We start from the raw sequence: 52,244 nt of genomic DNA, 5'->3' as shown, positions 1-52,244 counted from the left end.
ACAACTAAACGCCGTCTAAATCTGGTGTGTTCCATCAGCCAGGTCAGAAATACCTATATATCATCGCTGTTCCATGCTTTTCTAGAGAGGCTGTAGAAACTGCATTTACAGCAAGGGGAAATGAATGCAGCAAGACTCTTGCTATTGATCTGTTAAGTCAAATCAGCTGTGCCCAGTATATTGCATGGTGTTCTTCTGCTTAACCCACTGATAAGACGTCAGTTTGTTGTGCTCTTGATCACGCCTAACAGCTCTTGAGTGGTAACCATGTAAAAAGTAGTTGCTCAGGCAGCTGTCAGCATCGGTAGCTGTAGTAACCTTATACTTTACAAACAGTGCTGCCGTCTTGCTCAGGAGTCCTGCAGCTGCTCTGACTGACGGCCAGTGAAAACACATGCTCCTGAAGATTGGCTCAAGAAAAAGCCCAGGACTGAAGACACCACAACCATCAGGCGCCTCTTTGTCTTCAAGCTGACGATGCCAAACTGGCTCTAACTGATACCAAATTCATGCATCTTTATTGGTACCTCTGTTTTTAACACGTGCCGGCCGTCTAATGACTGTTCCCAGAGGCCACAACCTATTTGTCTTCATGTTGAAGGTCCTTCAGAGATGCCAAGACCCCTCCAAATCCGTGAGTCTGCATCAGTGCCTCCAGGAGTACATGACCTTAAATGGTTCTTATTCTTAAAGGCAACAACCTGTTGGTGTTTCAAAGCTGGAGGTGCTGGTATAGAAGGCAAGTTTGAAGTAACTCTAAATAATTACCTCTATTTTCAATTTAAGTCAAATTCTGCTAATGGTTCTAATGCTCTGAGGCCCACTCTTGGGTTTCAAAGAAGGATCGAGTTCCTGGCGTCAGCTCAGGAAGACAGAAGTCAGTAAAAATGGATGAGGATATGAGGGAGGTGCAGTGGCAAGAACTGCCAGAAGTTGTTTAAAAGTGAAAGGTTTGCGCCAGCCGGGAAGGAAGGTTTTCCTCCCTCCTTTCAAAACTCGGAGCTTCGTCGCACCCGAGTGGGAAGTGTTTGTGTTGGCAGAGGCCCTCCGACGGTAGCCTTGCGGTTGACTGCCGACGGGGCGCATACGAAGAGTTTGGAGGCAAATGGGAATTGTGAGCAGGGAGTGGGAAAGCTGGGGAGTTTTTTAAGTGGAAAAACAGGCAGTGAATTCCTTCTCTTCCCACCTTTTTGTCAGAACAAGGCTTTAGTGTTCTCTGCTTGTCTGAAGTCCTGTTGAGTCCTACAAATGCAGACGTTTTTTGATAGTTCATCTCTCATTGCCCATCCTAACTGATAATTCCACAAGGCTTTTATAGGATGAGTCTGACCAGCTTGGACTATTCAGTTGATTCCCAGATTGGAATGGAAGCATCATAAAGTGGGTTGTAATATATGAGTCTGGGTCGAATAAAGAGAAATCTGGATCTGATGGAAAGATTGGCTCAGATGTTCCAGATGACCCCTGTAACTGTCTGTCCTGCCAGTCCTGCCGGTGCATCCAGGCCCAAATCAAAAGCAGATTTTAATCCTCCTGTCCCATACGAAACAAGATGAAGGTGATGAGTTGTGGAATGAGATGTGGATGTTAAACGGATACGGATGTTGAAACTGGACCCGACTCAAGAACAGCAGCATGTGATACACACTGTGAGATTTTATTCACGTTGCTTCTTTCAGTCAGAGATTCAAAGGCACTGCAGAGTCTGCAAAAAATGTAAAAATAAATTTGATTAACTAAGGTCTTCATTTGTTTTGAGGGGACTCAGAATGCAAAAATGACATTCAAATGACTCATGCTCAAAAATCAATGGTATTTTAGCATTGAAACACGATGCAAATCAAAATAAGCACTAGATTACACAATAATGATGAGCATTGGGTTATGAAATGGTGGAAATGTGTTTCTTTGTTGTCCAGTGCCTTTGGCATGAGCTGGAGCCAGAATTGCATCAATACCTGACCTCAGTTACCTTATAAAAATGAAATTGCATCCTCACAACAATGTTCCAACTTTCCAAAGGAGGATAAAGTATAAGCGCAGCAAGGGGAACAAACTGTCCAATAAAATTCTTGAGAAACATTGGATAAACAAATGTCCAGAAACGTTTGGCCATATAGATTTAACCCTGTAGCTGTTTGAAAACCAACCTCAGGCAATGAGCAGTGTGTGTTTTTAGCCACATGCTGTAACTACTGAATGTGAGGTTATTTTTCCAGGGTCTGACTTAATATATTGAGGGGAAAAAACACACACACCTCGGTCTGATCCACCTGAATCGAGAGAAAACTACCTCTGCCAACTCAAATTACAACATAATGACCGTAAACTGCTCTGTTTATTGTGGTTTGATTTTATCAAACTGGGTTCAGAAATGTTTACATTCCATGTGTGAACTGTTTGAGTGCAAATGAAAAAACCGTGGAGTTAAGACAAGTCCAAATAAAAGTATGCCTTCTTCCTGAACCTTAATAAGTGCCTGGTGGATAATGAAGATGGACATTTCAGTCACATTTTATATTTGGATTTGCAATACATCAATAAAACTATTTCCACCTGCATTAAATAATTCACATTACCCATAAGACTACAGGCTTAAACATGAAAACAATAAGCCAGTCTAAAGTAGGCTATAAGGTTAACAGACAAGGGTGACGCAGCAGGTAGTGTCGCAGTCACACAGCTCCAGGGGATTCCCACTCCGGGTGACTGTCTGTGAGGAGTGTGGTGTGTTCTCCCCGTGTCTGCGTGGGGTTTCCTCCGGGTGACTGTCTGTGAGGAGTGTGGTGTGTTCTCCCCGTGTCTGTGTGGGTTTCCTCCGGGTGACTGTCTGTGAGGAGTGTGGTGTGTTCTCCCTGTGTCTGCATGGGTTTCCTCCGGGTGACTGTCTGTGAGGAGTGTGGTGTGTTCTCCCTGTGTCTGTGTGGGTTTCCTCCGGGTGACTGTCTGTGAGGAGTGTGGTGTGTTCTCCCTGTGTCTGCATGGGTTTCCTCCGGGTGACTGTCTGTGAGGAGTGTGGTGTGTTCTCCCTGTGTCTGGGTGGGTTTCCTCGGATTGGTGACTCAAAAGTGTCCGTAGCTGTGAATGTGTGTGTGTCTGTGTTGCCCTGTGAAGGACTGGCGCCCCCTCCAGGGTGTATTCCCACCTTGCGCCTAATGATTCCAGGGAGGCTCTGGACCCACCGTGACCCTGAACTGGATAAGGGTTACAGATAATGGATGGATGGATGGTTAACAGACAAGTGCTAAACTTCAGTACCTCAGTTAGCATTGCAAGTCTAATCACATCATAATTAACTTTACTTCATAACTTTTAATGCACAGAGAGGTTGTTTGGTTGTTGCTCTATAAACGTAGCGTGTAAAGTGAATTTAAGGTGGAGTGTTACCTACGTTTTCCTGTGATGCCTCTTGTTCTTTGCGTGCAGTACAGGTACATTATTGTAACTTAAGGTACAAACAGTGTAAATGCACATTTAAAGATACTCTTCTCCAGAAGGAGAGATGAATATTTGTACAATTTCATTATTGTACTATGCAAAATAAAACAACCAAATATAAGTCCTAGTTATGAAATGAGACATCAGAATTAATATAGAATATGGTACAATTATGTTCCCTAACTAAAGGTACTGAATATGTACAATTTAAGGTACCACCTCAGTGACAGTGATAGAGTTTTCTAAAATATGCACAAAGATAAAAGGAAATGTAATGTCAAAGAAGCTAATTTACTTATTGTTATTGTCCACTTAAAAACATGTATCTCCATTTTTTGTGTATATTTGCTTTACTACAACATTTGAACAGTTATTCAGATTATGTGAAAATGTCATGATGAATGGACCAATAGAAATGCTCCAAATTACTTTGAATAGAATTCGTTTCATTGACTGCCAGTGTAAGTTAAAAAGGTTTTTATTTCTCCTGTAAAAATACTATTTTTGTAGATGCATGTTTTTAATTGGACAGCAACTATATAAACATTTCCTACTTACTATTAAATTAAGTATATTTTTATGCCTGTGAATGCAGCTATTCATAAGGACCTCTTCACTTTTTATTCAGTACCCATGAAAGTCAATATTATACATATGCATAAAATTGTAGCTTGTGTTTCTTAGAAAAGCTAAAATAGAAGTGAGGTATCTACTGATTCTGCATTACTGTCAGGGAGTTTGCAAAAATCGTCTGCAGCCAAGTGTTAGCAAAGTGGCTAACAATTTTGATACTCTTTGATAGTTGGTAGGTTTAAGGTTCTATAGAGCAATTTACACTATTTTAATGGCGTACATATTTGAGAAATGTATTGTATCGTTACTCTAAATAAATCTACACTGTGTCATAAACTGTGTAGACATAGAGTGACTCCCAAAATAACGAGATGATCTGGATTAGCATTAGAGGTGCAGTGTCACCATCCCCAATACCAAATATTGACTAGGGTGGTATAAAACTTTGCAGCTTTGGGGATGGACTTTTGTGATCTCAAAGCAAACATCCAAACTCAGTACCTGATCTTATTAAAGCTCTTGCAGCAGAATGCCAACAAATCCTGACAGAAATATTCCAATATCTAGTCTAAAGCCTTCTGAACAATAGCAGATGTCATCACACCAAAGTAGTGGAGCTACAGCTCAAAGCTCATGGCTCTGTGTTTGCCGATTACATCATTGTTGTAAGTAAAAAAACAAACAAAAAAAAATATGCCGTGGTCTTCAGTAATATAGTGTATAAAGCCATTACCAATTAGAGTTTCACAACCACTTCAACCAACATACGCCCTTCACATCCTCCCACACACACACTCACTCGCAATATTCACACATACACACTGAAAATTGCCCTTCAGCATTTAGCACTTGTAAAAAGGTGGCTGCTATTGCCTGAACTGAAACCCTGTAGCTCTGATCAGTTCCGTTTTTCTTATTAGATTCTGTGATTCTATTGAGGCAGAAAGAAACCCGATATTAAACACATGAGTGTGTGCAAAAGTAAAATTTATGAGTAATTTATGAAGATTTTTTCATTTCATTGTAGCAACTTGTCTACCAATGTGCAGAATTGGGTGTTATGAATAAATAAATAAATCAATCAATAAATAAAACAGGACAACCCACACTAACACACCAGAGTTTGGTTTTCCACAATGGTCAGAGGGGTAGTCTTTTTTTGCTATTTCATATCCTGTTGTCTGTTAACAGTGTGAGGTCTGTGTTGCATTAAGCTTTTATGGTGTCAGGTTCTATATCACAGATACCAGTCAAACACATCCCAGTGAAATGAAATGGGTCTCCATCACTCCACTGAATGTAGTTCCAAATGAGCATAGTCATCATAAGACGATGTATTGATCAATGCTTTTCTAGGAAATGAACCCTTCTGTGTGGAGCATATCAACTATGCTGTTGGTTTTGAATAATAATAATAATTGTAATACGTGAAGCCCAATAATAGTAATTGGTTCCAAACATAAAGTTTGAAGGTTCGATCTCTGAGATCCTAATTGCTGTTGACGTCGTAAGGAAAAGTGGCTTCTGCTAATGGGGTGACACATTGGGCAAAGGGTCAGGGAGACATCTTTCAAAAAGAGAAGTGGAAACAGAGGCTGCTTCAATGGAAAATAATTTCCATGTGCAACCCCTGCCATCTGTCTTTCTCTGACCTGGGGTTATCTTTCCAACACACCTTATAAAATAGGGATCTTGGAAAAGAGAATGTAAACCAAGGGAACTACATTCTGTTACAATTTAATGTTTGAATTAGACCTGTTCAGCAACATTCAAAAAGCACATTGAAAAAGCGTTAATTTTTTGAAGGAAGATTTCATATCAATCCAAATTTAAACCCCCACAGATTACCAGAGGGGCTGATAGCGTCTGGGTTGAGTAATGTGAGACACGAAAATGCGTAGCAGCAATATACTTTGGTCTATCTTTAGAGGTCCAGACTGCTGTGCAGTTCAAGTAAAAACAACCAAAAAAAAAAAAAAAACAGAAGAGGAAGAGAAAGTTTTCTTTAATTCCACTTCCATGGTGACTGTCCAGTGTTCGTTCTTGACCACAACCTACAATCAGCTCCATTTCGTATAAATCAGCTCATCAAGTTAGGCTGAACATTTTTCAGAACAAACCTTTGCATGCTTTAATACACTGGACAAATCCTGAGACATCGATTCACTTCCTCCTCTAAGGTATTGCAAGTAAGTTCCTGTATGTTGTTATTTAGACCATGTTTTTTCTTTAGTGAGTAGCGAGTGGAAAACAAAATTACATTGTGATCTGCTTTTTTACCTGGATAGCTGAGGCTAAATAAGCACATTTACACAAATCCTGAGTCTGTTTATAGGCGGATGCAAAAAACACATGCAAATGGAAGGGCAAATCCAGCTGGAATGTAATTCTGGTGTATCCAAGTGCTGATCTGATAAGGTTTAGTGGAATATGGAGCTTATTGTTCCCGCATTGTTGCTCAGATACACATCACACTTCAAAGCAAGGGCTATAGTAAACATAAAGGTTCTATTTTTCCATCTAATTACTTTAGACTGGCTTTTCATTGTCGTGACACATCCCAGCTGTTGTTTGCAATGTAAAACAATGTTTTTGTTGCCAATTTATATGGAATTTACGACATTATGGAATTACAAAAAATAATAATAATAAATATGCGAATAAACATATTATTCTCAAGGCACTGAAAACATGAACAAGAAGAGTTACTTGATTCTCTGCATTTAACCCGTCTATGGCAGTGAACACATTAGTGAGCAATCCTTTTAGCCACACGTTGGGTGGTGCTTTCTTCACAGTCCCTTAAGTTCAGAGTGAACTCAAGCAAGTACGAGGAGGATGCCGTCACTAACACTATGGCAGTTGTCATGAAGGGTGCGCTTAGGTGTCATTTGCGGTCTGAGGTTCAGCAGTTAAATAAACCTCAGACAAAGCATGTGCAAATGTCGCCATGCACTGTAAATAGTGAACGCTACACTGTGGCCATATGCAAAAAAAGATCTCAGATAAATGTATTGGTCTACTTCAAAATGTGAAAAAAGATAAATAATAAACATATCATTAGGTGTATAACTGAATACTGACCAGCTGGAACAGACACTGGGACTAAGTCTCTGCCACTGAGGTCCATACCTCGGGTGACTGTCTGTGAGGAGCGTGGTGTGTTCTCCCTGTGTCTGTGTGGGTTTCCTCTGCATGGTGGTAAGTCAAATGGTGACAATTTCCATGAGCATGAGTGACTGGGTGAATGTGTGTGAGTGTGTGCTCAAGTTCAAGGCAACATTCATTCATCTATCCATCAAACAATTCAATAATTAATGCATGGATTGATGAATCAATTAATGCTTCCTTGAACTCCATACTTTTCCCCATCCTTTCTTGTGGGTTAATATTATTATCTTCCTATTTGTAGACTATGCTAATATTTTCCACATGTTAAGTTCATTTTTTGCTTTTTCTTGAAGGTAAACTTGAACTTAAGTTGAATTTTATGTTAATTCATTTCCTTTTATTAACAGAAACCCACCAAGTCATGGAGCGGTCATTGATCCCTGTCCCCTTCTATAACCAGACCAATGGGAATGTCTCGTGTTCCCGTGACAACATCATGAAAACCATTATCTTCCCTATCCTCTACTCCCTCCTCTTCCTGCTGGGATTATCCCTCAACGGCCTGGCAGCGTGGGTGTTCTTCAGCATCCCCAGCCGCTCCCACTTCATCATCTACCTGAAGAACATCGTGGTGGCCGACATCCTCATGACCTTCACCTTCCCCTTCAAGATCTTGTCCGATTCCAACGTGGCCTCACTGAGTGTTCGCATCTTCGTATGCCGGGTGTCTTCCGTACTTTTTTACCTCACCATGTACATCAGCATCATCTTCTTTGGACTGATCAGTATTGACCGCTGCAGGAAGACCCTCTGGCCCTTTGTGGGAACCAGCCCCAGAAGGCTGACCTACAGGAAAGTCTTGTCAGGGGCCATTTGGGCAACTTTGTTGGCACTTTCCTTTCCCAATATGATCCTGACCAGCAAAGCACCAGCTTCAAACTATGTCAAATGCAGTGACTTGAAAACCCCATTTGGCCTGAAGTGGCACGAAGTGGTCAACTACATCTGCCAAGTCATCTTCTGGGGTAACCTGGTAGTTGTCATAGTCTGCTACAGTCTGATAACCAAAGAACTTTACAAGTCCTTCAAGAGATCGCGAGGAAGTGATCAAGGCTACACTGCTGGAACTAGTGCCTCCCAGAGGAAGAAGAAGGTACGGGTTAATGTGTTCCTTGTTCTTGCCGTCTTTTTCATATGCTTTGTGCCCTTCCACTTCACCCGAGTGCCCTACACCATGACCCAGACCAAAGGGTACATGTTCGACTGCCGGCAGAAGCTGATCTTCTTCCAGGTGAAAGAGAGCACCCTGTGGCTGTGCTCCCTCAACTCACTGCTGGACCCACTCATCTACTTCTTTCTCTGCAAGTCCTTTAGGGACTCCTTATTCAACATCCTGCAGCTGTCACCAGGGAGATGCAGGGCCCTTCAGGACAGTTCAGACACTACTGCAGGGAACAACCCTGTTGAAAGCCACATGTAAATGTAGAACAGTATAGAATTGAAAAATAGATTATGATTGTTCTAAATAAACAAATTTTGTATTGTGTTTGTAACCTGATCAACACATGGACCCTTCTCTAGTTTAAGGTGTAGCCATTCCTGACAGAGACATTCGCTAACACAGCTTGGAAGTATGATGAAATACTCTGGAGCTGCTTGCAATGCCAAGTGTTGGCTAGAGAGGTATAAATCCCCCGGTATTATCCTGTGAAGCTGTGGCTCTCTGGAGTGATGGAGCTCCAGCAAACACCTTTGTCATGAACTATTGAGTCCATTCCTGTTTTGGATGGGCAATGTCCACAAACTTAGTCCTTTAACAAAAATATTCATATGCAAATTTCATTGTGTTAACAAAATGTCAGCCTTGTCTGTTCTAAATAAAAAGCACATAAGAACCTTTCATCATGTACCCTGTTTTCATGATGTACATATGCTTTATTACAGCATATGTAAATCACTGTTTTACATGTTTCCTAAGCACAGAGCTGCCCAAATTTTATGCAATGGCCATGAGACTCATGCAATGAGCTCTAATCTCACTCCTCAACCTCAAGCCACACTTTCAATTTCACATTTTAAATTACCCTTTGTCTGTGGCATCAGATCATTTACAAAAATCGCATGCGCATTTTGGAAAACATGGCTTACTATCCTCATGGTTATCAATGTCTTTACATGGGTCGGTCTATTGTTATACTCAGACTTCAACACATTATTTATTCATTCATTCATTCATTATCTGTAACCCTTATCCAGTTCAGGGTCGCGGTGGGTCCAGAGCCTACCTGGAATCATTGGGCGCAAGGCGGGAATATACCCTGGAGGGGGCGCCAGTCCTTCACAGGGCAACACACACACACACACATTCACTCACACACACCTACGGACACTTTTGAGTCACCAATCCACCTACCAACGTGTGTTTTTGGACTGTGGGAGGAAACTGAAGCACCCGGAAGAAACCCACACGGACAAAGGGAGAACACACCACACTCCTCACAGACAGTCACCTGGAGGAAACCCACGCAGACACAGGGAGAACACACCACACTCCTCACAGACAGTCACCCGGAGGAAACCCACGCAGACACAGGGAGAACACACCACACTCCTCAGAGACAGTCACCCGGAGGAAGCCCACACAGACACAGGGAGAACACACCACACTCCTCACAGACAGTCACCCGGAGGAAGCCCACACAGACACAGAGAGAACACACCACACTCCTCACAGACAGTCACCTGGAACAGGAATCGAACCCACAACCTCCAGGTCCCTGGAGCTGTGTGACTGCGACACTACCTGCTGCGCCATAAAAACATATATTTTTTTTAACAGTTTGCCCATAAATATTAATGGGTTTAGATCGGAATGTATTAACCAAATATCTGTTTCTCTCAGTATAAACTGTTCAAGAACAATAAACCTTAAAATATCTAATACCTATATTACTAATATTAACTGTTCATCCAGTACAACACAAAAATATCACTCTCAATTACAAAATATCAAAATGATCTGCCAGTGTTGCAGCATTGAATGATACTAATAGCTAATCAGACAGAAAAAAAAACATGAAGTCTCCTGCAGTCATTTCACAGGGAGCATGAAATCCCCCTCCAGGGTGTGTTCTTGCCTTGAATGAATGAAATTACATCACAGTCCAGCTCTGCTCAGTCTTTCTAGAAATACTTTATAAGCTGATTTGAATAAAAGTTTCCGCTAAATGCCATAAATGGCAGTTATGTGTAATGAAGAAAGCAAAGCAAGAACGATTTCTATTTTTGTGCCTATGTGTGACCAGACAATATATTTTATCATTTTAGAACAAATGATTCATTGGAAATCAAAGCAACAAGACTGACAAAATATTTAAATTTCCTGAACATTTAAGGCTCTGTTAACACAAGTAAATGTTATTATAAGGTTATTTGTAAATTCATTTTTATTATTATCATTATTTTATGCAACAGTTGCTCTTTTTGAAAGTTTGTGAATGTTCCAGAAAGACTCAGTGACTGAGGGGAAAAACCTGTTCTCTGTTCAACGACTGCAGGGTTCTTCTAATCAAATCATGTTAATTTGCCACCCACATACTAGGGAAGTGTGCTTTATTACATCATGTAAAGTATATAATTTTAATTAGCATGAAATGCCTGGGGCGGCACGGTGGCGCAGCAGGTAGTGTCACAGTCACACATCTCCAGAGACCTGGAGGTTGTGGGTATGAGTTTCGTTCCAGGTGACTGTCTGTGAGGAGTGTGGTGTGTTCTCCCTGTGTCTGTGTGGGTTTCCTCCGGGTGACTGTCTGTGAGGAGTGTGGTGTGTTCTCCCTGTGTCTGTGTGGGTTTCCTCCAGGTGACTGTCTGTGAGGAGTGTGCTGTGTTCTCCCTGTGTCTGTGTGGGTTTCCTCCAGGAGACTGTCTGTGAGGAGTGTGGTGTGTTCTCCCTGTGTTTGTTTGGGTTTCCTCCGGGTGACTGTGAGGAGTGTGGTGTGTTCTCTCTGTGTCTGCGTGGGTTTCCTCCGGGTGACTGTCTGTGAGGAGTGTGGTGTGTTCTCCCTGTGTCTGCGCGGGTTTCCTCCGGGAGACTGTCTGTGAGGAGTGTGGTGTGTTCTCCCTGTGTCTGTGTGGGTTTCCTCCGGGTGACTGTCTGTGAGGAGTGTGGTGTGTTCTCCCTGTGTCTGTGTGGGTTTCCTCCGGGAGACTGTCTCTGAGGAGTGTGGTGTGTTCTCCCTGTGTCTGTTTGGGTTTCCTCCGGGTGACTGTCTGTGAGGAGTTTGGTGTGTTCTCTCTGTGTCTGCGTGGGTTTCCTCCGGGTGACTGTCTGTGAGGAGTGTGGTGTGTTCTCCCTGTGTCTGCGTGGGTTTCCTCCGGGAGACTGTCTGTGAGGAGTGTGCTGTGTTCTCCCTGTGTCTGTGTGGGTTTCCTCCGGGTGATTGTCTGTGAGGAGTGTGGTGTGTTCTCCCTGTGTCTGCGTGGGTTTCCTCCGGGTTCTCCGGTTTCCTCCCACGGTCCAAAAACATATATTTGTAGGTGGATTGGCAACTCAAAAGTGTCTGTAGGTGTGAGTGTGTGAGTGAATGTGTGAGTGTGTGTCACCCTGTGAAGGACTGACGCTCCCTCCAGGGTGTGTTCCCACCTTGAGCCCAATGATTCCAGGTAGACTCCGGGCCCACCACGACCCTGAATTGGATATGCGGTTTCAGACAATGAATGAATGAATGAATGAAATGCCTTTGGAAAATTTCTAATACTGTGCATAAATCTGAGATCACACTTCCATTTATGTAACTTCCCGTAGCCTGTATTATTCCTCTGTTGGGCAAACAAACAGTTTCAGCCAAATAATTTGTTTCTACACTCACTGTCATTTACTTACTCCACTCACTTTACAGGTGCACATTGTCAGACTGTTAGGACTATGTAGGACTACTCTCTGCCCAGCAGTGACACTGAGGGGTTTCAAAACTCCAGCAGGACTGCTGTGTCTGATCCACTTGTACAGGCACTGCACCCACTAACACACTACCACCACGCCAATGCTGAGAATGATCCACCACTAAATCATACAATCAATTTTGGTTCTCATGCTCCAAATCATTTCTGAATCAAATGCACTGCATTGTGTCCTAGTGGATACTTGCAGAAACCCTAACATCATTTTCCACTTTTGTTGTTATGAGGTCGTTTGTACTCATACACCCCTGTACTAGTGCAGATGTTCGCTCACACTTCTACAGAAACTGCCACCATTTTCTGTTTAACACATGAGCAGCAGGCTGGTGGTTAGTGCAAGGAAATGGGTAAAACAACCAACCTCTGTGCCGCAGTCTACAGTTTTATAGCTCACGTGTTAACACGCCATGCAACAGTAGCAAGAGTCCTTCAACAAGATTCTTCACTCAGTTGTCTCAGTTGTTTTTGAAGTTACTGTAAATAACATAGCGTTTGTAGACATCCTCCAGAAGTTTCGTTGAGCATGTCTACATCAGTGATCATGAGGCAAGAACAGAGGTAAAGAGCTTTTTGCCCTACATTCCTTTTGCGCAAGGGGCATCTGTTGAGCATGCAGAAGGAACTCTTCATTTTTAAGGAAGTGTACCACCCATTGTTCCAGCTCTGAATTTAACAAGGCCTTCTGCTTTGACGTGACAAAAACCAAAGGGGCAACAGGCAAAGGAAATAACTGTAGGCTGGCGAAAGAAGCAGATGATGCGTAAGCACATTTTTACTGCCATAGGACTTTAGTTAAGAGCTTCCCTTCGAAACTTTTACAACTTCAGTAAGAGTTCTGGTATCACTTCTTAGAAACCTGTGATCATATGATTACATCTTATGGAAGGCTCATTTCTCAACACACATCACAAACAAAAGTGTATCGTTGTTATAAAGTCAGCTTCTGTGGTGGGAGCATGTAGACCAGGAATATGTGTGTCTTGTAAAGTTTGCAGTGTTTTTTAGTGCACGGATGATATAATAGGTTATGAAACTTGACTTTACGGAGTTTATAAAGGCTTCAGTAACACACAAACACAAACACTGTGTTTATACATATCTCAGTTAGCAGAGGAAAGAGGGAATGAGAAACACAGCTAGATGCAGATTTTGTTATTAGATATTACTTTGCTAAGAAACTGTAAAAAATGTTTATCTGATTGACCTTCCTAAGACGTCTCATTTCGCTCATTCAGTCAACTGCTATCAGTAGAGAAATATGAACAGCTCTGGTATCTTCTGTGCGGAGGTGAGACAGAGAAAGCGAGAGCAAGAGACATAGACAGAGTGTGAGAAAGACAGAGAGATAGAGAGGTCAAAGAAAGGAACACAACATTCCTCACTGCTAAATAGGAGGCTACTTGAAACCAGAGCAGCAGCAGCGAGAGGGAGAGGTGTCACAGTCAAAGAGTTATTATCAAGGAGTACATTAACTGTCCAGACACAGCTCTTTTAATGAGGAGGGATTTGTGATGTCATAAATGGATGGGGCACATGCTCAGTGCCAAGTGGCTAGAAGGGTTTAAAGCCCCCAGAGCTGACACGTGCAGCAGTGGACTTGTGTTTTTGCGAAAATCACCCAGTACCTTCGGGGCGAGTCTGATGGGAGTGGCATCTGTTATCAAGAACTAATTGTCCGAGCTCAGCGCATGTCCTCACTAATGGTTGTGTGGCTAAATGGTCTGAAGTATTTCCCAGAAGAGTTGAGACACTTGCTACAGAAAAGGGGACCATTTAACAACTCATTCATACAATTAATCTGGATGTGTCCAGAAACCTTTAAAACCTTAAAGTTTCTTTTAAATTGGAAAGTTTTAACAAGTAGTTTGTCTCAAATTTATATTTATTTTGATCTTGTGGTAGTGATGTAAAAGTCAGGACAAATACAAATACAACTCTAACTCTTCCAAAGGCCACTGAAAGCCACTCCATAAACCAATGCTGTACGGATTTATAACCGTCTGGTCGACACTTGGCACTGGGCATGGTGACTTGGGCACTTCAGTGGCTGCGACACAGCAGCAGATTTTGGTTCATGATTATCTACTGATGTTATACAAGCTGTGTGTGAAAAGGTTCGAGGGCATAACTGTTACGCTTTCTATTTATGCTGTCGTTCTAGTCTTAAGTGTCTCATACGTTTTTTTCCTGATAGAGCAGTGTAAGCAATATCATCATTATACATCAGCCACAGTGGTTCCTGTTTTGCTCATGGTCACTGTTAACTTTCTGTACTTTACAGGAAGTGAGGTTAGATGGCTGATAAGGCGCAGCAGCACTCAGATCTGCCAGACTGAAGCTCGGGACGCTCGCATTCTCAGAGGTATTTCAAATAAAGTCTTTTTATTGCATCTATTTGGTCAAATTGAATTGAGATTTTAAGCTGTTTTGAAGATTACCACTGAAGTGAGCTGAGGCTATGTTGAATATGTTAATGTTAAACATATTTATTTAATAACAGTGTGATATTTGATTTGCTGAGGCTTTGAATTTATCATAATGTATTGTGCGCAATATTTTAATAATGTAACACAATGTATTGTAAGAATTAAAATTAAAATTTTATGCAATTTTGGAGCATTCTGATTGGTCCATTCTTGGTCAACACATAATAACCAGCAGCATATATTTATTCATTTTAATGCTTTGCTTAATGGTTTTAATTCATATGTTTGCTTTTTCTTTTACAAAAATAATTGTTGCCCATAGTTGTTCATGCATATATATATATATTTGGTCATTTCTTGTTATGAATAATTCAAAGGAAGCAAGGACTGTAAATAGCTGAACCACATTTTTTATATGTCATTGAAACATTGTGTCAGGGGTGTTACACCTGAAACAGATAAACTATATTGAAATACGTATGCATAAATAAATTGGCCACATACATAGCACCCATAGCATATTTATGTTTTTTTAATTAAAATAGCAAAAGGTTTCTTTTGGAAAAGTTAAGATATTTGATATTTCTTCTGTGGTTTTCTTTTAAAATAAGGAAGTATTACAACCCCATTTCCAGAAGAGTTGTGCACAATGTAAATAAAACACAATGTACAAAATACAATGACCAGCAAACCATTAAAATCTTATGTTTAATTATGTCTTACTGGAATTCTGTGAAGCTGCTTTGTGACAACATCAGTTGTGAAAAGCGCTATATAAATAAATTTGAATTTGAATTTATAAATAAATAAATTTGAATTAAATATTGTACAATTACAGTATTTTAAATGTTGAAACTTACGCCAGCAAGATGTTGTTAAAACGTTGGGACTGGGACAACACAAGATTGTTAAAGTTGCTCCATGAAAACTGAATAACCACATTTTTTTAAAAAAATTCAAGAATAATGTTTCTCAACTTAAAATACTTAACTGTTAAAAAAAAAAAAAGGAACATCCTTATCTCGGTTCATGCTTTTCAAGGTTTGCAGCTCTTCAGTGTCTAAAACCCTCATCAGCAGCAAAGGGTGAGGAAAGTGTTATTTGATTAAAGGTCACTTTTAAGGGACAAGCTCCACAGGTGGCTTTGAATAAAATAATAATAAATACATTTCTGTTGTGGAAATCAGTGCATGGGCTCAGAAACATTAATTTAAAGGCAATGAGAAACAGAAAGGCATTCTGGGCCAGAGCTAATTTAAGACGAACTGAGGCTGAGTTGAAAAGTGTCCAGTGGTCACGCTATGTATGCTACAACCTCAGGGCTAAAGAGGAGAGGAACCATCTGTGAAGGTATGGGGGTGCCTTAGTGCAAATGGCATGGGTGACATCTGTGAAGGCACCAATAGAATTGGTCTCTTCAGAGTGTTGCTGGCATGAATATAAAAAGGGTTGAACAATTTGTAGAAATCTATGATGTTTCCCAGTTTCAACATTTTAAAATGTTGTCTTTGTATTATATTCAGTTAAATATTACATATTTCATATATCGTTAATGGAATGTACTTGTACTCTATGTTAGAATTACTGAGAGTGGCCCTATATGCCATTTTAGATGGTGCTTTTCATCTTTAAAAAACTACAAAAGCTACAAACACACAACCATCACCCATTTGAAAGGGTGTGGTAATTTAGCCGCAGCACCTTAGTGCTTAGTGCTACACCTTAGTGTAGTTGTTTTTTCATAAGGCAGTAGTTTTGAGCCTTGTACTGATTCAGTTTTAACATTTCTTTTCCTAAAAAAGGGGATATGAGACCTGAAAAATGAGAAGTAAGGTACACCAGAAGGAGACACATGTCTTTGGGTGTCCTCAGCTCAATGTCAATTTCTTGCTACATCTGTACTACACGAGTTTACTCTCTGCGCATTCATTGCAGGCTCCATGGAGACGCAAAATGCAACAAATCCTGTCTGCGAGATCGACAACGATGCGAGGGGCACAGCGGTGTCCACTCTCTATTTCCTGCTCTTTGTGCCTGCCCTTCTGCTCAACCTTATTGTGGCTTGGATCTCCACTCACTTGAAGTCCAAGTCCACCTTCATGGTGTACCTGAAACACCTGGTGGCGGCCGACCTCCTGATGACCCTTACCTTCCCACTGAGGGCTGCAAGCGAAATGCCAAATGTTTCGGAAGCACTGCTGGCCTTTGCCTGCCGCTATTCGTCTGTCATCTTCTACCTGGCCATGAACGTGAGCATCGTTCTGATGGGTCTCATCAGCCTGGATCGCTTTTTCAAGATTGTACGACCCGGTGGGAGACTCTTATGCCAGAACCTGCTTTTCAGCAAGATCCTCTCAGTCATTGTCTGGGTGTTGATAATCTCATCGAATACCATACCGGTGATTGTCACAACAGACCAAGACCCTACAAACAAGACTGATAGCGAGTTCTGCATGCGCATGAAAAGCGATACTGGAAAATCCTGGCACAAAGGGGTCGTCCTGTTCGCCATTTTCAATTTCTGGATAATGTGTGGTCTGATCATGTTCAGCTACACATGCATCACCAAGAAAATCGTGGAGTCCTACCGGAGATCTAACAGCCACAACAATAAGGGGAAGCGCAAAGCCAAGGTTCGGGTTTTCCTGATTCTGGCGGTTTTCCTGATCTGCTATGCACCTTACTACATCATACGCACACCCTACACCAACCTTCAGATCAGCACCAAAGACAACACCAAGGCTGAAACCAAAAGCATGGTCTCTTGCACCCAGCCTATGAAAGTCATCAAGGACCTGACCTTGTGGCTCTCAGCATTGAATGTATGCATGGACCCTTTGATCTATTTCTTCCTGTGCAATGCCTTCAGGAGAAAGTTTATGGAGTTGTTTTCACTCAACAGGTTTTTTCCATTCCTTGCAAAAAGTACAGAACCGTCTCAATCTTCAGACACATCGATGTAATCCCTAGGTAGAAATGAGTGGATCTCTCTTTTCTTTTTTTTTTTGCTATTTTGTTTTCTTTCTTGCGCATGCACCGCTTACACAAGGCTTGGGTTGCTACAAAATCACACAACAAACCTTTGGTAAATAACTACTATGGACATGCAATCGCTGCGAATAAAACATTGCAAAAGAATGATGAGATCTGCGAGTGGAAGCAACATCACAAAGCCAAGGTTGAAGTTTGTGAAACATCTGTTCAGTTTGTGCATTGCTCCCACAGTATTGCATCACAAAATAAAACAAAAGCAGCCATGTCCGATGGCCCAAATTTCCAGTTCTACAGGAGAATCTCCATAATGTGTGGGATGGAAAAGTCCAAGTGTGGCATACACGTAGGGCAGCATGGGGGGGCATGAGGGAGTGTCGCTGTCAAGCAGCTCCAGGGTCCCCATTTTAGCCTGGAGTTTTGTGAGTTCTTCCTGTGTCTGCATGGGTTTCCTCCCAAAAACATTGGATATTCCAAATTGTTCATATGTGTGAGTGAATGGGTGAGTGTATGTGTCATGCCCTGAGGTGGACTCGTGCCCCACGCAGGGTATATTCCTCTATTGTCCACAATGATTCGAGTTGGGCTCCACTGACAATGAATGAATCAAAGTATACAGTACTGTGCAATACCTAATGGTTTCTAAGACCATTTTTTTCATTTGTTTAATTCCCAGTCAATACAGATATTGAGTATTAGTTTATCTCAGTGTATACATCATATGTCTACACACTGGCTACATTACAGCCTCCATTATTCTCAGGAGATTTGCTTTCAGAGCAGGTTGCAGTTTCTGTTTCTCAGGGACCCAATAACCCTCAGCATGTGCAGTAAAGTTGAGGTCTGGGCTCCGCGGTGCCCAGCCCATTGCTCTTATAAAACCACTAAACTATTCGTTTGCTTCCCTCTTCTCTATTGGCCCTTTTACACAATCCCACATTCTCTTTGATTCAGCTCTGTGGGAAGAGGTGGGTTCATTCTGTCTCACACAAATCAAAACTTTATTACTCATTATTAAATGGTCAGTTCAATTAGTGGAGGGTGGCCTCTGGATTGCTGGATTGGCTATGCAAATTTGTGTGTGTGAGTGACAGGGTGAGTGTGTGAAAGTGTCCACAGGTGTGTGTGTGTGTGTGTGTGTGTGTGTGTGTGTGTGTGTGTGTGTGTGAAGTGGTGAGTATATGTTGCCCTGTAATGGACTGTCTCTCTGTCTCTCAGTGTGTTTCTGCCTTGCACCCATTGATTTCTCTTGGGCTCCGACCCAATTACCAAGAACCAAATTACAGCAGGTGAATGAATTAGGGTGGTCTCTAATAATTGCACAGTACTGTACAGTATCCTGAGCTCCAGTGTGTAGTGAAACATATTCCTCTAGTTGTTCTTTACACGTACATTTTTCTTATTATTAATAAAACTGTTCCTGTCATTTGTATTAACATCTGTATATGCTCTTGGATATGCACAAGTGCACTTTATATAGTGTTGTGTAGTGATGTGTGGTGTTGTATTGCTTTGCATCATGGTCCTGGACTAACAATGCCTCGCAATTTTTGTGTACTTGTATGTGGTTGAAAGACCAATAAAGCGTCTTTACATGACTTGACCACATGGAGGCGAGCGTGGAACAGTTGAATTATGGGTCTCTATGGGTCACTGACGCCCTCTGGAGGACATAAAGTAGAAATGCATGCTCACAACTTCATTGTAAACAATGTAACCAACCGTCAACGATATCCACCAAACATAAACATGGCCAATTACATGTTCATCCGTGCGTAGAGGAGAGAGAAGAAGAGAGTGATGGGAGAGAATGAGAGAGAATCAGGTCATTGGCTTCACACGGATGGAATATTTGGCACCATTCCTTCTCGTGAATGGCCTTGTGGAGTTTTGTTGCAGTTTGAATGTGCACGTCTTGGCCTGGCTCCCCCCAGTCACAGAAAGACAGAGGGCTACTGTAGAGTGAAGTAAATCTAAGCCTGAATCTCCATTGGCTCCTGCTCCCTACGTAGGGCACTACATTTCAATAGTCAATGGACGTCCAAATCCATCTTAATAAGTTAGAAAAGTGGTGACCAATGGATAACGTCAGTGGACGTCCAAAATGCGTTTTATACAAGTCATTTATTTCGGGACCAATTAATAACGTCAATGGACGTCCAAAATACGTCTAACAGTCGTCTTTTCAATGTCTGTGTTTGGACGTCTTTTCAACTTTCATTTTCAACCTTAAGAGAACGTTGATTAGACGGCAGTCATTACGTTGTTTCAACGTTGAATCAACGGCTAAATGTTTACTGGGTTAGGACACTGGGCCTGTACAAAGGGATTAGACCTGGAATTGTTTTCAATTGAGAATATCCAATCAAAATTATGTACAGATCAGGACTAGGCTTTGTTTAAATCTCAAAACTGAGCAAGTACCTTAGTCCTCTTCATTATACATCTTCATTACGACTGCATGGTGTTTTACTTGTAAAAGTCTAGCATTTACCTTCCTATTATATAATCTCAGATAGTTACATGTATTTTTTTTAATGACATGAAATTTATTGCTTAATTTAAGAGTGTATGATATGTATAAATAATTAAAACATTAATATTTAAAACGATTGGTGGTTTGTGGTTTCTATTTCCGAGAAAAGGTCCACAGCGGTGGTGATAGGAACCAGACGCCAGAAGATTTTGAGATGTTGTAATGGCTGTTGGTTCCAGTTGTTGTTCCCAAATTAAATGCTGTTTACCGTAAACTGGTGTCCAGCCCTGGTCAGATGTTATTAGAGGATGTAACAAAAACCCAGTTGTTCACCACTTCACTACAGCAACCTGCTGATATGAATAATAATAACGCTGATATTTCAAGTTGGGTTCTTCATGATGCGCACTGCAAAAAATAACATTTTCACATGAAAACTTCCTCATTGGTGGCGCAGCAGGTAGGTGTCGTAGTCACACAGCTCCAGGGACCTGGAGGTTGTGGGTTCGATTCTCGCTCCAGGTGACTGTCTGTGAGGAGTGTGGTGTCTTCTCCCTGTGTCTGTGTGGGTTTCCTCCGGGTGACTGTCTGTGAGGAGTGTGGTGTGTTCTCCCCGTGTCTGTGTGGGTTTCCTCCGGGTGCTCCAGTTTCCTCCCACAGTCCAAAAACACACACTGGTAGGTGGATTGGCGACTCAAAAGTGTTCGTAGGTGTGAGTGAATGTGTGTGTTGCCCTGTGAAGGACTGGCGTCTCCTCCAGGGTGTGTTCCCGCCTTGCGCCAAATGATTCCAGGTAGGCTCTGGACCCACCGAGACCCTGAACTGGATAAGGGTTACAGATAATGAATGAACTTCCTCATGGCTCTTTAATATCTCGCTAAACTCATCTAAAATATAATATTATGATGTTAGTGTGAAACTTTTATTACATTCTTTAGCCTATTTTCAGATATTGCTGTTACACATAATAAAAAAAAAAATACGGACCGTCTATCGGCCATTTTGTAGTGACCTGGGTGCATCAGGGATTCTGTACTAAACCTTTTTAAACATGGGGGAAATGTTCCATGGAGAATAATTTTAATTCATCTTCTCATCTGTGTTAAACTGCAATAGAGGCTGAGATCAAAGGTACTGAGAAAGAGCACAACTCACCGTGCACTCCTACATTATCTAATCTTTAATTTAGCATAGCCGAATTAGCTATGTTAAACACACACAAACAAACAAAGCACATAGACCCACAGAAAGAGAATAAGCTGTCTGTGAACACTCTGCAATGACCACAAGCAGACTCTCAGCATGCTCACTGACATGCAAACACCCACCACAAAACTCCTCCTCTATCTCTCTATCTCTCTCACTCACCATAAGTCTCTTCCCTTTTAATTCTGCCTGTTTTTTCTCAGTGTGTCTGTCCATATCTCTCTCTATTTGCCTGCAGAGAACTGTACTTATTATGCATCCTTAGCTCATAACAATATGCCCAGGGTGTTTCCTAGTTAACACAACCAGCTTTACGTGTGGTGTAAAGGCAGTCTCATTATTACACAATGATTCTCCCTGTGCTGCCTGCAGTTCCACGTTTCCTCTACAGGGGTCTCTAAACCCCCACATCACACAGCTCATTTTGTTGCAGAAAAAGCTGCTTAAAACAACCGTGAGGGGTTCACACTTCAAATATCTCCACACCTTTTGCACAATACCCCCTCACTGCATTATTGTAGCCATGTGCATGGGTAGAAAAATAGATTGAACCATAGCAGCATATTATAATTTAAAAAATGACAAAAATGATATAAAGTTACGTCCTGCTTCCCTTGTGTTTGCTACCAGTCAGAAAGGCCCGTGTGTATCCGACTGGCCATGTTGTTTTCAGGAGATAAAGGGACTGTTCCTGAAGAGCACAGCATCACTTAACGCTCCATTGAGACAGATGCAAATGAGCAAATGAAGTTTGGCACAAGGCAGAACGGACTCTCGCCCAAAACAAAGTCCAGGAAGCCGAACAGGACGGGAATATTCAGCCCACACTGGCACTGCAGACTTATTGTGACAGGAGAGGAAGTCTTTGAGAGGCCAGCAGTAGTGAAAACAAGTGTGTGCTGTGTTGTGCGTGCATGTGTGTGTGTGTGTATGTGTGTTGTGGGGGGGGGGGGAATACATGTGTCAGGATAGATAGATAGACAGACAGACAGACATAGATAGATAGATAGAAAGAATAGTACAGACATTTTATGATATATAATGCATATGCAGATTACCTCACATCCTGACATTGTATAAAAGTGTGTGTGTGTGTGTGTGTGTGTGTGTGTGTGCACGCACTGAGCACTTAGCTCTTAGGGGTGTTGGGAATTCACTGGTCCTCGTGGCCAGAAGCAGCTTGAGCTGAGCTCAAGTGAAAGTAGAGTTTTCACTTCTTCAATCAGCAGCTGGTGAGTCTCTGGCCGCACGCACAGCAGAAATTTGCTTATTCATTTTTTTAAAGCTTTATTAATTTATTATTATTATTATTATTATTTGTAGGAGCTTCTAATACTCACTTATTATTAATTTGACTTTATTTATTATTATTATTATTATATTTATTTAAATATGTTTACTATTTCATATAACATACTACCTTTATATATTATCATGTATAGGAATGCAATTAAAAACGATGTTATATTTAATGTTTCATATTCTAATAACAATAACACTGCTTAGAGTGTGCCTTTATTCCTGATTTAAAAAGAAAGGTACTGACTCTTTTCTGTTATCAATTATTAGAATACATCAATAAATAGGAGAGTATTCAGTGGTCATTTACTAGATTCACAGTAGCCTCTAAATGTCATTATATGCCTCTGTAGAGATTGCAGTTCGTGTCTTGAATCTCACACCTGTGTTTTCAACGTTAAAATACCATCGATGTGCTTTTGAAATAAATAGTATAAATATTCTAAATCATTTGGATACTTTCTGTCCAACATTTCTTCTGAAGTTAATGTTATTATTAGGGAGTTTATACCCTCTTCACTTTAAAAACTACTTCTATACTTCTGCAAAGTCTTTAGATTCAATTTTGGCACATTTCTGTAAAATCTGATAGCATTCAGCCACTGGAGCATGTATGAGGTCAGCTACTGAAGGTGGAGGATTGGTTGTGGATCACAAGCACCCTTCCAGTTCATCTCAGAGGAGTTGGAAAGAGCTCCATCACTCAACAGCACAATACTGGGGGGCTTTATTCCCCTCCACGGCACACTCTTGGCACTGAGCATGTTGCTGGTCTGTGCAGCTGCACCAGACAATTTTATTTCACGCTTCTCTGAGGAGATTACACGTTGGAATGTGTATAGATTAACCTTATATTCTCTATGGGCAAAGGTTTTTTGACACCCATTCGTCCAGCATTTCTTCTGAACTTCCCACTGTTCCCACTGTTGGGGAGGCTTTACGCTACATGCTGGAATATTGCTGTGAGTATTGGTTGCATACAGTTACAGTAATGTCATTTTTATCTACTGTTATTGTGTGGCTATCAGATCTCTAGCTGCACCTCCAGTATGGTTTTCTAGAGCTACTTGCATTTTCTATGAAACCACAGAAAGTGCTTAAGGGAGATTTGAATGCACTGCAAACAGCAGTTAGCATCTGCACTGTGTCAGCCCTGTAACTGGAATTCTAACCCAGAGCTGGACTTTTATCTTAACGGGCCAGGAAACATTGTACAATTTATCAGTGCCTCACATTAATGTCCTCAGAGCCTGAGGAAGCAGCTGAGGATATTAGAAACACTGCACTCTGAGGTAATGCCCAGGGAAATGTGTCTTTACTCTATTTTAGGAGAATGTGTTTTACTGAGTGTCTGAGTGTGAAAACTGTGGAGTGACTTTGATGGAGTACGATGTAATGTTTACTTTGTTACTGTATATAACTGTGGAGTGATTGTGATCTAGTATGAATCTGCAGCGTGTGTATTGCACCCATTCTGACAATAATAACTGCAGCATATTAATCCAGTGTGAAACTGCATTATGCCATTGGTTAATAATTACAGCAGAGTGCTGCAAATGAAATCATGCATTTTCTGCATTTATATGGAGCTAGGCTCCATTTAAATAATTAATATAATATTGTAACAAACTCCAAAGTATTTATAAATTCCATATCGTATTCATATAAATTCATATCGCCCACTCACTTTAAATGTTGGTGAATTTTCATGTTAACATGAACACATGTCTGACACCTTTAACCACATAGTCTCACACAAAGTGCGATCACCAAAAGTGGGTCTTGCTTTTGGAGCGTTGAGACCCCAGGTGGCAAAAGTGTAATGCCCCCGTGTGAAACACTCATTTGTTTGATGAGGTTTTGACTTGGGAACCCAGGTGATGACCTATTTAGGTGATATTCTAAAGCTGTCCCTTTTGAGTATGTGTGTGTGTGTGAGAGAGTGTGTGAGTGTGTGTGTGTGTGTGTGTGTGTGTGTGTGTGTGTGTGAGAGAGAGAGAGTGTGTGAGAGAGAGAGTGTGTGAGTGTGTGTTTGTGTGTGAGAGAGTGTGAGTGTGTGTGCATAAGTGCATTCAGAAAGGGATTTACATGTAAATCCCCCAGGAGTGCACCCAGGTAAAAGTTTTATTGCTCAAATTATTGCTCAAATGTTTCTCTTTAATGTCTCTAGAGATTTAATGTCTTTTTATTTATATTTGTTACCAAGAAATAGCATTAGATAAAAAGGAGATGTGAGACACAGGAGACACAAAGGTGCAAAGAATGTTTACACGTTTTCAGTGTGAGGTTTTACTGGGAACTCTACTTAAACATCCGATCTCATAGTTCATTCATTCATTCTTTATCTGTAACCCTTATCCAGTTCAGGGTCGCGGTGGGTTCAGAGCCTACCTGGAATCATTGGGCGCAAGGCAGGAATACACCCTGGAGGGGGCGCCAGTCCTTCACAGGGCAACACACACTCACACATTCACTCACACACTCACACCTACGGACACTTTGAGTCACCAATCCAGCTACCAACGTGTGTTTTTGGACCGTGGGAGGAAACCGGAGCACACGGAGGAAACCCATGCAGACACAGGGAGAACACACAACACTCCTCACAGACAGTCACCTGGAGGAAACCCACGCAGACACAGGGAGAACACACCACACTCCTCAAAGACAGTCACCCGGAGGAAACCCACGTAGACACAGGGAGAACACACCACACTCCTCACAGACAGTCACCCGGAGGAAACCCACTCAGACACAGGGAGAACACACCACACTCCTCACAGACAGTCACCCAGAGGAAACCCACGCAAACACAGGGAGAACACACCACACTCCTCACAGACAGTCACCCGGAGGAAACCCACGCAGACACAGGGAGAACACACAACACTCTTCACAGACAGTCACCCGGAGGAAACCCACGCAGACACAGGGAGAACACACCACACTCCTCACAGACAGTCACCCGGAGGAAACCCACGCAGACACAGGGTGAACACACCACACTCCTCACAGACAGTCACCCGGAGGAAACCCACGCAGACACAGGGAGAACACACCACACTCCTCACAGACAGTCACCCGGAGGAAACCCACGCAGACACAGGGAGAACACACCACACTCCTCACAGACAGTCACCCGGAGGAAACCCACGCAGACACAGGGTGAACACACCACACTCCTCACAGACAGTTTCCGGTTTCCTCCCACAGTCCAAAAATCACACGTTGGTAGGTGGATTGGCGACTCAAAAGTGTCCATAGATGTGAGTGAATGTGTGAGTGTGTGTGTGGCCCTGTGAAGTACTGGCGCCCCCTCCAGGGTGTATTCCCGCCTTGTGCCCAATGATTCCAGGTAGGCTCTGGACCCACCGTGACCCTGAACTGGATAAGGGTTACAGATAATGAATGAATGAATGAATTTTCACCTCAGAGTGTGTGACCACTGATGCTTGCTGAATACATTTTTGCAGATGGTAATTCAGGCTTATATCAATAGTCATAAAGGGCTTCTGTAGTCAAACACAGTAACGCCTACAGTAAACTGTGACCCAGCCACATAAATAGATAAATGAGGATGTTTCACAGCTGTTTTTTATGTTCCTCAGCTGAACCCAGCATCGAGAATGAATGCGAGTGAGCAGAACTCCTCTTCTTATTGTGAGTTAGACATCAGGGTTACATCTGTTCTCTTCCCTTGCCTCTACACTGCCCTCTTTCTGATCGCCATCGTGCTCAACTGCCTGGCCGCATGGATCTTCTTCCAGATCCGCAGCAGTTCCACCTTCGTGGTGTACCTGAAGAATGTGGTGGTGGCTGACCTACTGATGACCATAACTCTGCCAGTGAAGGTGCTGGAAGTTAAGAAACAGTCATGTTTTGATGAATTAATTCAGGGGTGGGCTTAATTATATAGGGATTTGCTGATTGGTTCCACAATTAAGACACTCCAACAACATAACAGTGGTTTTCTAAGGCGCCGGTGGACAGCCATTTTGCTGATTATGTCAGTATTGTACAGTATTGTGTAGTAAATATAGACCCCAGTTGAGTCCATCGGGGAAGGGCACAGTGAAGATAAGGTTCCCCAGTCAAGATCTTCTGAAGGTTCTCAATACATCCCTGACTACTGTGAATATGCCATAGTTTGACAAACCCCATTTATACTGATTCAATATTAAATTGAACACAGCTCCAACAAGGAACACATTTTCAAGCACATTTTCCAAATGTGTGGCCTGTTGTAGTGAAGGAGGCATATGCAGTCATCTGGGACTTGCAATCACTCATTGTGAAAATGGGAAGCAGGTCAAGACACAAGCAGGCAGGTACACCTAAGTCTAAAAAGAACCAAGGGTCCTCAACAAGGAGACAGTGAGATGAATAAGTGCACAGACTTCCTCAATTTACAAAAACGTGGGTCCATACCTATTGGCCATTTTTCACTGCATGGTACCTACTTGACTCTTGACTCTGCAGTGCTCACATTTTGGTCCCCAATGCCTGGTTGTTTCTCAACTATAACAGTTCCCCCATTAAATGTAGATAGTGAAGTTGCAAAACACCATCTCTACCAGGTCCAGGGCTTCAGAAACCACCACACTGGCAGTAACATTCAACGCTGTTTACCCATCGTGTATTTGCATGTTGTTCTTGTTGTTTAAGACTGAACACAGCTCCGTCATCAGTTCAAACAGATCAGTAGAGTTTTTTGATGCAGCGTCCAGCTCTCACTAGAATCCAAGGAATCTTTGAAGCTCTTCAAAAGGCCATGGTGTAATTTACAAGTTGGCATCACAAATGTGATCTCTGCTGTAGCTTTGTCATGGAGTCTCTCTGGCTAATCAGTGCTCTGAAATATTTACGCGAAACCAGGCTTGTTTGGAACCAGGAGAGAGCAGGAACTAAAAAAGAACCTGGTTCCAGGTACCAAAACCAAATTTGCCTAAAGGAAAAGTAAAAATTTGAGCAGAGTTTAGTAGAAGAGAGTAGGTTCCATGCGGTTGAAAATCCCCATGAGTGAGTAACTGTAGGTAAGTGAGTTTAAGAGTGGGTGGAGCAAGGGAGCCAGGGAGGAGCCAGAACAGGGATAGACTATCCCCAGGTGGAAGAGTCCAAGTCCAGGCTCTTCAGAGAGGAGCCTCTGTAAGAACAGTGCTAAAGTAAAGGCACATATTATTTATTAAGTGCTGCTTCTAAGAAAACTGAGCTCCTCCTTATTGGCACCAAATCAACTCACAATAAAAGTCCCCCCCTCTTACTCTCGACATTGATGATGTAGATATCTCTTTGACCTTTCTTGTTCGTAATCTGGGTGAAATCCTCAACTCCACTCTTTCATTCAGCGTCCTCACCAAAACATCATTCTTCTACTTGCGTAACAATTGCCAAAATCAGATCATCCCTCTCTCAATCTGCAGCCGAAACTGTTATCCATGCTTTCATTTCCAATCGTCTGGATTACTGTAACGCTCTCCTTGCTGGCATCTTCTCCTCCTCCATTCACAAACTCCAGCTGGTCCAGAATCCTGCTGCACGTCTCCTCACCCACACTCGCATGCATCACCATATTACACCTGTTCTCCAACATCTCCACTGGCCTCCGCTCAAATATCGTATTCAATTCAAAATTCTTCTACTGCCCTACAAAGCTCTTAACAATCTCACTCCTTCATATCCGTCTGATCTTCTTCTTCCCTGTAAACCTTCACTGATGGGTTCCTCCATTCAACCTGCAAGGCTTTGGTGTCCAAGCTTTTTCTAGATTTGCACCTAGACTCTGGAATTCTCTTCTTCCTTTGGTTAAACAATTTAATTCTCTCTCCACATTCAAATCTAATCTTAAATGATATCATTTCACACTTGAATATAATCTGCCTCAAGCCTGATCTGTACAGTATCTAGTTCTGTCTACGTGTATGTATCATGGTGTTCTTGTTATCTGTCTTCCTATTGTGTATTACAAATTGTAAGCATTCTTGGGTTCCTGAAAAGTGATATATGAATACAAATTATTATTATTATTATTATTATTATTATTATTATTATAATAAGAAGAAGAATTATTATTAAGGTTTAATGGACCATTCTGATGATCAGTTATTGTTATATCTCCTGCTCCACTTGTGATTTAATCTCAATCAGGCTACATTTGTTTCTCCGTGAAGGTTCTGTCTGATGCTGGTGTGGGTTCGATTCCTGTCCGTGCTTTCTACTGCCGCTACTCTGGCGTCCTCTTCTACACCACAATGTACATCAGCATCTTGCTGCTGGGCCTAATCAGCCTGGACCGCTACCTGAAGATCGTGCGGCCATTCTCCAAGTGCTTCCTGCAGCGTGTGAGGGTGGGTCAAGCGGTGAGCATCGTCCTTTGGGTCGTCATGCTGTCCCTGGCCCTGCCCAACGTGATCCTGACCGACCAGCCGCCCAAGGCTTCCAGCAACGGGTGGCTGAAGTGCAAAAGCATGAAGAGCGTCTTAGGCCTGGGCTGGCACGAGGGTTTTAACTACCTATGTCAGGTGGTGTTCTGGGGCACGTTGGGTCTCATGGCCATCTGCTACACATTCATAAGCCGAAAGGTGTACGAGTCGTACCGAGCCTCCAAGGCCAGCAGTGGCACCGCCAGCAAACGCACCAAGGCCAAGGTACAATCTTATCACTTGGATATACAGTACTGTGCAGCTAAGATTATTATTATTATTATTATTGGCGCCGTCCGTGTGGGTTTCCTCTGGGTGACTGTCTGTGAGGAGTGTGGTGTGTTCTCTCTGTGTCTGCGTGGGTTTCCTCCGGGTGAATGTTTGTGAGGAGTGTGGTGTGTTCTCTCTCTGTCTGTGTGGGTTTCCTCCGGGTGACTGTTTGTGAGGAGTATGGTGTGTTCTCCCTGTGTCTGCGTGGGTTTCCTCCGGGTGACTGTTTGTGAGGAGTGTGGTGTGTTCTCTCTGTGTCTGTGTGGGTTTCCTCCGGGTGACTGTCTGTGAGGAGTGTGGTGTGTTCTCCCTGTGTCTTCGTGGGTTTCCTCCGGGTGACTGTGTGTGAGGAGTGTGGTGTGTTCTCCCTGTGTCTGCGTGGGTTTCCTCCGGGTGACTGTCTGTGAGGAGTGTGGTGTGTTCTCCCTGTGTCTGCGTGGGTTTCCTCCGGGTGACTGTCTGTGAGGAGTGTGGTGTGTTCTCCCTGTGTCTGCGTGGGTTTCCTCCGGGTGACTGTCTGTGAGGAGTGTGGTGTGTTCTCCCTGTGTCTTCGTGGGTTTCCTCCGGGTGACTGTCTGTGAGGAGTGTGGTGTGATCTCCGTGTCTTCGTGAATTTCCTCCGGGTGACTGTCTGTGAGGAGTGTGGTGTGTTCTCCCTGTGTCTGCGTGGGTTTCCTCCTGGTGCTCCGGTTTCCTCTCACAGTCCAAAAATCACACATTGGTAGGTCGATTAGCGACTCAAAAGTGTACATAGGTATGAGTGAGTGAGTGAGTGAGTGTGTGTGTGTGTGTGTGTGTATGTTTGTGTGTGTGTGGCCCTGTGAAGGACTGGCGACTCCTCCAGGGTGCATTCCCGCTTTGTGCCCAATGATTCCAGGTAGGCTCTGGACCCACTGGGACCCTGAACTGGATAAGCGCTTACAGATGAATGAATGAATTCATTCATTAATGTTCTTCTTCTTATTATTATTATTATATAAATAATCTTCTGAATAAGCATGGTGCTTGTATAACATTATATGGAATTACATATATAGCATAAAACATGAAAGAAATAATAGTTGTGTTGTGAGCGAGTGTGAAGAACAAAGTTTGTTTCCAGATGTTCTCCTTGATCGTATGGATTCATTAAATCAACAGACACACTTGATTTAATTTAATTATGTTTTTTTAAACACTGAAGCTAGGCATCGGATGACAACCCCAAATAACACTGGACTGTCACGAGGAGAGATGTGGAAAGGGTTAAACCAACACATTAACACTGAAAACATTACACTTACATGAATAATGGGATTATATAATAAAGGGTTGGGGGTTGTTTGTTTGTTTTTAAACAAATAAACTGTTACTGCTCAGATAAACAGTTTTTTAAATGTCATTTAACTTTTACATAATACTGTCCCTGAACTGACCTGCCCTCACAAACAAGAAGGTTACGCAATGTGTTATTGCTCTGTCAACTTCAGATTTTATCTCAGCTCTTCTTTCCTTCTCAGGTCTTTGTGGTGGTGGGAGTCTTTTTCATTTGCTTTGCACCCTTCCATTTGGCCCGAGTGCCCTACACCCTCACTCAGACGCGGAACATGTCTGTGTGCTGGGCAAAGAACCAGCTCTACTACGCCAAGGAGAGTACGCTCTGGCTGTCGGCCACCAACATTTGTCTGGACCCCCTCATTTACATCTTCTTGTGCCGTGTCTTCCGCAGGAAGCTGACAGCTGCCCTGTGCCGCAGGCCCATGGCTAATGTAGGGCTGGAGTCACCCACAGAGACCTCCACCAAGCAGGAGATGTCTCACATGGGCAATTTCAAAAAATCACATGAACTTAACACACATTAGCATTACTTTTAACTTTAATGATGAGGATGCATTAGACTAATTGCCTGGTTTCAGTTACGAATTGTGTGGGCACTGACAACTTTCACTGGAATATATAAAGCAGAAGTGTTCCACTGCCTGAACTTAGCGCAGTAAAGAGTGTTTTATAATGTTGCATATACTGTATATAATTAAGTTTGAAGTTGCCCTGAAGCCTCTGAAATACTACTTAAAGCTAAACTGGTAAATGCTGTAAGTTTTATAATGCAGTCATTATAATACACGAATATTTAAGAGGCCCTAAGATTGAGTCTTGAGGAACACCAAATGTGTTAAGTGCCAAGGAATTATAAAAAAATGTGTATTTGTACTTTTAAAAGGCTGGACTCTTTACTGTAAAAAGTTTGTAAAATTATTGTACTGTTGTAAAAAATACTTTCAAATGCTCTGTAGTTAATTAATTTAGACTAAACTAGTAAAAGTGTATAAAATAATCTATAATTGCAGAATAGATGGCACGTGTAGTTCATATTGTTTTTTAAAGAGTCATCAGTCTGACTCTTTAAGTCTTTGAGTTCTTGCAAAGCGCTATATAAATGTATTATTATTATTATTATTATTAGTCTGTGTAATATTTCACACAGGAACTAATTAACTAGAAAATTCTAATATATTTTTGCTTATATATATATGTATATATATTATATCAGATTTCAGATTGTGTGTGAATAAGGGGAACGTATGCAAATCATCTTTAATTTTTTTAATTTACACAAATACAATTTTGATAGTCAAATTATTTATCAGTTATTAAAAAGAATAAAAGACTATTTTGATTATAACTCACACAGTTATTCACTGGCCATTTCAGTGATTAGCTTTTAAATGTAAATTGAGCCATATGCTAACAATTAAGACAATAAAAATTAATACTTCATTCAAAACTGTCGTTTAATGTAAATTTCTACTGATATAAAAAATGAAATAAAAATCCAATATTCATTCTTTCTGCAAATTAAATATAAATAAATAAATATTTAGAATAATAACAGCAACAAAATAGAATTGCAGCAGATTTCAGACCAGAAGCTAAGGCCCTGTCAGCACGGATCCGTTATTATTTAAAAACTGATATATTTTCCTCTCGATTTTGAAAATAACACCGTCAGAATGAATACGAATACAGCTGCGTTATCATGCCAGTCCAGTAAGTGGCCATAGTCCCTCTTAAAGAGAGACCTCAAAACACCACCAGGCATGAGAAAAGCACAGTGGTTTAATCTCAAAACCACTACATACTTCCTATATAGTGTACTATGCAAGTCATGAAATTACTGAATTTAGATTTTAATAGTGCATTATATTTTTTTAATACAGAAGTATACTTAGTCATATGTGGGAATATGAAATCTAGTTCTAGCTGCAGTTCTATATTGTGGTTTAATGACTTATGTACTTCACTATATTGAGAGTGAGGAGGTCTTTGTGTTTCAGCACATTGTGAGACAGGCACGCTTCCGAAAATATCCGTTTACCTTTGTCCATGTGAGAACGGTGACTGAAAACGTTGACTTTCTGTCACCTAAAACGCTGCTTTCGGGGAGACCAAAAACGTAGACGAAACCTCTGTTTTAAAAATAAACGGATCCCTGTGGACAGGGCCTAAGAATGCTTTGGATTTGACTGTGGGCTTTAAACATTTTTATTACAGTTCCCATATGAATACTGTGTAATAAGTGTATAACCAGTCCTTGGTCATTGTATTCAACATTAATATTAGCCATTCATTATTATCTTATCAACACAAACCTCATCATCAGTTTTAAGCAGCTCCAACCTCACTGATGTTCCCACGTCAGACAAAGTCAGTTTTGTAAATGTTGCAAATCACAGCCTTTTGTATCTCACCACTTTTTTTTTTCAATCCATTCTCTCAGCTCCACAACCATACAGATGCACTTTGTAATTTTACATTTACAATCACAATCTGCAAAATATTTGACCTTTCATTGTTATTTTATTTTTTACGTTTATTATAGTTTTTATTTATTTAGAAATTTTTTTTTACATTTTTGTAACAGGGGCGGCACGGTGGTGCAGCAGTTTAGTGTCGCAGTCACACAGCTCCAGGGGCTGTGAGGAGTGTGGTGTGTTCTCCCTGTGTCTGCGTGGGTTTCCTCTGGGTGACTGTCTGTGAGGAGTGTGGTGTGTTCTCCCTGTGTCTGCGTGGGTTTCCTCTGGGTGACTGTCTGTGAGGAGTGTGGTGTGTTCTCCCTGTGTCTGCGTGGGTTTCCTCTGGGTGACTGTCTGTGAGGAGTGTGGTGTGTTCTCTCTGTGTCTGCGTGGGTTTCCTCCGGGTGACTGTCTGTGAGGAGTGTGGTGTGTTCTCCCTGTGTCTGCGTGGGTTTCCTCCGGATGACTGTCTGTGAGGAGTGTGGTGTGTTCTCCCTGTGTCTGCGTGGGTTTCCTACGGGTGACTGTCTGTGAGGAGTGTGGTGTGTTCTCCCTGTGTCCGCGTGGGTTTCCTCCGTGTGCTCCGGTTTTCTCTCACAGTCCAAAAACACACATTGGTAGGTGGATTGTTGACTCAAACGTGTCCGTAGGTGTGAGTGTGTGAGTGAATGTGTGTGTGTGTTTGTGTGTGTCTGTGTTGCCCTGTGAAGGACTGGCGCCCCCTCCAGGGTGTATTCCTGCCTTGCGCCCAATGATTCCAGGTAGGCTCTGGACACACCGCAATCCTGAATTGGATAAGCGCTTACAGAAAATGAATTAATTAAAATGATTTTTGTAACATAAAAGATTACTCATACTGATGAACAAATGACACGCTCCGGCTGCCTTTACTTGTTTGAAATCCATGCCTGAGGATTGTGCAAATCAGATTTCCATCATGAATATCATTGCAAAATACCACAGAGTGGGCGAATTCAGACATGGCACCAGCGCACGTAAGCATCTAAAGTTTCCATTCAAATGTGATGAGGGTCATGTGGTTTCTGTGCAATGATTCCTGACCTCTTTTAAAGATGCCACTTTTTCACCACTGCATGGGAGGGGGACAATAATGACTGTGGTTGACTTGTCTTGCTGGTAGTGTTCTAAACAACAATTCAGAAATACAATCAGGTGTTGTGATAAAATAGATTTAACACTCATGTATTACCAGTGATAGGTACATTCCCTCAGTCTAGGTTTCCTTTTACTCTTGAACTTGCCTCTTGGGTCATCTGTGTCAGTGCATGTCCACATTAGTCAGAGTTAAATCATCAGCATCTGGAACTAGAGCTTCCTTTCTCTTTGTGCCATTTATCACTGTATAAAAGTAGCTCTGGGCTACCTTTGTTGTTGGATGCACTGTCAAAGTTTGCACACACATTCACGTAGTTTTTTACACTTAAATCCTAAATATTGATATTAGACTAATACAGTTCTCCTTGGAATATCATTTACCTGTGATTACTGATTCTCATTAATGCTAATACATAATGATGCTAATCTTACTAAGCTTTGTTAGATTATGATCTTAACATACTTTACAAATGTTATGTAGCATTGGAGAAATCTTGATTTAAAAGCAATTGCTGCTTAAAATAATACATACACGGTCAGAAAAATGTGTCACTGTGGTGGTACATTCTGCTGTCTTTGTGGTGGTGCCCTCAATGGTACATGTTCTGTACCTTTAATTAGAGAACCTTATTGTAGCTTATTGTATAACATTTGTAGATTTTAATATGATGCCCTATTTCATCTCTAGGACTTATATTATATTATTTTATTTTACACAGTTCTATAGGTAGATTTACACTGTTTGTACCTATAGTGAACAATAATATACCTCTACCTTACTTTTTTCTGAGAGTGTATGTCTGGTCTTTATTTATTTACTTACATTCATTTTAAAAATTGTGTTTATGCAGTTCAAAGTTTTAATGTATGTATATTTGCAATCTAATATATTCCAAACTCTCTTTACCCCTAATTATGCCCTGTGTCTTTAAAACTGATATATGTAAATGAGTTCTGTTCTAATTGGGTGTCGTCATTCAAAAAGCCACCCAGTCTGAGACATTCTTAATACTTATAGGATACCCCCCCCCCCAAAGGTAAAAATACAATTTAAAGGAATATTCCTATATTTACAAAAAAAACTGGGGCGTTTAAACATGAAAGCAATGTTGGAATATAAACGTGACTTCACTCTTTACAATTAACAAGCGATGCTTCATGTCTCCCAGTATCTCACACCCAAAATGTGACGCCTGTAGGAACTTAAATCCTCATGTTTGCCAAGTCATGCTATTTTAGTTTCCCTTCCCCTTATCTCGCCCCTGCTGTGTCTCTTCCGCTGGCCTCATCTTATGCCTGAGTCAAGTATTTTTTTTCTTTTTTTTCTTTTGTATTTAGTAACTTTGGTTAGCCTATGTCAGGGGTCGGCAACCCGCGGATCTTTGATCCCTCTGATGCGGCTCAGCTTTTGTAAATAATTAATGAGTATTTAATTAAAATGTATTTTATTTTGCTTCGTTCATTTTCAAAATGTAATTCTATGAAGATTATGGCGATTTTGTAACATCTACAATATATAATTATATATATATAATTTAATATTTAATATTTAAAATATTTTGTCGCTCATAAAACACGTCACAACTATCAATGTGCGACACCCGCCAGTGTACGGTTTCTTTAAACTTTTTGACCGTTTACGGCACGGCGCCAGTAAAATAATGACGGCACGCAAAGAGAGGACAGCATTTTTGTTTACTGTCAGTCGATAAGTTCTGCGTTTTTTTACCCATTACTACAAGGACTCAAATAGACATTGAGTATTTTACTGAACCGTCAACACAACGTCTTTTTTCGAAGTTAAAAGTGTTTTGTTGAATGCAGAAATGTTATTTCATTTTCTCTGCAGTCATTCATTAATTTCATAAATGTAACACAGTGTAGTTTGTTTATACAGAGCACAAAGGCAAAAAACCCTGTTATTTCAATGTTATTTCATTTAGAATTTCAAAAGGGTTTTGTGGCTCCCAGTGTTTTCTTTACTGTGTGAAACGGGTCCAAACGGCTCTTTGAGTGGTAAAGGTTGCCGACCCCTGGTCTATGGTAATAAATGCTCAGAACTGCTTAAAGGAACACTGTGTAAGGTTTGAGTTTACACTTCCCCTAGTGTAATTAAAATGTACTGAAGTTAATGGGGAAGGAGGGGATAGTTACAGAGTACACTTTCTGCAGTGCTGAGCCAGGAGTAGGAATGACAGAGACCCTCTGGTGAAGGGGGTGGTGATGGTGAAGCTTTGACTTTAAGGTAAAAATATTACATAGTGTTTCTTTAAGTGGTAAATAATTGTTGTACCCTCATGCAGAATTACACAATATTTATAAAACATGGTCTATAATTATTAAACATATGTACATGTTCTGAACAGATGAACCCCCCACAAGAGATCTTTAAATAGATCAGCCACAACATTATAACCTCATTGTTTCTACTCTCATTGTCCATTTTATCAGTTTCGCTGGTCACATCTAAGCACTTTGGAATTCAATAATTACATTCTGTAGCCTGTATGCAATATACATTGCCTGTGCCCTTTCACCCTTATGTACCCTTATCATACCAGCATAGCACACACTTAACACACCACCACATCTGTGTGATTGCAGCACTGAGACTGATCCACCCAAATCATATCTGCTCTGTGGGCTGAAAATATATAAAGAAAAAAACGTTAGTGTAAAGGTAGCTGCTTGCGTGTGCAGTTTCGTCAATCGCTCCTGCCCACAGTGATATCAGAGGTGCTTTCCATGGAAACGTCATTTACCTTCATTTAATCCCCATTGCTTCAAACACAAGTTCCACCCCCGCACTGCATCTAACAATAAAGATGTGTGACTCACTTAGGATCTGAGTTTTAACTTTAAAAATCTACAGTACTCTGTAAAAAAGTCTTAACATAATGAAATATTAAAGTTAAGTAAAGGTGCCTAAAACATTTTGCACAGTTCAGTATTATTTGAGGTTACCATAGTGTGCTCTTGATTGAACAAATCCATGCGTTCAAAGGAAATCATCTGGAAACAAACTTTGTTCTCTGCACTCGCTCACAACATATCTACTACTTCTGATAAGAAAATAAATACTGTTTTTACTGTATTTATGTTTTTTATTATTCTGATAAAATGTAGATATATTTATAGGGGGGCGGCACGGTGGCGCAGTCACACAGCTCCAGGGACCTGGAGGTTGTGGGTTCGATTCCCGCTCCGGGTGACTGTCTGTGAGGAGTGTGGTGTGTTCTCTCTGTGTCTGAGTGGGTTTCCTCCGGGTGACTGTCTGTGAGGAGTGTGATGTGTTCTCCCTGTGTCTGTGTGGGTTTCCTCCGGGTGACTGTCTGTGAGGAGTGTGGTGTGTTCTCTCTGTGTCTGTGTGGGTTTCCTCCGGGTGACTGTCTGTGAGGAGTGTGGTGTGTTCTCTCTGTGTCTGTGTGGGTTTCCTCCGGGTGACTGTCTGTGAGGAGTGTGGTGTGTTCTCTCTGTGTCTGTGTGGGTTTCCTCCGGGTGACTGTCTGTGAGGAGTGTGGTGTGTTCTCTCTGTGTCTGTGTGGGTTTCCTCCGGGTGACTGTCTGTGAGGAGTGTGGTGTGTTCTCTCTGTGTCTGTGTGGGTTTCCTCCGGGTGACTGTCTGTGAGGAGTGTGGTGTGTTCTCTCTGTGTCTGTGTGGGTTTCCTCAGGGTGACTGTCTGTGAGGAGTGTGGTGTGTTCTCTCTGTGTCTGCGTGGGTTTCCTCCGGGTGACTGTCTGTGAGGAGTGTGGTGTGTTCTCTCTGTGTCTGCGTGGGTTTCCTCCCACAGTCCAAAAACACACGTTAGTACGTGGATTGGCGACTCAAAAGTGTCCATAGGTGTGAGTGTGTGTGTTGCCCTGTGAAGGACTGGCGCCCCCTCCAGTGTGTATTCCCGCCTTGCGCCCAATGATTCCAGGTAGGCTCTGGACCCACCGTGACCCTGAACTGGATAAGGGTTACAGATAATGGATGGATGATATTTATAGGGCCATATTTAAGGAAAATATGAATCATTTTTAAAAAAGCTGCCTAAGACTTACGCATAATGCTGTGCATCCAAAATGCCATGGGTCTAAATGACCCATACACTTTAGATCAAAACCAAGCAAAGGGTTAAGTCAAAACAGTAGACCTTTATCATAAATAGTCTGGAAGTACATGAAGCTGTAAGGAAGCCCTTTCTGAGAAAAGAAACATACAAAAGAGGAAACAAAGGAGGTGCTGTTCTCTGGCTGGAGAAACCCCAGAACCCTGACCTCAGCATCACTGAATGTGTTTGGAATTAACTTGGAGCATGAGAAGACTGAACCTGGAGGGTGTGGGAAAATTCCCCTGCAGTTCCCTTGAAGTGAAACCAAGTAATGAAAGAAAAGGATGGAGACGCTTCATAATAAAAAAATCGTATTTAGTTGAGGTCTGTGTGTGCTTTTAGCACAGTACTTCATTATGGATTTTGAGCAGACCTGAACAGAAAAGAGGCCTGACGTGGACTGCCACACCCTTCTGATTGGAGGTTTAACACATCCTGTTGGCAGGGTGTTCATGAGCTCGCAGCTGGCCTTATAGGTTACAGTCTGATAAGAAAGTTGACAAAAGTGGCAAGGCACGTAGTTATGAGACTAAATGTTTGTAGTCCATATCTCTCCTGGCTGTGGTCAGGTTCTATTTGCATCTCTTTGAAGCGTGCGTGCCACAAAATAAAAGATAAGCTGCCAAAAGGTAAGTGCAACTTTTTATAAAAGTTAGCTTATGATTTGGATCATATTGTGTATATGATGTATATTGGTTTTATTTGTATATGTCTCCGAAGGCTTCAGGCATTCAGCTGTGCAAACACAGCATGTGTCATCTCCATAAGTCTCATAGACTCTGAGGCAGCCTAGGTTCACGGTGCCCAAAGCTAAGTGTTTGATAGTGGGGTGTAATGCCTCCTGGACCCAGCACTGGACAATTGTAATATCCTTTTATTCCCACAAAGGATGGCCGAATGTTATCTGATCCTCACAGCAATGTTCCGATAGTGTTAAGCCCTCCCTTAAGAGCAGGAGTTGTAATTGATGAGCAGGTGGTCACTAACATTTACAACTTGAACATACCTGCCATTGAAGAACAGGGTGAAAGCACACAAACAAATGTATACAGAGCAGCAGGGTTAGAGTCTGTAATTGTAGAACTACATAGTGCTGATTTTAATGTTTTGGCTTATTGGTGTGACGTGTATTATGCATATTATGCATTGTCTTGCAGTTTACAGATGTTAATACTAAACATAAATGTATTGATTGCAAAAAAAGTTGGGACATTGTGTAATTTAAAAAAAATATTTACAAAATACAGTCAATTTGCTCTGTAAATATTGTAAATAAATATAAAGCTTTAAGAGAGTTAGAAAAATGACTGATTATTGTTATATAGCAGATTTTAGAAATGTCCCAACTTCCTAGAAACCGAGTGTAAATTAATAAATAAGAGTGAAAAATAATTGAAAATTCCTGTCACACTATTTTAAAACATTAAACAGGTGAATGTAAAAGGTATAAAACAAGCTTTCACAAAAGGCTCTGTCTTTGCAAATAGGAGTTTCTTGCCCATAACTTTATGCCAGACATCTTGAGAATAATGTCAAATAATATAAACAGAACATTTTTCAATGAAACTTTGCAAAGGATTTTGGTCTTTTATCATCTACCGTACTTAATATTATAAATATTCTGTAAAATCTGGAAACATACCAGTCCATATAAGGTATGGCTGGACACAAATTGTCAATGACCTTGACCTTCGATCCTTCAGATTCCACTGAGTAAGAAACTGTCCTTCTACAGAAATATGGGCTTGGGAGTACTTAAAAAAAAACTGTTGTCACTGAGTTATTTAATCAAGAAATGCAACCTGAACCTCTGTCACGCAAAGAGAAAGCCACACATCAATTCTTACTGGAAATGCCGATGATGTCTCTGAGCCCACGGTCATCTCAGATGGTCAAATTACAGAAGAAATGGGTGCTGTGGTCTGGAGTCCATGTTTTCATGAAAAATGAAAGTCATGTTTTCTTTGGTAATGACTCCAGGGACCATTCAGACTGTTAACCTCCCATGGTGTGGGGGTTTCATCAGTAACCACAACATGGATGACTTTCCTCTGTGAGAATTATCCATTGATTAGTAGGTAGTTTATCTAAACCACTTTAGCTGCAGTTAATGCCCATGTTGTTCAGAGAAGGGCTGATAGTACCATAACAGTGCTGAGGATTTGATGGCATACTGCCATGACAGTATTAATGCTCAGGTTGTCTAAAAATAGGTTAAATAATGTTATAATCTACTTAAAGCAATCTCATAATGTGAAATATTAAATATATCTACTGGATCGGACTATAATTTCACATGAATATTTTATAAGTACCGCCTATTATAAGAAGGAAAAAACAATCACATGGCTGAGCTAGATGCTTTTTGTTTTTTTCAAGGCAAATCAACTTAGTTAAAGTGTGCAACAGGCTTCAGCCACAAACATTTCCCTGGAAAGCCAGGACGTGCCTGTACAGCATGAGCCCCAGCTGCTGAGAAAATACATTTCGTCATCATCCTAACCGTGTTCTCAGGAATAAAGCAAGGGACAAGTCTCCCACTCCTGGCTTTAACTTGGACCACACGACACGCATCAGTACAGAGTTCACCACAGACATCAAGGTGAGACTCTTTTATTGCTTTATTATTATATTTTTTATATTTATTATCATTTTTATGTTCAGACATGAAGTTGTGGATGCACTCGGGATATCAAGACAAGGTTTTCAAATTCATTAGATATGACAAACGGGCATTCATCTGTATTTTATCCATAAGAGCTTCTGCTCATCTGTGAAGGCTTTAAATTCTTAGGATATTGCTGTTAGCATTTGATGGTTCAGAGGATGATTAGTGCAGAATCCTCAGTCATCCCTAAAGCATAAAGTACTAGGTCCATCACACCAGAGAATGTAGTTCTGGTTGACGCTTGATCAGAAGAACTGTGGGGAAAGATCTGGACATAACACAGTGATGTCTAATTAGTCAGTCGAGGATCAAGGATGTAAGTAGTAGTAAGGACAATAATACATCTCAATAATAAATAATTTTGGATTATCAGTTATTTTCGGGAAATGCACAATACTAAGATTCCGATTTGATTAAGCTCAACCTGGAGTAAGTGTACATGTCTTAACAGGCCATCAGCGGAGTGATAATGAGACTAGAAATGCCTTTTATGACAGTGCAACCACAAATATCCACCTAAAACGTTGGCATGCGTTTGGCATCCACAGCTATCGGTATTAAAGATATTTGGAAACATGTTCTGATAAGTTGTTGAGATATCAGGCTAAGTTCCAAAAGCTGCAGGGCAACTGAATGTTAAAAGAATAACAAAGTGTCACAGTAGTAAGTTGGAAGAGGGAGCGGAGTTGAAAGGGTTTGGTTTTTTTTTAATAATCCGAATAAACAAAGAAAACAAACAGGAACCAGACCAAACAGACATAGAATAACATAAGCTAGGAAGTAAAACAAAGCTAAACACACAAGCAAAACTATGAGCACTAATATATATACATATATTATATACTGGTGCTCATTGTACATATATATATATATATATAAACAGAAATCAGGACAAACGGAGAAACAGATAAGATCAAAGTAAAAAAAAGAGACAAGAATTCAAGAATTACATATTGATAAGAATGAAGAATCATCGGAGTAATACATCGAATAAAACAAAAACACTGAAGACTAGGAACAGAAAATTAAAAACAGAAAATTGTAACTAAACTAGGACATAAACAGGGAATCATGATGACTGCAAGAAAACATGAGTATAAAATCAAAATTAACCATGAACACATACCACAACAGAGAGATCCAGAAACATGGAGACACGGGGAATGAAAAGCTAGAACATAAGACGCTAGAAACACATAAGACAAACAAGAGTAGTAGAAAAATAAAATATAACCCATTAGGAACCGAAACACCTGGAGAATTTTAAAACACGTGATGGCATGTGGCTAGCAAAGCACAAGGAGTAGAGAAACGCTTGGGGAATGTAAACAAAGAAATAAGCAGATGGAGACAATATAACATGGAAGCACAAACCAAGACAGAGGTGAACAGAGCCCATATGAACTCCAGAGAAACTCCAGAGTACCAGTTCAGTAGATTTTGTGGAGTGCTCCTTTTATACATGTAGCATACAGTAGAAGCAGGAGATTACGGGACATTAGAGGCTCTGTTTTCACATGCGCTCACTCCGACTTTACACAGTGTCTTTTCTAGGGGGCTATGAGGATAAGGTCAGTTTAAAGTTCAGGGCAAATTTGACAGGTATATGCGTTCACACATAGAGCTCTTCCAGTTAAACCCCAGACATTCTCTGTATTAACATGCATGTGTGACAACAATGCGTTGCACTGTCCTGATGCAAATATACATACCATATTCATGTATACAGTATATCCAAATGTTTGTGGTTTGTTTTTCAGTCACACCTATCGCTAACAAGTTTACAAAAGCAAACACAAAACCGTGCAATCTCCAAAGACAAACATGGGCAGTAGAATGGATCATATGAAATTTGTTTGTGAAACTTCTTCCATACTAGACCTGCCCCAGTCAACTGTAAGTGCTTTTACAGCTCAGTGAAAGCATCCAAGGGCAATAAACACTCAGCCAAAATGCAGTAGAGCACACATTCTCACAGAGTGGGGAGTGCTATGATGAATGTAGCAGCATATAAAGCACAAATCAACAATTACATTGCTCAATACAGAGTTACAAGCAAGGTCAGCACAAGATATGTGAATCATGAGGATAATGAAATGGTGTTTCCGTGACACATTAGCGTAAAATCAGTATGCGAATTGATAAGCGTTTGCTGGAGTGGTAAAGCCCGTCTCCACTGGATTTATACAATAAAATTGAGAGGGAACATGACATTACAGCTGAATGCCTGCTGTTGCCAGCTATTTTAGACAATAGGTAATGTGATATTTGTGGTTATCAGGTAGGTGTCTGTAGGCTGGCTTACATTTGCATTTGCAGTTCCTGTTGTTTCTGTTTCTGAATATGTCTTTGCAATTTAATAATGTAAGATAATCAATTAAATCCAAAAATAAAAGACAGAAACTGAAATCTAAATTCAAATGCATGCATGAAGAGGAGTTGATGTTTCGCAGCCGTTTCCTAAAATGTCTAGCACTTACAGGCTTTTAGGAAAACGGCCCTGTACCGTCTACTCCACTGAGAGTGAAAGAGTAGAGGTATGTCGTACCGATAACAGCACATCTGTTTGAGAAATATAAATGAGCAAAATATTCAGAACTTTAAACACATCCTTAAAAGGGCATGGAACTGAATGAATCCATGTAAACACACGTTGTTTCCTTGGAAGACAGACAGACACAAACAACAAGGCTTATGGAAACAGATAAATATTAGAAAGCAGCCCATGAGCTCAACTGTTTGTTTCCACCCAAATACGAAGGCTATTGATTTACAATGTTATTGTCTCGTGAATTCTGGCATCTTTAAATAAATGACAAAATGTTGTCCATTTTAATGTAAACTGAAATTTTCTACACCCATTGTTCATTCTCTCAGCTCCACTGGCCACACAGGTGCTCTTTGTAGTTCTTCAATTACATCAATCTGTTGCTCTGTATACTTTTTTGGCCCCCGTTCACTCTGTTTTTCAATGTTCAGGACCTGGGCTTGTTTAGCATCTGTCACGTTTGGATCACGTTCATTCGGGAACCTATTATTATGTTCTTTCGAGAACCTGTGAGGTTATATATATGATTTCCTATACACCCCAACCCAACAGCACCAACTCAAATTAGCCCACACTAAGCACATTAAGACCTCCAGTAGTACCTCTGTGTCTGATCCAGTTGCTTGAGCCCATTGCCCACTGATATTTACTTGATGCTACAAAGGTATATGCTGGTGTTAACTGATTTTAAAAACTGGCAGTCAATGTTCTCCTCCAATAAAGCATTGGTAGGCATTTGAACTGATGTGTCTTCATCTTATAGTTTACTTTATACCTTTTCTCAGTGGTTATTTTGAGTGTATAAAACCTAAATTGTAAACTTTTTCTTTCCAGTGATGGCTGAAAACAGTACCAACCTGACGACTTCAGCCACTGTGCCCTCACTGGTCTACGCCTCTCTGTTCACACTGGTGTTTGTGCTCGGCCTGCTGCTGAACTCCCTCGCAGCATGGGTGTTCTTTCAGATTCGCACTAAAAAGAGGACTTTCATGCTATACCTGAGGAACATGTTGGCAGCAGACCTGCTGATGACCTTAACACTGCCAGTGACCATCCTCAGAGAGGTCAACATGGAGCCGTTTTGGCTTCCTCTCTTGTCCTGCAGGTACACAGCCGTGCTCTTCTACAGCTGCATGTACATCAACATCCTGTTCCTGGGCTTGGTGGCTCTGGATCGCTACCTGAAGATCGTGAGACCATTTGGAGGCAAGTGTGGGGACTGCCTCTACAGCTACTCCTTCACCCTAGCCATGGCAGTCGTGGTGTGGCTAGCCATGCTGATCCTTTCAGTTCCCAATAGTATACTGTTCAGAGCATATTCGATGGGAGAGAGCTGTATGAGTCAAAAAACTAAGATGGGTTTAAACTGGCATAAAATAGTGGTCTACACCAACATAGTGATTTTCTCGACAGTGCTGATCACTCTGGTGACCTGCTACGTGTCCATCCTCAGGCACATTCGCCTCTCTTCTGCCCAGTTTGTCACAGGGGGACCGGGAGGACTGAGGGAGCCCAGGTCAGAGCATAACATTCTGGTGGTCCCAGTGATGTTTTTCATATGCTTCGTGCCGTACCATATCTGGAGGATCCCGTTCACCCTCAGTCAAACTGACAAACTGTTCTCTCCGGAGGTGCATGACATGCTGCTCCATGGGAAAAAGGTGATGCTCTTATTGTCGTCCTGCAACGTGTGCCTGGATCCCATTATTTACTTTTTCATGTGCAAGTCTTTCAGAAGCATCCTAGCTCGGATGATCGGAATTCAAACGCTCAGACAGAAGTCTTCCATCTACTCCTCCATTCCTGGGAAAAAGCCCAATTTAGTGATGCGCTTTAAAGAGCATTCATCATCATCAATATCTTCATAGTAGGAGATATCATCTTTTATGAAAAAGACTGTTGCAATAGGATAATTGTTTGTAATTATTATATAAATCATATATAAAGTCACAGTGCCACATCAAAACAAAATATAGAACATACATTTTAATTTAACAAAATGAGAGATACTGGATATAGTGTAAATTATCTCACATTTTTATATTAATTACTTGTAAAGTGACTCAAAAATCCAATATCTCTCATTTTTCAAATTTCTATTTGAATTTTTTTTTTGTTTTTTTGCCGTGGCACTGCAGTAAGGTACTATGTCTTACGTAATATATGTATATATGTGTATATGCTATTTTCTTTTTGTCAGAATGTTTTAGAGAACTGTCATATGGCCGTGCTGGTGTTTCTTTATCATTTGTGTTGCTTGTAATTTCTTTTATAACCGCTGACTCCTCTGCTCCACCCACAAATGCATTTCCTCTTTCTAGGTTGCTTAAGTTTTGAAAACACTGGCAATAATCCCATTAAAACCCACTACTTTATGTTAATGGTTTAGATTCTCTTCACTCAGTTTGTAGTTTGTAGTTTAAAATACAATGTCACTGCCATTAACTCAAGGCAATTCCAGGCAACACTTGGTACTGAGCTGTCCCATGACTGAATAAATGGGATGGAGCATCAAAATAGTCAGAGCGCAAGCTAGCCTCCCTGCATCAGTCTGAGATACAGAGAGGCTTAGTTAATGAACGGGAATAAGCCATAACAAAACTGGGGATTGAAACTTGGTCAAAATAAATATATTAGTAAAGAAGGAACAAATAATAATGCAGTCTATATTTTGTAAAAAATGTAAATATTTTACAAGAGTTTATACTACAACCTGCATTTGGCCAGAAGTCAAATAAATAATAATTATATTTGATCTACTTTTAAATATGGAAGTGTTTATATATTTATGTGTCTTGTTAAATATTGTGTGTAAGTATATATTGTTAAATATTAACTTATTTTGCTACCTGTAAATAAATAAAAGAAAAATAACAGCAAAAAAACAACATCCAAAGTACTTTTCACCACAAAAAAATAAATAAATAAATTGACTAAAACAAACAAGAAATATTGCTGTTTTTATCCAAAAAAAAAAAAAAATTAAATATATATGTGATCTCTGGTTCCATTCACCACTGAAACAAAATGTGGCACATTTCTCTACAACACACCCTTTCACATCGAAACTGCAAATCTGTTAATAATAAATAAATAAATAAATATAAATGTATACAGTTCCCTTTTATTTAGTATTTATGCGAAATAAGCCAGACCCAAGAGAAACCACAACACAAGGCTAAATGCCATTGAGCTGATATTGATAACACATCACAGATTAAAAAAAAAGAAGTGAAAAACAATAATCTTTACAAATAATAAGAGTTAACATATTTAAATTTCTTAAATACACAATCTTCACCAAACATTTCCTTAAAAAACTAAAAATGCAATGGAAAATGCAGAACAGCACATTTTGAATTTAAGGGCAGTGATCATACAACAGGAATTCAGCTAATGTTAAGCAGTTGTCCAAACTCTGCTGAAATTCAATTAAACTCCTGCTCACTTAGGACAGTTCTAGCCAACAGATATGGCACTTAGTTTTCTCCTCCAAGCAGGTTGAGCTGTGCAGTGACAGGAAGGATACAGCACAAATGAACCACAAAAAAACTAAGAACATTCATCCATTCATTCATTCATTCATTATCTGTAACCCTTATCCAGTTCAGGGTTGCTTTGGGTCCAGAGTCTACCTGGAATCATTGGGCACAAGGCTGGAATACACCCTGGAGGGGGCGCCAGTCCTTCACAGGGCAACATAGACACACACACATTCACTCACACACTCACACCTAGGGACACTTTTGAACCGCCAATCCACCTACCAATGTGTGTTTTTTGGACTGTGGGAGGAAACCGGAGCACCCGGAGGAAACCCACGCAGACACAGGGAGAACACACCACACTCCTCACAGACAGTCACCCGGAGGAAACCCACGCAGACACCGGGAGAACACACCACACTCCTCACAGACAGTCACCCGGAGGAAACCCATGCAGACACAGGGAGAACACACCACACTCTTCACAGACAGTCGCCCGGAGTGGGAAACAAACCCACAACCTCCAGGCCCCTGTGACTGCGACACCTACCTGCTGCACTGCCCAACTAAGAACATATCTTAGTAAAAATATAAAATATAGAAGGACAAATAATAACAATATGCCATATGTTTGCACTTTTTCAAAAAAAAAATTAGATATTGTCATTATTTTGCTTTTGTTTCTAAGGGAATAAATCATTTTGCCACAAATTCCAGGGTTGAGTGTTATTACGAGAATTTGAATCACTCATTTGAAATTAGTGACATGTGGTGTGTTCTCTTCCTTGCTAGAACTTGCACAAGTTTGTGGCATTAGCAAATATCAGGGAAGATGTGATGTAAAATGACGGGTTACTCAATTCCAGCCTCAGTAGATGACAAACAGGTAATTCTGCATTCGCTTAAAAGCCCTGACACTACATTAATATACTAACAATGTTCTGGACTATAACATTTACATGTACATTATATTGATATCCTCCAAAATAAAAAAAAAATATATATATATATAATACATTATCAATCTCATTAGAATCTGTGTGTGTTAATATGGCAATTATACTATCTCAAAGAATAACTCAACTGCTATATTAATATTTCAGACTGTATAGGCCCACATATTCAAAGGCCTATATGCACTTTATACAGTAGCTTCAATATTAGATCATGAGAGGTGCCAAAGAATGATACCAACTTCTCACAGACCGAACCAAAGGCATGGAAATATATTCACAGATGTCTTTGAAAAACTGGTATCAAGTCTTTTGAAAAGAAGACACAAAGTCATGGGTAAAAAACACAAAGTGTTCAGCCATTTTTAAAGTGGAACATTATGTTTGAGGAAAAAATGACAGTTGTTTTGTACATGACCCGTCTGTAAGTTTTTATTCACTGTTTGAATTACCACAGGAACCCCATTTGTAACCGGAGCAGTTTAGTTTTATAAAACTCATCTGTGTTTGATTTCGTGCTCTAAGTTAGAGGTCTTAGAGCCTTAGAATCAGTTCCAGTTTAAGTAATCTGAAACAGCAAAAATAAATAATTATAACCCACAGATGGAGCAGGAGCAGAGCTATGTCCTCATCTTGGTTCATGCTTTTCAACATTTGGAGGTCTCTGCAATGTCTAAACAATGTGAGCACAGAGAGAATTCCTAGCTTAATGGACTAGACCCTTTGTTTTTGTATTTTTTTAGCCGTTTACTGACACTGGGGCTTCATAAACACACCAGACCTGTTTCAGGTGTCCAAACAGACTGTGATTTCTTTTTTTGTATTAAAATTATGAACATTGCCGTGAAATGAAATACATGTTGGTCTCTGTCTTTAGCACAGGACTTCTTTATCAGCTCTGAATTGAGCAGTTGCATGAATTCTTTTGCTTCCCATCAGCAAACTTTGCAGAGCTCACACATTCTCCTCTTCTTCCTCCTCTTACTCTTCTTGATCGATGAGTCCGCAACACTGAGGCGCGGCTTGTTTTGAGGAATGTTGTCAATCAGCTCGAACAGGGTGAAGATGCAGAAGGAAATTTCATCGTAGGCCGTCCTTGTGCCGTTCTCAAATAAGCAGGCGAATGCAGTGACCGGTGGGGCCCCAGGCACCGACTGGACCTCCAGGTATGCCAGATCTGAATAGGCACTGGGGCCCTCAAAAATAACCCATGGGCCGCTCCAGCTGTCCGGGTCCCGGGGACGGATGTTGAGGTATACACCCAGGTCATGACGACCAGGGCCGGTGGGATGTCCATACACCACCCATGTTGGTGTCATAAAGTTTGGTGAGTGGTTTTTCATGGATGTGTGAACTGAAGGTGATCCAAGATGGGAGTTCTGGAGAAGGTTGAGGGGGGCCGGAAAGCCGACCACACTGCCATGGCAGCCGTTCCTGGGCTCCATGAGCTTGTGGACAAGCTGACCACCCTGGAAGACGGCCCCATCGTCGAAGCTCAAGGCCTGCACACGGCAGCCTAGTGTACTGCGGGCATTACAGTAGAGCACATTAGTACCATCCTCCTCATCCACAGACACCATCTGACACTCCACACTCTCAGGCCCTGGTACCACCTCCCCGAAGCGCCACACCCTCCCATGTGTGTCACTATGGAAACAGAAAGAGTGCGGCGTGGTCTTGCACACCTTGCCGAAGCACTCCTTGCAGTCGATGTGGTAGGTGTAAGCTGGGATCAGCAGACGGCCCGACTTCAGCTGGATCCCGTGACCTGGGCCGAGAGCAAAGGTGGCCCACTCTACAGTGCAAGAGTGAGTTGAGAAATTTGATTAGTCACTGATGTTACATTTTAAGGAAAGACCAGATAAGATCTGGGATTTTTGTGTCCTGGGCTCCCCCTACAGTTGCTGAGTGTAATTGACTTTTACAGTCAACTATACAGTGTTCCTTTAAGCCACATGTAATTTATGTAAAATATAAGTGCTATTTTGTCCTGCTGTATGACTTCAGACTATATACTGACACATTTATGTAAGAATGTAATGGTTAAATGTTGGCGGATTTGGTCCTGGACCACAAACACCACTTCAGCTCATCCCAGAGTAATTGGACGATGCTCCATCATCCCAGGTAACACAGTTCCTCTCCTCTACAGCCCAGTGCGTGATGGCTTTTTAACCCTCTATCCTCTAGTCATCACTTGGCATTGGACCTGGTGATTTTAGGAAGCTCTAGAGCTCTAGATCTGGGTCAACTTGCTTTAAGCTTTGGTGTCTGTACAGCTCCAGAAGTCCTACCTTTGATGGTGTCTCCTATGACTTTCTTCGTAAAGTCAATGGCTGGACTCCAGGTTTCTCCATAGTCGTCGCTGGACACATAGCAGAGCCGTGCAAAGTTCTTGCCCGTCACCAGCTGATACGCCTCTGTGGTGTGTCCAAGGACAGCGATGAAGAAGAGGAAGAGTCTCCCTGTGAAGGCATCATAGACGGGGCATGGGTTCATCGAGCGATGGCCTTTCAGGCAGGCTGTGCTTAAGACTCGCATGTCCTCCCACTAGAGAAGATAGTCAATCTAAATGTTAAGGCCCACATACACACTCACACGCACACACACACACAGATTTTAAAAGCCTTTAAAGTAAAGCTATGGTCACAATGCCAATGTGGCGACTAGAGCATCATAAAGTCTGTGGAGCAGTGGAATTGAGTTTTCTAAAGTGATGGATCTACATTTAATAACTCGGGGATGAGTTGGAATTGCATTTACGTTTGAGGACTAATCCGTCAAATCCAGTACCTGACATCACTAATGACCCTATGGCTGCAATTAAATGCTCAAATCCCCTCTAGTCTGAAGTTAAGTGAATATTGGGACATAGAAAAGCTGTCCCCAAACTGTTTTCTATAGACTGTTAAAATACTCATTCCATAGTGCAGTGAGTGTGAGAGTGTCAGACCTCCACAAAGTTCTTGTAGAATCTTCCTTTGCGCAGGACGAGGAGGTGGGCCTGTGAGTCAGAGGGGCTCAGTCTCTCCTCACAAAAGGCCAGAAAACAAGAGGAAGGCGGCAGAAAGATCAGAGCCGGAACACGGTACGTCACTCCATTGGCTTCCTTCCGGAAGAGCACGGATCGAGCGGGAAAGTAGGACTGAGAAGCCATTGTCCGGCAAAGGTCATCTGTCAACAACACTGAAAAAGCACTAAAGCTGTATGTGAAAAGATTCAGAGGTGACATCTGGTTCTTGATCGGTGTGGTTTTAACGAGTGTAAATTAGGGAAATTTAACCTAACGAGTACAAAGCCAGATCTGAATAGGGAAGGTTGTTAGTGTATTATATGTGCTCTGCTCAAAGTTAGCCTTAAGGTAATGAGTCATTCATTCATTCCCATACAGTCATTCATTCATCACTTGTAACTGCTTCATCCGGATCAGGAAGATGGCGAGTCCAGATCATGGCATGAACCCAAGGCCTAAAAACCCATGAACCCTGGAGCTCTGTGACAGTGTCATCACCTGCAGCAGCACTGTGCTGGGTTCAAAAGTGCTTGTATACATATCTGTATGTACTTTGGTACAAGCTTGATGTTACTGCTATTTATTTGAGAACAATATTAATTGTGTGTAAAGCAATAAAACCATATGTTTCCACTAAATCAATTCCCAATTCTGTTGTTACCTGTAACTTTAAATGACTTTAACTTTGAGTACTGGGGCGGCACGTGGCGCAGCAGGTAGTGTCACACAGCTCCAGGGGCCTGGAGGTTGTGGGTCCGATTCCCACTCCGGGTGACTGTCTGTGAGGAGTGTGGTGTGTTCTCTCTGTGTCTGCGCGGGTTTCCTCCGGGTGACTGTCTGTGAGGAGTGTGGTGTGTTCTCCCTGTGTCTGCGCGGGTTTCCTCCGGGTGACTGTCTGTGAAGAGTGTGGTGTGTTCTCCCTGTGTCTGCGTGGGTTTCCTCCGGGTGACTGTCTGTGAGGAGTGTGGTGTGTTCTCCCTGTGTCTGCGCGGGTTTCCTCCGGGTGACTGTCTGTGAGGAGTGTGGTGTGTTCTCCCTGTGTCTGCGTGGGTTTCCTCCGGGTGATTGTCTGTGAGGAGTGTGGTGTGTTCTCTCTGTGTCTGCGCGGGTTTCCTCCGGGTGACTGTCTGTGAGGAGTGTGGTGTGTTCTCCCTGTGTCTGCGCGGGTTTCCTCCGGGTGACTGTCTGTGAGGAGTGTGGTGTGTTCTCCCTGTGTCTGCGCGGGTTTCCTCCAGGTGACTGTCTGTGAGGAGTGTGGTGTGTTCTCCCTGTGTCTGCGCGGGTTTCCTCCGGGTGACTGTCTGTGAGGAGTGTGGTGTGTTCTCCCTGTGTCTGCGCGGGTTTCCTCCGGGTGACTGTCTGTGAGGAGTGTGGTGTGTTCTCCCTGTATCTGCGCGGGTTTCCTCCGGGTGACTGTCTGTGAGGA

The 52,244-nt window shown here is 41.5% G+C and overlaps 5 protein-coding genes across 8 annotated transcripts; 4 read left to right on the top strand and 1 right to left on the bottom strand.

Annotated features, from left to right (window-relative positions):
• The first annotated feature begins 6,093 nt into the window (after positions 1–6,093).
• On the top strand, positions 6,094–9,002 carry LOC136675940 (P2Y purinoceptor 12-like). Of its 3 annotated transcripts, none has more exons than XM_066652758.1 (2): positions 6,094–6,191; positions 7,530–9,002. In XM_066652758.1, the coding sequence occupies exon 2, from the start codon at positions 7,544–7,546 to the stop codon at positions 8,600–8,602; it is 1,059 nt and encodes a 352-aa protein (XP_066508855.1). In that variant the 5' UTR covers positions 6,094–6,191; positions 7,530–7,543; the 3' UTR covers positions 8,603–9,002. The 3 variants fall into 3 exon arrangements, with proteins under 3 accessions (XP_066508855.1, XP_066508856.1, XP_066508857.1); XM_066652759.1 differs by having other exon boundaries at positions 6,095–6,200; XM_066652760.1 differs by lacking the exon at positions 6,094–6,191 and adding an exon at positions 7,127–7,212.
• A 5,389-nt stretch (positions 9,003–14,391) lies between these two features.
• Positions 14,392–20,062, top strand: LOC136675918 (P2Y purinoceptor 13-like). Its single transcript, XM_066652727.1, has 2 exons — positions 14,392–14,443; positions 16,443–20,062. The coding sequence occupies exon 2, from the start codon at positions 16,448–16,450 to the stop codon at positions 17,468–17,470; it is 1,023 nt and encodes a 340-aa protein (XP_066508824.1). The 5' UTR covers positions 14,392–14,443; positions 16,443–16,447; the 3' UTR covers positions 17,471–20,062.
• A 2,235-nt stretch (positions 20,063–22,297) lies between these two features.
• LOC136675744 (P2Y purinoceptor 13-like) lies at positions 22,298–31,756 on the top strand. Of its 2 annotated transcripts, none has more exons than XM_066652484.1 (4): positions 22,298–22,412; positions 26,088–26,139; positions 28,647–29,123; positions 30,668–31,756. In XM_066652484.1, exons 2-4 carry the CDS (start codon positions 26,110–26,112, stop codon positions 31,007–31,009), a joined length of 849 nt encoding a protein of 282 aa, XP_066508581.1. In that variant the 5' UTR covers positions 22,298–22,412; positions 26,088–26,109; the 3' UTR covers positions 31,010–31,756. The 2 variants fall into 2 exon arrangements, with proteins under 2 accessions (XP_066508581.1, XP_066508580.1); XM_066652483.1 differs by having other exon boundaries at positions 26,088–26,330.
• Positions 31,757–40,665: 8,909 nt separating this feature from the next.
• On the top strand, positions 40,666–46,154 carry LOC136676063 (G-protein coupled receptor 87-like). Its single transcript, XM_066652914.1, has 2 exons — positions 40,666–40,753; positions 44,202–46,154. Exon 2 carries the CDS (start codon positions 44,204–44,206, stop codon positions 45,233–45,235), a length of 1,032 nt encoding a protein of 343 aa, XP_066509011.1. The 5' UTR covers positions 40,666–40,753; positions 44,202–44,203; the 3' UTR covers positions 45,236–46,154.
• Positions 46,155–48,740: 2,586 nt separating this feature from the next.
• On the bottom strand, positions 48,741–50,962 carry LOC136675996 (sialidase-4-like). Its single transcript, XM_066652838.1, has 3 exons — positions 50,759–50,962; positions 50,100–50,355; positions 48,741–49,600 (listed from the first exon to the last, which is right to left on the bottom strand). The coding sequence occupies exons 1-3, from the start codon at positions 50,960–50,962 to the stop codon at positions 48,741–48,743; spliced, it is 1,320 nt and encodes a 439-aa protein (XP_066508935.1).
• Positions 50,963–52,244: the final 1,282 nt, after the last annotated feature.

The sequence above is a fragment of the Hoplias malabaricus genome, chromosome X1 (genome assembly GCF_029633855.1).
Source record: "Hoplias malabaricus isolate fHopMal1 chromosome X1, fHopMal1.hap1, whole genome shotgun sequence".
Lineage (NCBI taxonomy): Eukaryota > Metazoa > Chordata > Actinopteri > Characiformes > Erythrinidae > Hoplias > Hoplias malabaricus.
Note: the sequence above shows the minus strand (reverse complement) of the source record. Positions and strands in the feature narration are given on the sequence as shown.

What these genes read in the sequence shown, in the direction of transcription:
- LOC136675940 (XM_066652758.1), top strand. Translation starts at nt 7,544, where the DNA reads ATGGAGCGGTCATTGATCCCTGTCCCCTTCTATAACCAGACCAATGGG.
- LOC136675918 (XM_066652727.1), top strand. Translation starts at nt 16,448, where the DNA reads ATGGAGACGCAAAATGCAACAAATCCTGTCTGCGAGATCGACAACGAT.
- LOC136675744 (XM_066652483.1), top strand. Translation starts at nt 26,106, where the DNA reads ATGAATGCGAGTGAGCAGAACTCCTCTTCTTATTGTGAGTTAGACATC. An exon ending in CCATAACTCTGCCAGTGAAG is followed by an intron (nt 26,331 to 28,646) that starts GTGCTGGAAGTT and finishes TTCTCCGTGAAG; the next exon opens with GTTCTGTCTGATGCTGGTGT. An exon ending in GCAAACGCACCAAGGCCAAG is followed by an intron (nt 29,124 to 30,667) that starts GTACAATCTTAT and finishes TTTCCTTCTCAG; the next exon opens with GTCTTTGTGGTGGTGGGAGT.
- LOC136676063 (XM_066652914.1), top strand. Translation starts at nt 44,204, where the DNA reads ATGGCTGAAAACAGTACCAACCTGACGACTTCAGCCACTGTGCCCTCA.
- LOC136675996 (XM_066652838.1), bottom strand. Translation starts at nt 50,962, where the DNA reads ATGGCTTCTCAGTCCTACTTTCCCGCTCGATCCGTGCTCTTCCGGAAG. An exon ending in TCTACAAGAACTTTGTGGAG is followed by an intron (nt 50,356 to 50,758) that starts GTCTGACACTCT and finishes TATCTTCTCTAG; the next exon opens with TGGGAGGACATGCGAGTCTT. An exon ending in CATAGGAGACACCATCAAAG is followed by an intron (nt 49,601 to 50,099) that starts GTAGGACTTCTG and finishes CTTGCACTGTAG; the next exon opens with AGTGGGCCACCTTTGCTCTC.